The sequence below is a fragment of the Cupressus sempervirens genome, chromosome 11 (assembly GCF_028749045.1).
Source record: "Cupressus sempervirens isolate cs-2001-9-10 chromosome 11, ASM2874904v1, whole genome shotgun sequence".
Taxonomy (NCBI): domain Eukaryota; kingdom Viridiplantae; phylum Streptophyta; class Pinopsida; order Cupressales; family Cupressaceae; genus Cupressus; species Cupressus sempervirens.
Window position 1 is genome coordinate 434,955,431 of NC_143128.1, and position 72,089 is coordinate 435,027,519.

A 72,089-nucleotide genomic window follows, 5' to 3' on the forward strand; every position below is an offset into this window, starting at 1 on the left:
AGACAATATGATTAGAAAGACTGACGAAGCTTCTATTTATAGATACTTGAATCTTTGAAAATGATGGAATTGACTACCTTTTATTTAATGCCCCTAAAGATTTTTGATAAGATACTTTTGTTTCTAATTGTGTTTAATTTTTCTTTCTCATCTAACGTTAACTTTGATCATAGTATACTTAATTTTTGTTGAATCATACATGAGCCTATATAGAACCCATTGTTAACCTCTTCGAAGAAATTGTTAAATGTGGTCTCATTCAAAGTGCTTGTTAACTAGATATTATTGAAGAAGTAAATGCAACTATAGCTCATTTAGGCTAGTAGATAACTAGACAACATAATTTCATTTATTAAATAAAAGAGAAAAGTGTGCTGTGAAATAATTATAAAATTTATTATTAAATCGTGAAAAAAATGACTTAATTGGAAGGCAGAAATGTAGATGTTTAAATGATAAAATATCTGGCTTTCACCAGACGACCCGGGTTCAAATCCCAGCAACGAAAATTGTCTGTTGCCTTGTAGGACGAGTTTTTATTAATGTTTGCTGCTTCTTTCCACACTTTATGTGCGTCTGTTTGACAATTTTATCGCAATGACCTATTCTAAACCTCCCATTTTGGCACAGGCGGACAGTATGTTGGCAAATAAAATTGAACGGGATCGAAATCTGTTTGTTCTATTGACTGCATTATCAGGACGTCCATGGCTTCTCTTTGTTGCATAAAGCAGTGCCTCAGCAGTGAAGTGTTCCATGATAGCTACGATGTATACAATCCAGTTTTGCTTCTTTCTATACCATGGAACAATCGGGAATAATTTTTGAATTCAAAATGGTAACGGCGATGACTTTCTTAACGGAAACAGACATGAAGGAACGTTTTGAGGGAAGAATGGGCCCACAGCCACCTAAGCAGTCACCAACTCGACTACGGTTGTCATTTCAATCTGACTGCATGAATGTAATTGCTGCAGAGTACGGTATGGGCAATGGGGTATCCATGGGTATGGGCATACCCAGGCGTGCCTACCCAGGCAGTCGATCCTCCTGCCTGGGTAGCCGTTGCCGTAGAAAACACATGAGTACGAGGAGAACACTGACAGTTTTACTTACATACCGGCCGGTGCAAATATGTTGCACCGTAGCCGGTGCCGAAAATGAATGCTTGTGAATGTGAGACGTCCGAGGTGCTATATGCATGACATCAGCATGTACACCGTACATTTTGTTTGCATTGGGAATGCTGGATAGCCAGCCGGGCCAGCTGTGTAAATAAATGCTCTATGTCCTCAATTTATTGACAGGTCTGTTCTCGAGTAGTACATAGCAGGAAATTATTAGGATGGCAAATGTTCAGGCTGGCCTTGAGGACATTTTATCTGCCGAACAAAATATCACTCCCAACAATAGGTATTTTTAAAATCGTGCAACTTCAGTTTCTTTGAATTTGAAAAAGATATCCTCCATTATTCAACAGCTAACAACAATAGTCATAACATATAATGATACAACTTTATGGAGGATGCATGCAGGCGAAAAAGGCGCAAGTGAATCCACGTAGGTGTATCATTGAAACAAATGCATCTATTTGAAGTTGTACTGGACAGATTCCACAGTCCAATCTTTAGATTAAATATGGGTTTTGGTTTCTAGTTAGGTAAAAATTTAAAAGTTTAGATACTGTAAAGAAGCTTGAAGATTGACACAAAACAAGCTTCTTAGAGGCAGCATGAGTGAACCTACTTCCTTTAGGTATACGAACTGCTGAGTCAACTTTCGAACTCTAGCTGTGATAATTATATACTAAGCATCTAGTTCTCCTTCGGAGTCCTACAGCATTCCATATCACCCCGAAGGAAGCAAGCAACGAGCAGTGGACTAGAGAAGTTTATAAAGAAAGAATAAAATCTCTATAGAAGTGAACAATGTAATATTTAAAAAGAATACTATGCTTTACAGACAATTATAGAGACAGATGGATCCCACTGACCTTGGCACCTGCATGAATAGTTTCTTTAAGGTACATTAAAGCTTTATCAGAGATGATCTCACCTGGAACAAGAATAGGAATTGATAAGTAGGAGATAATTTCCACCGCAAGTCAAATTGTGATGTGAATATCAGGATTTAACTGTGTGATTTTTGAGTCAAACTCATTGACCCATATTTCATGAGTAGTGATTCAACATGAATCCTTCTCTCATGAGAATAAATGGAACACTCAGCACTCATTGGATCTATGGGTGACCTCCCGGGAAGTCCCGGTGCTTCACCTCTGTGAGCATCACCTAGATCCAATGAGTGCTAAGTGTTCCATTTATTCTCATGAGAGATGGATTCATGTTGAATCACTACTCATGAAATATGGGTCAATGAGTTTGACTCAAAAATCACACAGTTAAATCTTGATATTCACATCACAAGAATAGGAATACCTGGTGGATAAGGACAAATAAGCTCTCCACATGTCTGTCCAAGGGCATAATCAATCTCTACCCTTTCTGTTCTTGCAAAGAATGCCTCCCTTGGGCTTAACTTGGTTTTAATGGTAGCAAATGGCCCATCGTTACGTAATTTAGACAGAAAAGTATGTTCAGATATATTTTTTCTCACACGTATTATAGAAAGAGCTTTCAGAGCACCAACAAGTCTCTGAACATTTTCTGAATCTGTTCCTAGATTGCATGCAAACATCAAAGTGCGCAAAGAGGGTAGTTCTGCTATCACACAATGCTCAATCCTCAAAATGTCATCTGCCTCATAACCTGATAACCCTATGTCCCAGAGACTTACTGTAATCTGCAAGGGATCAAGTACCATCACACCTTGAGGGTTGACTGAGTGTAGCACAGAAAGGCCATGGATCTTCTGAATGGCATGTTGTGCTTCATTTGCCAGGTCGGGCTCTACTAAAATGTGAGTTTGAGCTGGAAGGAAAACTGGTACATTTCCAAATATGAGCTCGTGCAGCATCTAAAGAAGCAAGAAGCAAATAGCTAGGGCTAGAACTTTGGAGGGTTTGGAGGCATCGACATAATCTTTTCCTGTTTACCATTTCTCCCTGAATGTGTATCATTGTTGATTGTGTGAGGGAACAGAGAACTTTGTGTGTAGATTGGACCACTATATCTGCCCCTTGCTCCAGAGCAGTTTTTGGAAAATCAGAATGAAATTTGAAATGGGCTCCATGAGCTTCGTCAACAATAAGAGGCATGCCATAATTATGACAGACATCTGCAATCCCTCTCAAGTCACTGCAAACCCCAACGTACGTTGGTGATGTGATTAAAACTGCTGCTGCTCTCTTACCTTCATCTCTCAATTCATCAAGCACACCCTTAACTTTGAATGCCTGGATACCATATGCGAGATCCCAGACAGGATCATACTCTGGTAGAAGATATTATGGTAAAGCCCCAGACAAAACTATGGCAGAGATTACAGATATGTGACTGTTTCTAGGAAGAATAAGGATCTCCCCTGGGGAGCATGTAGCCATTACAGCTGCCTGAATACCACAGGTGGATCCTCCTACAAGAAACCATGTTGCATCTGCTCCAAATAATTGTGCAACTTTTTCTTGAGCATCTGCAATCACTCCCTCAGGAGCAAATAAGTTATCAAGTTGCGGAAGCTCAGGTAAGTCATGCTTAAAAGGATCCATTCCAATGAGCTCAGCCAATAACTGAGGAGCTGCTCTACCTCTGTTATGACCTGGAAAATGAAATGCGGCAACATTTTGTTCTGCAGAGGCTTTAAGTGCATCAACCAAAGGTGCTTCTACTCTTCTAACAGCCTGTGGTCCATCATTTAACTGAGCTTTGTTCTTGGGCCATAAATCTGACTTGGACAACAGATCAAACTTTTTCTCAGTGGGTTTCCCTGGTTGCATACTTGATTTCAGACGCATATGTTGAGATATGAAAAGTTTTGCTAACTAATGTAAAAGTCTTTCCTTGGTGCTTTTAACATGAATTTGAAGAAAATACAGAAAACTTTCAATGCAGAAAAAAGCTTGTAATGCAACATAACTTCATCTCATGTCTTCCATTGCTAATATAAAGCTATCAGTAAGTATAGTTGAAACTTGATACAAAGTGCATAGAATCAGACCTCTCATAGATGTGGCAGAACTTAATTTGAGAAGGCACTAATATAACCTAGTAAATACAGCAAGTGCATAAAATAGAAATCAGTTCTATAACTTTAACCACATACACTTGAATAGCTATGGATGGCTAATTGTCATGTGCCAGTTTCTAATCAGACTGTCAAGGTTGGTTTACACAATCAAACAATTACATGTTTGGTGGTACCAAATAGAAAGTTCATATATAAAATTAATCCTATACTGCACATGTCATGGAAAACAGTGATCATTTATCTCCAATTTTATATTTGGTGTGTTAAATGCCAGGCAAAACAAATATTAAATATTCTAATTAATGAAATACCAAAAAACCACCTAAGAAAAATATCAATGACCTTCAGGCCGAGATAGATGGAAGTCCCATCATGTCTCCATGCTGAGAGGACTTACTGAAGATTGAAAACACTCAAATAGGCCACAGGGGAATGTCATCCCTCAAGATAACTTTGCAGCTAACGCAGCCTATCTAAATGAATCCATGCAGAAAGCATATTTTCCAAGAAATCAAGAAAGTTTTGCTCAACAATAATGGCTGCATGGGAAGGATGTTATTATTCAATGCAAATTTTGAAATGTCCTTTTTCATTGTGAAGGGACACAAGATGAACAAAGAATATGATTTTCCTTCAAGAAGTTACTTCAATAAGTGAATCCTTTGCAAAGATTTTGTTATAGGCACTGCTTACACAAAGGCTAGGGGTCTCCAATATGCATGTGTGAAGAAGGCTCCTTCAAGCACATTTTCTTACCCGGCGACAGGCTCAGACATATGGCGATTTAGACGACAATATAGGATATTTAGGGAGCAAGTTCCGAACATGTTGCAAACAAGGACTACGCATTGCAGCATTAGGTGAGTTTATGGTTGGTGATCTTTCGAAGAAGTTCACAAACTGGCTTTAAGGCTAAAAGTCATAAATCCACTGAACCTGAGTTGTATGTAATGAGAAATGGCAAGAATATGTCATATTTTAAGTGCCAGAATTTATCGCCACGGTAAGCTCTACAGAAAATTAGAATGAGAATTATAGGCACTCACAGTTTTCCCTCAATCTCTTCTACCAGTTACTACCATCTTGATACTTTCCAATACCATTAATTGGGCACAAATCGGTCTTACCAAGGTAGATAAAGGAACAAAAACTACATTTCCTAGATATTTTCCAGAATCCATATTCCCAGGTTGATATTTGAAGGTTTTCACATGCATGCACATGATCACAGATAGAGTTCCTGGCCATTTCTGTTATTATCGTTGAAAGAGTTTTTTCATGTAAATTGCAATGATATTGGTTTTGTGGGTTTGATTTGATTGCCTTGGTCTCAGCCTTTTGGCTTTTTAGCTGTATAACACATGAAATCTATAGGCATCAGACTATATTTCTCTCAAATTATATTTACAATGATTGTACTCAGATCATTGTCTTCTCTCATCCAGCTTTGAGTGTTCATAATAAAGGACAACATAGGTGACAAAAACAACCTAAGGGATTATTAAGGCATTAGGGCACTAACCCAACAAAGGAAATCTTTTCCTTTCACAGTTTTTTCCATTAGAAGTTTATATCTTTTTCTCAACAGTTTCCTTCTTTCTATAGGGCATTCCATCCTCCAAATAGGGCATTAAAATATCCTTGCAGGTGCAGGCCACTATGGTGATTGAGTGGGATAAGATGCGGAGGTTCCTCCGTGATGAGCATGCTACCTTTTACTACTATGAGCTCAAGCATGGATACCAGTGGCGAAGGATGTTGGATGACTTACGTATCTTTGAGCTTTTGTGTAACCAGCTGAACAAAGAAATCAGAGATAATGGGAATGCCAGAAAAGATGAGCTAGCTATGCTAATGCAGATACAAGAACACAAAAATATTGTTTGGATGGAAGGTCCCTTAGGCTGGATGGCCTGGGTCGACATTCACTATGATGTTATCAGTTAGATAGTTGTTCCTTCCTGCCTTTCTTTTTCTGTACAGCTGATTTGGCTCCTTTGTTGTGAGGCTTTGCCTCTTTGTTTGTTCTCGTGATGCAACTCTGGTGACTTTTGACTCTTTTTTGATTATCTTATATCTAATAGAAAAAAAAAATAAGATGTTCATTCTATAAGAATAATTAGATCATTTTGAAGTTATAAAATTTATATTTATTTCAAATCATACTATAAGTATTTGCCTAAGGGAGTATCATCCATTCACTTGGTGGAAACTGATACCCATAAAGTACAGAATTCTGGTGACTCCCAAAGACAGTTATTGGTTGAACAAATTCGCCATGCATATGAACACGAAGATACAAGTTTGAAGGCTGTCATATAGATCTTATTTTCGTATTTTATCCTCGTTTGTGTAAATATTTAATTATAGTATAATGCGAGCCTAGATCTAGGTGACTAGGTGACAACAAAAGATTAGAAGGCTACATGCAAACCTACAGATCACCAAAATGTAATTATTGATTAAAATCTAGTATTGAGAAAATTGATTGATTGACTATTCAATGATAGGAAAGAATTACGTTATATAGCCAAAAATTAGTTATGAGGCAAACAAGCCAAAAATCAAGTACTTGCTGCAAAACATTTCCAAATTAAAAAAAAATGTCTCATGAAAGAAGGAATTTGCACGTACTCAATTATTAGCCGATAGGCTATTATAGGTGAGCATTTTACCAAAAACTTGTCCGTTCAAACCAGATACCATTGAATGTTTTAGGCTCAGTTGAAAACTGCTCATCGAACAATAAATGAAGATCCCTGTGCAATCTCATATAAAATCTACCACATTAAAGCTAGAAAGATCTCAACGAATCTCTGCATGATCGCTGAAATCCTCTATTGCTGAAATCTTCAGATGGATTGTCTTTAAGGAAGATACTTCTGATTAGCTACAGCATTGAACAGATTTCTAGGCATTTGCACTTGCACTTTCACCGCAGTGATGTTATTTAGCTTCTTTGATTTAGCGCCGTTGAAATTGAATCCCACATGGTTGTTATCTGGATCATGAGAGCGTAAAGAATTTTGAGAATATTAAAGGCATTTAGAACAATGTCTTTTTCTTGGATCATAAAGCTATGGAGTCAGAGACAAGCAAGACCAGCAACAAGGTAAATGTGAAGGAAGCATGGCTGATTGTAGAATTTTGCCATTATCTCCTAGAACAAGGTTATGAAAACAGCGACATAACAATTCTGACCATGTATAAAGGTCAGATGAGCGAGATTCAGAAAAATCCCAAGGACCGTATTCTTAGTCGGACTAAAATAAAGAGGATGGGCCCTGAAACATTGAAGAGTCCACGAGTTTGTTCTGTGGATAACTACGAGGAAGAGGAATGCAAAATTATCATATTATCTCTGGTAAGGAGCAATAAAATGTTTGGGGTGGGAGGGTCCAAGGGAAATATTGGATTTCTGAAAGTATCAACCAGAGTATGTGTGGCACTGTCAAGAGCCAAAATGGGGCTATTTATCTTTGGGAATGCAGAGCTCTTAGCCTCTAAAAGTGATCTATGGGAATCAGTTATTCAGAAGTTGGCGACTGCCAAATCCATTGGACCTGCTCTTTCACTAGCTTGACAAAACCATCCCCAACTAGAAACAAAAGTTTTAAGAGCTGAAGATTTCAGGGTAGTGGAAGATGGAGGTTGTAGCCGGCCTTGTAAATATCAGATGAAGTGTGGGCATGCTTGTACAAGGAGGTGCCACCCCTCAAATCATGATAGGATAATTTGCCCAAAGCCATGTCCAAACAAATTTAAAAACTCATGCGGTCATCAGTGTACGCTGATTTGTCACTTCCCTGAAGATTGCCCTCCATGTAGGGTTCCAGTACCCAAAGTTCTTCCTAAATGTGGTCATCAATTAGTTCTCCATTGCTCTCGTCCTGCGGAGAACGCCCTCTGCATTGAGCCTTGTGATGTTATTTTTGATTGCGGACATCTGTGCCCAACAAAATGTGGACGCCTCTGCTCAGCGTGTATGAATTTAGTTATGAAGGATTTGCCTTGTGGTCATAAGGCAACATTGCCTTGCTACCAAGACCCTGCTAATTTCTCCTCTGAAGAGCCTTGTGGTAAGGTTCTAAGTTCTGGTTGTGAGCATATGTGCAGAGGTACTTGTGGGACATGTAAGAAAGGCACTTCTCACATTCCCTGCAAGGAAAGATGCTCCAGGGACCTGTCTTGTGGTCACCAATGCATGGCTGGTTGTTCAGAAACCTGTCCCCCGTGCATGCATCCTTGTGAGAAATGGTGCTTGCACAGTTGTTGTACTCGTCTATGTGGAACACTATGTATTCCCTGCAAGGAGAAATGAGAATGGAATTGCCAACATTATACTTGTGATTGTCTTTGCCATGAGATCTGCTCAAGAGATCTGTGTGATGAGCCATGCCAGGAAATTCTAAGTTATGGACACCCATGTATAGGCCTTTGCGGGAAAGCCTGTCCCAAGTTTTGCAGGACCTGCAATCCCGAGCATGTTGATGTATAGATTCGTTCAGCTTATAGACTGTGAGCATGTATTTGAAGTAAGCGACCTTGATACATGGATGAATATGGACGGAAGGGTCCTTGAAGCTGAGGCTGGTGCAGTTGCTGTTAAGCTTAAACAATGGTGAGTTAAATTTTTTGTAGTTTACATTTCTGTATTTAAAACTTGTCTTTTGATTCGTTTTGGTTTACACTTCGTGTAAATTCTTGATTAATATTCATATTGTTTGCGATATGGTTTGCACTTTGCAGTCCTGAATGTAGAACACCCATAAGAAAATCATTGCGGTATTAAAACATTGTGAAGGAGATGAAGGAAAAATCTAATGACAAAGCAATTCAACAGTTCAGTAGATTATTCCGGTTCAATCCAGGATCTCTTGAAGCCCATGTGGGACTGGCAAAAGCCCTCAATAGACTAAGGGATTATGAGCGGGCCAGAGAGCATATGTTCATCATATTAGAACGCAGTTCATATAAAGCTTGAATCCAAGAAAAGCTTCCAAATCTATTTTCAAAATTTACTTCCAACAAAAATAATGTGAACTTCGGCAGCAGCAATGATCGAAATATCATAGCTGAAAATGAGTTAGCGATTGAGTCATTGATGTGGTGGGTGTCAGTTTGTTATTCCTGCTTAGACTTTAGAACAGGGTTGATGATTTGCGAAATTATTCTGGAACAAAATCCTGGTGATGCAAAAACTGAAGAAATCAAAAGAAACATGGAGAGTGGGGATGTAGAAGAGGTGGTGAATGTTATGACGAGGGAAGTGGCAGGAAAAGGGCACCGGTATAAATGCCCAAATGGCCATTACTATGTTGTCGAGGAATGCGGCGGTCCAATGCAACAGTCAAAATGTCCAGATTGCAAAGAAGTGGTTGGAGAAGAAGCTGAAGGGAATACTCTTGGTGATATTGATGGCAGTTCTCATCCTGCCTGGAGCGACGCCATCGGTCTTGCTAGTTTGGATCATCTGCTTTAAGTTCTAGTTTGAAGTTAAAGCTCTTAAATTGAGCTATAAGCAGTTTTTAGCCATTTTTGCCATAGGGTTCTTGGTGTGGGTATTTCATTGAGCTTTATTTAATGGGGTCTTTAATGGAAGGAAATAGAATCAATATGTGGAAAAAACGTGGTCATTACTAAACCTTTCGTGTTCGAAATGGAAAATTAAAATTTTTTATGACAATATCTGGATGTCTTTCTTTATATTTAAATTAGATTACTAATGATGCTTAGTAGCTTTCCATAAATAGTATTGAAACAAAGTTCCATCAATTAAAAGATGTCTTTTAGTTCAATATTTTTATTTAATTCTTCTTTTATTAAAGATTCATTAATTAATAATATCGGAGTTAACAATTAACGTTAAAACATGTATTAACAGGAACTTCTTGAAAGTACAATGTAAAGTAAGTTTATTTGTTGAGATTAGGGCTCGTTTGGTTGCAGGCATAGGAATGGAGAATAAAAATGTAATATTGGGAATGGGAATGACTATTCCAATTACAACTATTTTTTGGAATGGGTATAAGCTCATTTTAGAGGCAAAATGGGAATATGTATTCCTATTCCCTATTCCAACGAATGAACCAAACAAAAAATAGAAAACGTATTCCAAATTTTCTATTCCTATTCCAACAACCAAACGGGCCCTTAGACTATCAAAGCAAACGAGATTATAAAATTTTCACATCGTGCAAATACACTATCAAAAGCTCAAACCAGAAAATCCATCAATGTAATCTTACAAGCTACAAAATGTGACCTTTCCAAATAGTTTGATACTTGTGTATATTCTCAACAATGTTATGATGTTTAGACACTTTCTAGGGTTTGATAGGAACCACTAAAAGATTTCATTGTTTTATGATATTTCAAGCAATCAACCTAATACATCCAACGCTTTTTATTAGTGTCTTTACTTGCTCAAAAGCCCTGATTGCATCTTCTGACCTATCTAAACCATAAAGTACTTGGATCAAGTTTGTTAGAAATGAATAAATTGTTTCTATGAGATCAACACTGGTAATATTTAAATTGCTCACACAACTTTTTTGTACTTTAGGACTGATAGTAGATAGGAAATAACAAGCATGAACTATCTAATAGATTTTTATTTTTATTTGGCTTTGACAATGGTTAGACCCTTGCTAATTGATTTGGACTTGATGATTGATAGTAGATACAAAATAGAAAGCATGAACCATCAAATAGAAAATATTTATTTTTCTTTGATAGTGGTTAGACCCTTGCTAATTGCTTCTCATCTAGTTGTGTATAATGTGTTGGGTTTGATATTTTGTCTTTTTCAATACATGAATTGTGAAGGTTTAAATGGATTAAACTTATCCAAGCATGTGAAACTTGAACAACTAATATAATTTCAATTTACTTGAATTACAAGTACGTTTACATAGCTATGAGTAACATACCTTTATATCAATATTGAGATCAAAATATACAATGAGAACCACATTTGTTTTGTATGCATAAATGCACCAAGATGGTGTGCAAAAAGGAGGGTATAAGTGACTATTATTTTCTAATCAAGTAAATATGAATTCCACTTGAAAAAATATTCTTAAATTTTCATCAAAAAACATGACAATTATTTCTTGTGTTTTACAAAAGATATAATTAGACATAGTTCTGTAAAATCCTTTTCATCCATTGGGTATAACATGCATCAAAATAAGTGAAATTGCATCAAGTGTAGAATGGTAATATGTAATTTATTTTGAATTTGGTAAGAAAATGGTATACCTATGTCTTTGAGATTTGTCAAAATACTAGCAAAGAAATTAAAGTTTACTATGTTAATGTTGTCTGGAAATAGACAAAAATGTATAGGCAGAAAGTTGAGAAGACATATGAGATTATGATGGTAATTTTAAAGATACCCACTTTATAATTGGTAAATTTTTAGAGTCAATTTTCAGCCCTCATTCGAACTCATAATGTGTATGGATTCCTATATGTACACTTGCAAGTCTTAGATACAATAGACACATTGAACATTAAACCAATATTTTAAATAATCTTAAATAACTTAAATTGCCATATAACATTTAATAACAATATATACCTTTATAGGGTATATATACCTTTGGGAGAAATTCACAACACTTATCACATAGACAACAATATTTCGCCAACAAGGTGACACTCCAACACAAATCATTGACTTTCGTCGCATGTAGCAAAACATGCACAATGTATAATTGATTGAACAAGATTGGCAATTACAAATGTAGTGTAGAAACAACACATTGTATTTTTTAATAAAGTAAATTTGACCCATCAAAGCACCTTTACTCCATAAACAATCTAGTGGGGCAAATAATGATAATGATGTTGATTTACTTCCAAAAGAACTCTTTCTTTGTAGAGGCCAACAAATAATGTTTACAACAAACCTCTTGATTCAAATAGGTCTTGTAAATGGATCACTTGGGGAGGTGGTAGATATTGTGTACACACCTAGTTTACAACCCCTAGAACTACAGCTATATGTGGTTGTTTGATTTGAGAATTACAACAGCCTACCTTGAAATCAAGATCACTAAAAACATTAAGCTATAACGCATATATCCCTAGGTAATCATAGAAAAATACCACTATCCATGTCATCAATACTCACCATACATAAATTGCAAGGATTGACACTTTAGGAAACAACAATTGATATTAGTTCAAGAGTTAAATCACTAGAAAATGTTCATGTAGGACAACTGATCTCCTTTGATTGATATTTAATAATGAAAAACAATCCATATACAATTGTCAAGGAAAAAGAAGACTCTCATTGTAGTGTAGAAAGGTACAAAATCTTATACTTTTCATTAATATGTGTGTGTGTGTGTGTACTCGTCACTTTTTTATTGGCTACATTTATGCAATTCAATATCCTCTTTCCCTAATGAATAAAGTTGTTGTGCTATAAGTATGGTGAGAAAATGCCCCTTGTGGCTATGCAAATCATGTTTTCATGAGAAGGAGTTGTATTACCAATTGAAATTTCTTCTTAAAATCCATTTGTTCTTGTTCCAAATAAAAATAATCCATTACCTTGTAATGCATACAATATATAAAACATGCAAACAAAAATGTGTTTAAAAGCTTCTACTATTTTTCTTTAAAAATAGTTTACTTTGAGGGAAAAACATGTACCAATTTAAGTATCTTTATTTATTTTTTCCTCTTCTACATTTCTTTTAGTTTTATGTTTCAAATTTACAATGATTATTGTATTTGTTTGAACTTCAAGTTTCCTTTTAGATTAATTAAATGTCTAGGAAAAACAAATATGTATGTAATCATTTTATGGACTTGTACTATTTTTTACTATCAGCGTGTCCCTTGCTCCATCAGGTGCAAGTGCTAGTTCTATCCTACCTGAGTAAATAAATAACTTCCCTAAGTAAACTCAAATAATAAAGTGCAATCAAACAATCCCACTAGCACAAGTAAACATGAAATCGGTCCAGATTGCTAGGCTTAATCAGGAACCCATGGATAATGATGATGCCTCTCAAAAGATGAGAACACTCAATAACTATCCACAAAGTGGCTGAACCAGACTTCCCTTACAAATAGCCATACATGTTAGTAGCCCTCATTATGGAGATTTTGGCCCATAACTCCTGACATGATGAACTCTGATAGACAAACTTAACATTTTTAGGTACCCATTTGGGAGACATTTAACATACATCAAACTTGAGATGTGGTGTTTTGGACCAACTTGATCAAAACTTGCTGATTCCAGTTTCCTAAGGGCCAACTAGGCCTATTTTCCAAAGCATCCCCTCTAAATATTCATACAACTCATCAACAAAGCACCCCAACAGTTGCATCTCATCAAAAAATGAACAAATACATCATTTTTGGCCGCCTGCATCAATTGGTTTTTATCATGCCTGTAAATTCCTCAAACCAGTCTTAGTTTCAAGGTCAAACTCCACGACAGAGTGGAACTGGGCATCAACAAAAGCATGACAAGCTTGATCCCCTACCTCTGTAACATTGGAATCATCAAAAGGAATTTCCCACGGTTCGATTAAAAGATATTCAATTTTTAACACCTGCTGGATACCCTAAATCAGAGTTTCAACTTTCAGCCACCACTCACAAACACAACAATAATTTCCACCATAAAGAATTACATTAGATGAGACTTGAATCGAAATAAACTAGTCTCAGCTCTCTTCATAATCGTCCATATTTTGCACCATAAAACTTTTGTACAGAAAACTAAAGACCTCTGCAATGTGAAAAAGAATGTGATACAAATAATGATCTTATTTATATCCTCATTTGACCTAGACTATTACATGGTACAAAGACTATTGTTCCTATGATACAAATAAGATGCTAAAGCGCTCGCATTCTTCTCTAGCTTGTATGAAGAGAAATTATCATTTAAATGTTTCAAAAAGATAATACAACAACGTCAGATTAAACCATTACATGATGGGAAAACATTAATTCTACTAAAGATATTCAAAGGAATCAAATCATCTGTATGTATTCAAGTTAGACAAGCTAATGTAGTTGAGAAACAAGTCTACTATCAGAATTAAGAAAACACAAGTGTTGATCTTTTAGTGGCCAAGTAACATCGGTTGTGCTTTTAGGTTGAGAAGTGTGAGATAGACTGGATAGAAGCATATTTACATAAAATAAGACCAAATGAAGAAAATATTAACATAAATTACGCTTAACAATTTTAAAAGTAAGAGGAATGTATCATCTTCTATTCTTTCATGTTGATAGGTATAAAACAATTGGAATTACTTTGAAATATTAAATGTTACAAAACATGACTTCTCCAAGCTATGAGAGAATAGGCCTATGGCATTTCACAATAAATGTGCTTAAACCTCTTATGATGATAAAGAAACCAAGAACTAAGTAAAGTACAACCAAGCATTGTTAGACCATTGAAATTGTTTCTCTTATCCAGTTTTCTTAATAAACATCTTAGTAAATTGTGAAGAATATAAATACACTCACCTCCCCTTATACAAAACATTTAACTTTATATAAGGAAGTGAGACATTTCATAGCCAATCCTTCATAGAGCCTCCCCCCTCATTCCAAAGAATTTCTCTGAACACCCCACAATGAGTTTCCACAATAGACCTACAAACATTTCACAATTCTTAGAGCCCTTTAAAAAGTTTTATATGGAACGCATGATTGTGGAACACCATGATGGTATGACAATACCTTCGAAAAAATAGGTATCATCATGGCCATTCCCTCTACAATTGAGGCTGAAAATATCTGTGCCTACAAAATATAGAAAATGTAACTAGGTAGGTTAATAGATTCAACAAGTGAAGCTTGTAGTCGCATGAAGGTACACTACCTAAACCCTTCAATAGATGGTGCTTAAAAATTGAATAATGTTATGTAGAATTAGACCAGAAAAAAAATATAAAAGAAATTCCCATCTTATGGGAAGAATTCTTAGAGCTAAAATGTAAGGACACATTTTTTCTAATATGCTTTCAAAATTACTGTATATTAATTGTTACATTTTAACATGTCACTTCTTAATTATAAAAGCTATTGTTTTATATATATGAAATTGCTTTTCTCAACTCTAGTAATTTTTTTTTAAGACCATAATTTTCCTTATCTTTAATTGAATTCAAAAGCATGGTATTAGAGGGAAGCCCTTCTTGGTATGGGGTTACATGGTAATTTTATTGCTAGTGGTGTTAGGCTGAGGTCGAGAAGAATTTAAAAATTGATTTCCAAATCTAGCAATTTAAGCACCAAGTTATACTTCTACTCAATAAAAGGAAGGTTATAATGGTGAATTGTCTATGATCTTCTTTCCAATAGCCATAATTGTACTAATCTTGTTTTGCGACTTTCAACTATTGTTTTGTATTTATTAGTTGTATATGCATTGCCAGTTGTTGTTTAAATGTATACATATTGTTAGTTGTTATTTTGTATTTATCAGTTGTTGTATACTTATTGTGAACTATTTATGTTAGACTTTAGTCTTCTTTTGTAGTTTTCAGCTGCAACTTATTTATTGTAAGTTTTAGATTACGGTAAAAGCAGGTTTTGAAGGGACCCCGAAACCCTTTTACAAAAAGTAGAAAGATAAAGAAATAAAGTCCAACCAAGTAATAGAAACCTTCAACAAACTGAAGCACAGTATCAAAATCAGGTTTTACAGGGACCTGAAACCACAAGAAAAGTCCAAGAACAAACTAACCAGGTTTTATAGGGACCTGGAACCACAAACAGTCAAAACGAAAGAAACCAAAAACTAGGACCAAAGACCCCAACCAGCAACCAGAACAGACAGAAACTAAACCAGGGAACCCGACCCAGAGCCACTATTGCAGCTCCAAGATCATTTTAGCAGCTTCCTTACCAATTGCAGTAGTCTCTTGAATGGTGTCAGCAGTCGAAGTAGCAACAACTTTTATTGCACTCTTCCTCGAGCTCTGCCTTGTTCTTTTGCTCGGACCCTCAGTCGAAGTGATATCTTCATTAGCCCTTTTTCCTAGGCTTGCAACGGCCACACAAATACTCGAGGTGACCTGTTCCATCTTAGTGCCACTCTCCTTGATTAGCATTCTGAGGTTCTACTCATAGTTTTTAAGTTTATTAGGGATGTCTCCCATATGCCCTTCCAGTTGGCTAAGTTTGACATTGATAGTATCTAGGTTATGTTGAAGACTTTCAACCTTTTTCTTCAAACACATCATTTCATTGTAGATCCAGGAATCTACTGTAGTGCCTACCCCTAAGTCGAATTTCTGTCATCATTGCCAAACTCTTTTAGGCCAATTTATGTTTGATGATTAGTATTATTATTTTAGAGATTATCAGATGTTGTTTTACACTCAATTTATTATATGATGAGATGACTTGGTACTCTATATTTCATGCATGTATGATGATTATTCAATGTTTTCAATTATCAATGATGATTAGTTATATGGTTTATTATCACACGTGCTTTCTTATGGATACTTACACCATACTGCATGTGTATGGTGTGCGTGTTTGTTTTCTTTATGTATGGTGTTTCTGATGTGGTTAAGGAAGGGAGTCGTAGTCACCTGCTAGTCGGGATCTACACGATGCACCACTTCCTGCCATTGTCTGTTTAGCTTAGAATATTGTGTCTGTACATGCATGAATTTTATGCAGGTTGCAGGTACCGGGTATCGACTTCCCTGAATTGCCAGGATGAGCGTACCCTATCGCATTATCTCAATGGTAAGAGAGGGGAGATAAACTCTTAAGTCCAAATCCTAAACCCTTTAGCCAATTGTCCTAATTGATAATTAGGACAAGTATCTGAGTTAAGTACCCTCCGAATGCATCAAATGATGTTATTTCGTGATTATAACCCTTTTTGTTTGATTTAGTAGGTGTTCTTCTATGATGGGTTTTCATATGTAGTATGAGTCCTTGATGTATTTTCTATTAATTAAGTTTAATTAAAAGGATTAATTAATGATTTAATTTAATAGAAAATTATTATGATATTTTAATATTTAATTATATTTAATTAATTGAGAAATTAATTAAATAAAAAGAATTAAATTTGGAAATAAAAGTTTTAAGTATAATTTTAGAATGTGATAATATTTATTTAATTTAATAATAATATATATATTTAGAGTTCATTTTTAAATAAATGCTAAATATTATTATTAATTGAATTAATAAATATTTTATCAATTAAAGTTTCTTAAATAAATTAAAAGTGGAAAAGATATGAAATTATTAAAGGTTTCTAGATCGCATGATCTAGGCATGAGTTTAAATATAAAAGAAATTAATTAAAACGATTAATTAATGATTTAATTTAATAGAAGATTATTATGACATTTTAATGTTTAATTATTATTTTTATTTAAATTGAGAAATTAATTAAATGAAAGGAATTAAATTTGGAGATAAAAGCTTTAAGTCTAAATTTAGAACGTGATAATATTTAATTAATTTAATAATAATATATTTAGAGTTCATTTTTAAATAAATGCTAAATATTATTATTATTTGAGTTAATAAATAATTTTATCAATTTAGTTTCTAAAATAATTTAAAAAGTGAAAATATAATTATTTAATAAAAGATTCTAGTTCGCATGACTTATGCATAAGATTAAATAAAAGAAATTTATTAAAAGATAAAATAAGTGAAAATAATAATGTTACTTTAATTTCATAAAGTGCGCATGAGATTAAAAGTAATAAAGATTAAAAATAGAAGTCAAGTGGAATATTAGATAAAGTTATTTAATAATTCAACTTAATGTGCATGAAAGTTGAATGCAAAAGAATAAGAAAAGATAATAAAGGTTAATTTGGAGTTAACTGAGTTGTGCAAAGAGTCTTCTCGGGTAAATGCACAATTAGTGCCTCGAATTGAGGAGAAATTGTTTATCACAACTTTGGGGGTTCATTTTTGGGATATACGAAGTTGGACGGGAAATTTTGGTGAGACATCTTTTGGAAGCGATTTTCAGAAGGCAAATACCAAAGAAAGATTTTGGGAAGAAGGTTATTGAGAGGAGCGAATTCTCTTGCAGTTCCTGGGGATTTCATAATAGCATCAGGATCAGGTAGGGTCTTGTGTTGTTGATTATCGATTAAATATGCAATTATCCTTTCCTGTCTTCTTCGTGTCTGGGATTTGTAAATCCGAATTCTCTGTGATGAAAGTTTTAAGCTTTCAATATTGTGAATTTATTAATTGTTCGTCAATAATTTCTGTATCCATGGAGACTGGATGAATTATTAGAACCCTTGTTTTCTTGATTTAGAAATTAAGATTTATTTAGGTAAGGATTTTGAATGTAAAACTGAAAGTTCTAAGTTTTTTTTAAAAAAAAAAAAAAATATATATATATATATATATATAGTTTTAATAAAATTAAATAAATCTTATTTAAAATAAAATTAATTATTTAATACTTTTATTAAAATCGAAAATGGAGATTTGTTTTATATTAAAAAAAAAATAAAAATATTACGATTTAATTTTTTATAAATCGTTTAAAAAAAAAAACGTTTTAAATAGAATTACTTTATTTAATATTGTTATTAGATAATTTAAAATTATTAAATTTTAAATTATATTGAAATTTAATTATTATTTATTAATAATTTTATAAATAAATAAATTATTAATAAATATAATATGATTCTTTATGTATCATTAATTAATCTTAGTTATAGTTTGACTTAATTAAGATTAATTAAATCGAATATTTGCGTAAGCAAGTTTAATATTATAACATCGATTTTAATGGAAGCTCAGATTATTATAATCAACAAGGATTATTAATAATTTAATTATTACCTTATATTATTTTAGGACTTTGACTTAAGATCAATTAAGGGTAATTAGGTGTTTCATTTGGAGTTAGGAACGGGTTACTTTGTAAAGGTGAACTATGGGTTTTATCTATTTAAAACATACGTTCAACTGGAAATGGAAACCTCAATAGTATATTATCAATTAAATTGAACTATAAAACTTTTTATTTGAAAATAAACACTGAAAACTGAAACCTTATTGTTTAACTCAACTGTATATTTCAAATCAAAACCAATTGTGAGACTATGATGTTTTCTATATATTGTTTATGTTTGAGTGTTATGGGGTTGGTTTAGCATTGACCAGTTTAGGTTGTCCCCAGAGGCTCGGGGTTGTGAATGTGATGTTATGATGATTTGTTCTCGATCTTTTCAAACCAACCAAGGTAATGTGATAGTATGCTCTATGATGGATGTATTTACTGTTTGTTATTGCTTTCCAATTTCCTTGTGTGAAGCTGAGGTGTATGTATTTGAGATACTTGACTTAACCATTTTCGAGTCTCGATCAGTTATATTTGATAACCATTTTTGAGTCTCGATCAGTTATACTTGGATTGCTTTTCGGTCGCTTGAGAGGACTGAAGTGTTTGTTATGTTCTTGATGATGTCATGTTTTGACTTGACCATTTTGGAGTCTTCGATCAGTATTGTAATTTACTATTGGGATACTTTCTGGTTGCTCATTGGAGAACTATTGGATTTTGTGTTTTATCATTGATGCCTTCAGTTGCTGATAGAGAACTGTCGTGGTCATATGATTATTATTTGGTGCTTATCTATTGCTCATGAAGAACTGACATAGTTTTGTGGCTTATCTTTTATGATGTCTTTTTAGTTGCTCATATAGGACTGAGGTGGTTTTATTATGATTCTTGATTTGTATTTTCATGAGCCTAGGGTAGGTTATCTATGTGTAGAGTCGGGAAGTGGCTTGCAATGGGGATCGGGGCCCTAAGAGGCTGCCTGGAGTAACCCATTGTAAGTTGTTTTAATAAGTGAAAACATTTACACTAAATAAGGGAAAATGAACCTAATAAGATAATTGTATGTTCTCTCCCGTGCCTTGAGTGCTAGTATAGACTAGGATGGGGTAGAGAGAACGCTTGGTTACGACCTTGCACTCCATAGTATGCCTCGTCATTACGAGAGGATACTAGTGGCTGCAGGGATCAGGAGGGACCCGGGATTCCTAAGGGATTGCTCGGGTAACTTCTACGTGACTTTTGCGATGACACTTTCCCGCTTGCATATTAGGTTTCCTACGTGTCTTTGGGGTGCCTCTGGGTCTAGATGTCTATCTATGTTGGAACCCTTGAGTTAGTATACTTTTAGGATTTCCCAGACTTAGAGAGTACTTGTGTTTTGTGTTTTGATACCTTGTTTGGGACTTGAGACTATCTCCTCAGCGCGGTGGGAGTGGACCATTTAGGTTCCACGCGGTCGGGTGGTAGTGCTTTTACTCTTACCATTGAGATCCATTCTGTGGTCACCGTGGCTGGAGATTTCATGATTGGCTTTTACCTTCACTATGTTCTTGGATTATTATGACGGATGGTTAGATTTTATGATAGATGTTTTATCATTATAGATGTATGGATGTATCATGTATGGTGAATAGTTTCATATATTTTTACTGTACCTTGTATCAAGGATTTGAGGATGTTGTATCTTGATCTTTACATATGTATATTCTTTTAAACCTTTCATACCCTGTGACATGTATAGTGGATGATGGAGCATTCCGAATTAATTTGCCAAGGAGCATTCGGAACAAATGTATATTATGGACATTGGAGTTTCTGATTATTCTTTATTATGTATGTATTAGTTGTTAGACTTAGAATTTAATTAAATTTAAACATAACTCAACGTCTTGGGATCTTTAAGAAATGTAACTTGCAATGTATGTTTGTCAATGATTACATGTTATTGCTTCCGCTACTATGTGTTTGATGTGTATGTTATACATTCTTACTTTAAAAAAAAAAAATGTTTAGCAAACTTAGTGAAACTTTAGGTTAATTCTTTTGGATCCCTTGGCGGGCGTTACATCTACTTTGAGCATGGTGTCAGCTTTATCCTTCGCAGAATGCAGGAAGGAGAGCATGGTATCCCTCTGCAATGAGTTTCTATCATCTTCAGCAGTCCCTTGTGGGGGGGGGGAATGGGCATTGTCATTGTTTTCCTCCATTTCCATTTGATCCTCCTTACGAACCCTATCAGAGTCTTCTATGTGAGCAGAGTCCTTTTTTTCTTCCTCTATCCCCTTGACAGGAAAAGCAGTCTTAGCCATATGGTCCTCCTTACTCTTCTCTACAGGGTTCTCAATAGTATTATCTTCCTCTTTATCACCCCCACTAGAAATAGCCTAGTTACCCTCATTAACAGATTTACTCTATTCAGAATTACCATCACTATTGGCTTCCTCTTTCCCTTTTTCATTATTACCTTCAGTCTCCGGGTACCCATCCAGATTAGAGCTTAAATCCTCGGTGTCAGTATCTTCGTCAACCTCAAGGTTAATATTCTCATGGCTTTCCGATTTCTCGGTCTCAGACTCGTCATCCTCATGTTTTTGAGAAGTTGAGGGTTTCAAATTCAGGGCTTTATCTTTACCCTTAACAGAGTCACCCTTCTTACTCTTAATGGAGTCCTTCTTCTTGTCCTTAGAGGGAGTAGAGGCAATGTGTTTATTTTTACAATACCTCTCGATAAGAAGAATCAACCCTTCATGTAAAATGGGTCTGGACTCCTTCTTCTTATGAGCTTCTAAACTATGAAGTAAAGAAAACCTTAGAAAGAAGGGGAAAGATATTCTATCTTTATGTCTGAAATGATTTAAAAAAACAAAGTGGCATTTATGAACTCTTTTACTTCTTCCATCAAGTATGAAATACTCATAGATAAGGCAAAGAACATCCCTCCAAATCTCCTTTATCTGATGCACATCAAAAAAATCACCACTCTTTTCCAATTGCTTCTACTCGTCTTTCGTTTTCAAAAACTTTTTGTAGGCTACATTTGAAATACTGGTTTGCTTGGTGAATTTTATGCCCGCTGTGGAGAGCCCCGTGATCTCTGCTATAAAATCCTCCGTGAGTTTCACAGTAACACCATGGAGAGTAACTTTTTCATTGTACCAGTTCTTAAAGAAAGCCGTAGTGATGTGTGGCTTAAAACCATTGAGTCGCTCCAAATAACAGGTCACATTTCCTTTTTCCAGAATTTTCCATACTTTCTCACGAGCCTTCCAGGCATCATAGTTCTTTGGTTCCTGCTTGCGCAGTTCATCCCCCATCTGCATGAGAATGCACTCACACCAGAGTAACCAAACGTAGAGAGAGAAAGGGTTAAAATGAAAACTATTTTTCGTCCCATCAAAAGAGACTCCCTTTTTCAGAGATACGTGCGAAACCCACATTGCATTCATTTGAGTGTACTTCCTTGGGGAAGAAAATTTGGCAATAATATGCTCACTCCACGAAATCATTAACTTTCTAATCTTCACAAATCTTTCCCACTTGTGCATGGATGGCTTCATAATGAATAATTGGTTTGAGATCAACTTGGTTAGTTAATACATCAGTCCACCTCACCTTTTGCCCCAATAGGATAGCGTAGTTGGCAATCCAATCAACAACACTGTTGGCCTCCCGAAAGGTATGGGATATGAGAACTTTTTCAAATTTTTGAATAAGGTATTTGATCTCCTTGATTGTGGCCTCTATCGACCATGAGATAGCACTTTTATTATTTAGGATATTCACAATATTTAGAGAGTCACCTTCCAACCATAAATTCGGACATCCCAAATCCACGAAAAATTTTCATAGTATAAAGGGCAGTCGCTGCTTCAGTAATGTGACTATTAGTCCTACCTATAGGGATTGCTATAGCATCTTTAACATTTCCCCTATGATCTCTCAACACACCTCCACAATCCGCACTTCTCGGGTTGCCCTTAGCAGCACCATCAAAGTTTCCTTTAATCCAACCATATGGGAGGGAGCTCCAAGTGATGGTCAATCTTGGGTTATCAGTTTGAAGTTTAGGATTTTTGGAATGTATTGGATTATCAATAGGAAAGGTTTTATCAGGGTTCTTTAGAGATCTGAAATTCTCCTTCAAAGCTCTAATAATATTCTGACCAAGCACCCATCCAGGAACCTCTCTATTTCTAAAAATTCTATTATTTCTTTCTTTCCAAATACCCCACCAGAGATGAGGAAGAGTAATTTTCCATAGGAATTGAACATCAGGACTCTTGGAAGGGCATTGCCAACTTTTAAAAGAAGATTCCACATTGTTATGATGAACCTAGGTCAAATTCCAATACATAAGGATCTCAGTCCAGACTTGCTAGGTATAAGAGCAATTCAAAAACAAGTGGTCTCTATCTTCAAATCCATTCTTGCATAAAATACACCTATTCACCAAATTTATACCTCTTTTTTGCAAATTATCAAGGGTCAGAATTTTATTTTGAAGTAGGACCCAAAAGAAGATGTTAATTTTAGGAATGAGACCCTTAGTCCAAGCCTGCACCCAAAAGGGAAGATTTTCCTTCTCCTTAGAAACAAAGAAAGAAGAAACTTTGAATTGCCCAGTAGGATCAGCATACCAAATAATCTCATCCTCAAAAGAAGGATGGAGAGAAATAGCATTGAGAGAAACTTGGATGTGATTGAAGCATTGATTAATGTCCTTCAAGTTCACCCAAGAGTCATTCTGCCAGTAATGACTAACAAAAGTGCCATATCTCTGCTTGCATAAGTCAACATGTGTCATATCTTGAACATCTTCAATTAGGGGGTGATCCTTAAGCTAGACATCTTCCCAAAATCTCACCCTAATCCCATTACCAATTTTCCAAGAGCACTCTTCTCCAAGAATTTTCTTTGTTCCCTACACAGCTCCCCAAATGGAGGAAGGATGAGCAACATTAGAAGAAGAGAAGAAATCAGGAAGAGAAATAGAATTAAGAAGGTACTTGTGTTTCCAAATGGTACTCCACTCTTTGTTTTCATGAAAGACACGCCATCCTTGTTTAGCTAGAAGAGCTTTATTCATGCTTTTGATCTTCCGGATGCCCAATTCACCTTCCCTGACCGGTTTACAAACTTGGTCCCAAGCAATTAAAGGCATTCTCTTTTTTTCCTCTGCACCAGTCCATAAAAAAATTCCTTTGAATTTTGTCAATAGCCTTAGCAAATTTAGTGGGGATTTTAAAAAGACTTAAAGCATAAGTAGGTATACTTTGGAGAGAAGCTTTAAGAAGAGTTAATTTTCCAGCCTGGCTTATATGGTTCCCTTTCCAACCAGCCAACTTCTTGCTAAATTTGTTAATAAGGTCTTCCTAGAAGGAATCTAGAGCCTTCAAGCCTAAAGGAAGACCCAGATAGGAAGAAGGTAAAGACCCTATAGAATAACCAAGGATATGTTGTCTAAGAATAGGGGTATTGAGAAAAAACACAGCACTTTTATTCTAGTTAACCAGTTGGCTTGAGGCAAAAGAATAAAGATTAATTGCTTGCTTTAAATTTCTAGCTTCCCTGACTTCAGATTTCCCCAAAAAGATGGTATCATCAACAAATTGGCCATGAGAACATATAAGAGGATGGGAAGAGGGTTGTAATCCCTTAATAACTCCTTTATGCACCAGATCCCCAATGTACCTCCCCAAACAATCAGCCATAATAACAAAGAGGATGGGGGATAAAGGGTCCCCTTGTCTCAATCCCCAAGAGGGACTAAAAAAATGAGAAGAACTACCCTTAACCAGAATAGCAATAGAAGAAGTAGAGATCAACTGATGAATCAGTCCAACAACCTTGTTATCAAAGCCAAAGGTAAGCAAAATGTTTGAGAGAAAAGACCAATAAACTCTATCATAAGCCTTAGCAACATCCACTTTCATTACAAAACCTTGATTGTTAGAACAAGATAAGGAATGAATATTCTCATGAGTAGAAATCATAGAATTGAGGATTTGTCTACCAGAAGTGAAGCCATTTTGTTGGTCAGCAATGATCAAAGGGGTCACCAAAAGCAATCTAGAAGTAAGCACTTTGGATATAATTTAATAGAAAGAATTACAAAGGCTGATCGGCCTGAACTGATCAGGTGAATCAACTCCAATTTTCTTAGGAATCAGGCAAAAGAAGGTGGAATTGACTTCCTTAAGCATTTGTTTTGCCCCAAAGAATTCCTTTACCGCATCACAAACATCTTTTCCAACGAGTTTCCAAAGTTTCTGAAAGAAAAACATGGGAAAGCCATCATGACCAGGGCCTTTTTCTCCTCCTAGAGAGCTAACAGCTTTGAAAATTTCATCATTCTTAGGAATTGAGCTTAACAATTTGTTCTAATCCTTTGAGACCAGAGTGGGGATCACTCTAAGGAATTCTGCCTAGTGTTCCATATTGATGTTAGGGTCCGCTGTCATAAGACCAGAGAAAAAAGTCACCATCTCATCCATGATGTGTCATCTCATCCATGATGTCCTTATCCTCCTCAATCTTCAAATCTCCCCTAGTAAGATGTGAAATATGAGATTTGGCTCTATGCTTCAGAGTGGATAGATGGAAAAATTTGGTATTTTTATCTCCTTCAGTCAGCCATATCAATCTTGATCTTTGCCTCTAGTAGATCTCTTCTTTAGTAATGATGTCATGGTATTGAGTCAACTTTTCATTTTCTTCTAAAAGAAGGTCTGGGGAATATCCATCCTTCTGAATTATATCCTGGATTTTTTGGATATCCTCTTTCAATATAGATTTATCCTCAAAAATGTTTCTAAAGCATCTTTTGTTCCAAATTTTGACTTTCTTTTTGACATTTTTAAGTTTAGAAGTCACTCTGAAGAGAGCAGTACCATCAATTTTGATGTTCCACCATTCTTCCATTTTTCTTTCAAACTGAGGGTGCTGCATCCACATCTTCTCAAATCTAAAAGAAAAATTCATCTTAGGACTAATCTTATTAGCAGTGAAAATAAGAGGGAAGTGATCAGAACCAATTTTCTAGTGGGCTTCCAACTTGCAGATGAAATATTTTGTCCAATCAGGAGAGATAAGAGCACGATCAAGCCTTGCTTGAATAAAATCATTGCCAACTCTCTTATTACTCCAAGTGAACTGAATGCCTTGAAGATCCATGTCCATTAGGCCCTCTTTGTTTATAAACTCCCTAAGGTCCATTCTTCCTTCGAGCTGGGTTGCATTACCTCCCATTTTTTCATGGTCATAAAGAGGGATATTGAAGTCTCCTATGATAATCCACCTACCAGAGTAATCCATACTTTTAAAATTGGACATAGAGTCCCAAACCTTCTTCCTTTGGCTTTTCGTGTTGGGAACATATATATTCACAATATACCTGTCCTCTTTTTGATCAACACTAGTAATTTTAGCAATCATAAAGTATTTACTAGCCCTCAAAGTAGTCCCAGCAAAGCAATTTTTTTTCCATAGCATCAGGGTTCCTCCTGAAGCACCTTCTAAACTACTAGCATTAATAGAGTAATTTTTAAAAGATTTTATATGCTCTGCTTTCTCTTTGTTCATCTTAGTTTCCTGAAGTAGAAGAAAATCAGGTTTCTATTCTCTAACAAAATTCCCAACAACATCTAGTGTATGGTAACTATTCAGCCCCCTAATATTCCAGGTGATAATTTTCATTTCCATGTTTTACGGGTATAATCCAAAATAGTTGCTTGACAACCATCAACAATATTCTGCAAGCTTTCTAACTCCCTGGTTTTCTTAGAAGATTTCCTTCCACGTCCATCCAGAGACCCAACATTTGGTTTCACCTTGGACTGCTGATCTATTTTTCTCCTAGGTTTTACCGGGGTTGAAGCTTTGGGATTCACTTTAGTATGCAATTCTAATTTACTGTTTTGAGTCTCGACCCCCTTTATGTTATTCTTATTTTCAGCCCTTTTCCTTGAATTTAATTTAAGCTTTGAGATTACTCCATCTTCTTTGACAGCTTCTAGGACAGGAGGGTCCTTAAAAAGGGTATCTTGGGAAAGTAAAGGGGCAAAAACCTCCATCTCCTCGGGCTGAGTTACATCATCCTCTCTATGAGCTCCATATTTAGCCAAGACTTCTCCTTCCTCAAGATCTATCATCTCATCAAGATTACTCCATTTATCCTCCATCTTTTGATAAAGAACAATTTTCTTTGATAAATCTGACAGGTTATCTATACCTCATTTAGGCAAGATGGGATCAAGTTGAGATCCATTCACTTCTTTTTCAGAGTTTACGTTCTCCGTCTCAGGCACGAGCCTAGCCCCATCCTCGAGAAGAAGCTCAGAGACAATATCCACAATAGCTAGTGGAGCTATTGAGTTCTCAGTCTCTTTCTTCTCTTTGAGATGAACGTCTTTAGGTTTCCAAACCTTCTTTTGTTGAACCTTAGTCTTTTTCACTTCCTTCTCACTACTCAAGTGGGTTTTACTCTTGGAGGGGCAGTTTTTAACCAAATGACCCTGTTTCATTTATTGTAAGTTTCATTTATTCAATATTACAAAAAAAAGCATGGTACCATATTGAAGACTACAACTTCCTTATCCTTTATCTTATTTGGAAGTATGACATAATGAACATATAATTGAATAGTTGATGTGGGTGTTGGTTTGTGGGTTAGGGATTTCTTCCCTCTTCTATTATCAAAACCTTTTTTTAGTAGATAATGTTGATGCCTTGTGGACAAGCTTGTAGAGAAAACATGGAATTACAAAATACTATTTGGTTTTATGATAAGGGAAGTGGCATAAAATAACTATTAGACATGTTGATCTAGATCACCTCTACAGAAGGGAGATAGTAGAGCACTTTATCTTTTTTGGGAATTATATGATGTCAAATAGATTCATTATTAGATAATTAAGAGTTCTTACATGGATACAACCTTGCAAACACTTTTAGCAAGCTTTCGGATTAACTTACATCACAAAACCTTAGCCCTTTTATTATGTTATTTTTTTTAAAGAAGTGACGATCAATTAAAGCATGTCTTTTAGTTCATGGCCTTGCATGAGGATGCACACATTGGCATGTGCATTTATTTTTCTTTCTTAATTTCTTCTATCATTACCGCTAGGGAAGTTTCAAACTATCATGTTTCAAAGGCTATGCTTCACATTGATGATCATTAGCATTATCAATGGTTGTAAGCTTAATGATGGCTCAAAATTATGGAGATTTCTAGAAAACAAGATACCCTTTCTAATTGGCTTATCTATTATAGTTCTAATATGGTAGAGACAACTAAGAATGAAGTGGGAATTATGTTTATGGAATGGTGAGTTGTTATCCATGGAGCTTGGTTTGATTTGGAAAACCATTAGGTTGTCAAGGTCATTATTTTGATAGTGGCTTCACATGGGTATTTTTATGGTTATGGAATCTAACTTTTATGTCATTGCATAACCAACTCACAAATTAATGAAATTGCACTTAAATATCTTTTCATTTGACATCATCAAATTATTTTTTGACTTGTATAATAATGGACCTAAAACATCCCTTCCATGTAGTTTCAATTTAACATAACCCTTCTTCAAGGTACCCTACAACATAGTGTGTGAGCTTGGAATTGTGCACCATGTTTACCACTCTTTATCACTTAGACTAGGTTGTTAAATATTGTTGTTTCTTACACCACTATAATATCCTAATCAAAATATTTATGCAAGTATATCCTTATACCATTTGAAAACACTTATTATTTGGATAACAACCATATTATACTATGACATTCAAATCAAATCATAAATTCAAATCAAATTCATTATTTACATATAAGCATTAGCATCACCTTATAGATATTAAATGACATATAAAACCATTGTGACTCCTTTGATGCCCAACCACTTGGTCAATACTATGAGCCCTTCGATACCCGACCACTTGGTCTATATTGCAAGAAGGAATCCCTTTATTAACCAACTACTCAGTTGATACTAGAAAGTCTTCTTTACCTACCTACTCGGTTAATATTGAGATGTAAAAGGTCAATAATAAAAACTCTACATTTCTTAGTAAATACTAACATTTATGTAACATCAATGACAACATACAATTGAAGAATTATTTTAATAGATATGACCCAAAGAACCTTCTAGATCCATCGAAGGGGAAATAAATAACACAAAATAGGTTCACACATTTTCCAATGAAATATCCCTTTATTTAATGATGACCTAAATCACATGTACAATTAGTCTATAAAGAAAAGACCAACACAGATAAACTTAGTGAAAGACTAAATTGAGAAACAAAAACCAGAAACAAAAAATGTTGAGCCAACTCAGTGATAACAACAATTGAGCAACTTGATGACTAAACAATCTATTGAGCATGCCAAATAGCTATCAAGAAAATCCAAATGAAGGGTAACCATGCACACTACCAAGCTACCAAGATACAAGATTGCAAAGAAACCCAAGATGCCCCTACATCACAAATACAAGCTCTAATACATTTTTAGTATTAGCTGTCTTCTCCTTTGAATTTTCCATGGCCTCGGTGAATGCAAAAGCTGATATTATCATAAAATGTTTTGCATTTATATCCTCTTTCATCAAATTTTTATTGTCTCCTCCAATTATAGGATTAGCTAATAATGTTTGCAATGTAGGGTTGGTTTACTAGCAATAGCTTTACCTTTGTCTACTAGTCTAGCAGGTCTCTGCATGAGTGATGTGGTTTGAATATCCTTGTTGGCTTCCTATGATCTTTTTTCCTCCCATGTTCTCTATTTTTTCATGTCCTTGTGCTTTGTCTATGGCCTATGTTCTAATAAGACTTTAATAGAGCTAGATCATGTAGGCGATGAAGATAAATTCTTCATTTTCCATAGTTGGCAAAGATTCCTTTGTGTTTTCCCCATCTTGTTGAATGATTTGATCACACTGATCATCCTTTTCTTGCTCTTTTGTAACCTCTGCATTCATTATACCCTCTATATGATGAAATTTTGCCTATGAATGTTTATATTGATCTTATACACCTATCCTTTGATCTTTTGATTAAATCTTTCATGGTCCATCCTTATCATCTTCATCTCTAATATCATCATCTTGTTCTTCTTGTTGACTAGGATTACTAATGTCATCTCTTATATCTGAACTATCATTTGTATTAATTCTTGCATAATGTTGCCAATTTTATCCAAGTTTCCAACATTAATAGTGGTATGATCTTGGAATGGATCTTCTCCTATTTTATCAATTATTATTATAATTCCACCAATATAAACATCTGGTTGCTCATCTATGTGTTGGTAAAAAGATTGTTCTTTTATTCTACTCTTTGAATGCCCAATATTTGTGAACAATATCTAGTTACAATAGTTGGGAAATCATAGCTAAGTGATTGACTTCTTTCTGAATTCTTAGGTACAGATCCCTCAGATTTGTTCTTTGTAATGAATCTTGTTTATTCCTAAATCTAAATGGGGTTTGTTCTTGACTAGAGAATAGGCCTAAACAGGAACTAACTTAGGTGAAGATTTGGGTCTTAAAACTAACCAAGTCTATGAACTCACACATCTTATGAACTCATAGAAATTGACAAAATGTTAATGGATTCTATCTATGAATCAATTGCTTAATTGAAAGCTTCTAACTCTGATAAGATAGAGACTAACTTGAAGAAAAACACAAAACAAAATCTCTTTAAACTCTCAATAACACTACTATTATCTATAACTTGTTGTATTGAACAGGGGAACAAAACTTTGTTTATTCCTTAACTCAATTCAAATGAAAGAGATATCCCAAGCTATCATGAAAACAATGGAACAATAAATAATCAACACAAAATACATTAAACTTGTCTCTGCAACATGAAGTATTTCATGCCAAAAATTAGTTGACCTTCTATTAATATTTCAATTAGGTACATATAGGATTCTGAGATGATTGTTACAAAATGAGACTCAAATCGGTTCATCTCCTCAAAATTGACAAATGGCAAGGAGCCAATTGTTAATTAAAATTATTACATCAAAATATGAAAGAGTGGGATAAGAATCATTTCACCTTCTTTCCTTTTTCTAACTTTGCCTTATAGGCTTTGGTGGCAAGAATGATTGGTATCAACTCCTCACGTCGATGAACATGAATGTTAGTGTATCTTAAGAGCCACTTGGAATGCTCTCTGGCTAGATCTTTGATAGAATTCAACTAAGCTCCTGCATTTCCTTCATAGCCACATGTACACACTTGCCAAGTTTTTGGAGCTCTGACACTCTGTTTTGATGATCAAAAGATTTCTCTATTAAGCTATCTAGATAATTGGTGAAATTCTTTTGCATGACAACAACTCCAACTATCCCTTTCCCTTGTCCACTAGCTTGGGAATTTGTATGTATACCTCTTATTAATTCATAGTCTCTGTCCTGATCCTTTTTAACTTTAGCCTCCATTTCTTTTAATCCTTCTTCTGCCACTAGGATCATTTTAGATTTGAATTGCATACTTTGTAGCCAATCAAATAAGGGTTCATCTCCCTTAGGAAGAATCTTTGCCTCTACTTCTTCCATAGCCTTCATGTGGATGAATATTTTTTAAATAAGGAAATGCAATCCTCACTCTTGGCTTTCTCTACTGACAGGGTAGCTCAGTTAGCTGAGATATTATCTTCCTTTGTTTTGAGCCTCAGTACTACATTATTGAGTTTCTCTATGATTGCAAGTCCCTCAAACTTGAGTTTTCCACTCCAATCCCTACCAATTTGCCTGAAGTGCTTGTCTTCTTGTAGCTGGGAGATGATGGCTTAAATGTCTGTGGCTATAGGGTCATTGGTAGTTGACACTCTCGAGATGCTTTCTAGTGAGATGACTAGCTGCTTGATGAAGCAATTAAGCTCATGAATCTCCACCTTCATTCTAACTTTAGCTAGTTTGAGACTTTTGAGTTGTCCTTCTTGTTGGAAATATAAGATAGGCCAGGTTATTGAGAGGGTAGGGGTGAATTTGGAACCAATAAAACTTATTCGTATTTCATCAATTAATCCTTCATATGTATTCTAATCTAATTGCATGCATGAGAAACTGAAAGCATTAAAACATTCATAACACTTTGATACACAATATGGTGACCCAAAAACCTTCCAAATGGAATGTAAAACTAGAGTGGGGATGATAGCCACAAGCTTTAGTACTACAATATAAAGTTGGCTAGTTAAGGTTTATAATGATCACTTCTGGTGATCTGCTATAGTAGGAGCAATGAGGATTTCTATCTTGTAAAAGGATTTACAAAACATACAGTGAAGTATGTACTCAGTAAAGAGATTTACAAAAGACTATTAAGGATGAACTAGTGGTTGATCTCTGATCTGCAACTTTGATTTGTTGAATGAGATTTCTTCGTAGTGTAATGATCACCTTGTTATGATAGATAAATCTTTGCTTCTCCTTATACTACTCGTAGCCTTCTTACTTTGCACTTATGTTCTTACACATATCTTTCTATATTCATACCATACTTGTTTGGATGTGATACAATACATTACATATATACCAGGGTGAATGCACAAAGTTGGGTCCCAATCCCACGGAAGTCAAATCCACAAAATGAGACCTCTTAGAAACAGGTACCTGATTTTAAAAAATGGGCACCTGTTTTTGGCTTGGGTGCCCGACCCTAAATTTAAAAAATGGGCACCCGTTATTTTTAAAAATTGTGTACCCATTTTTTATTTTCAAAAAATGGGTACCCGTTTCTCAAAAAATTAAAAATTTAAATTTTTAAGAAACGGTCGCCCATTTTTTAAAAATTGGGCACCCATTTTTTTAAAGTAAAAAACGGGTACCCGTTTCTTAAAAATTCAAATTTTTAAGTTTTCGGCGGATTTTACATGCCGCTTTTAGCTTTTCAAAACGGGTACCCATTTTTTGAAATTCAAATAACGGGTGCTCATTTCTTACAACATGAGGCGGGATTTTTTTTTCTACCTCGGATTTTGGTTTGGGACAGGCTTGGTGAGACCAAGCCTATGCCTTGGCCTCTCAAGATTTGGCTAAGGCATTGAACTGGCAAATTCATGCCTTGCCATAAAATTTAGAGGGTCTTCCCGATCAAATTTTTTTACAAAACAAAAACCTATTAAAGCTCTCACTGTCCTGATTTCAGAAATATAAATTTTATAGAATTATGATTTTATTTACTATTTTTAAATTATTTTTTAATCAAAGATGGTATTTAAATGTAAAATAGCAACGTTCACTAAAACTTTAATAATTTTTTTATTTTATATTTTTTCTTAAATTAATTTATATTTCATCAATCTACATTCAATTCTTTTGAAGTTTAAAAAAAAAAATTGAAAAAAGTGAAATTTTGATCAAATTATGGTGTCCGTACATGAGAGGTTAAAATTTTTTCTTTTATAGCCAATTAAAAATTAATTTAAAAAATATTCATTAAAAAATTCAAGAAAAATATTCTCATCAATCTTTGGTGTGTCAGGTAACTCCATTTAAAAGGATTTGCAAAAATTCATTCATTTGTGTCAAATTATGGTGTCCATACACGAGCATGGTATGGTCCTGAAAAAGGCATTTTGAAAAAGTGGTTTTTAAAGATCCATACCAAAAAAATAATCTATCATATGGGTATAGAAATAATTTACATATTCAAATAGAAGATTCCAGGCACTACATTTTTATTTCTGGAGTTTTTTAATAATTAATCTCTAAATGGATCAAATTTTGGCATCAATTGACAAAATATTTCAAAAACAGGAAAAACACTTCCACTTTTTGGCCAAAAGTGAGACCCAACTTCTTGCACTGACCCACCAATCCAAATCATAAATCATTAAAGTTGGCAACAATAAAATTTTTACCAAAATACACAAAGTCAGCCCAACTATTGGTACTCAGGTTCTGTAGACAAACTTGGTGAGGTTTTGATACTTGGCAACCATTGCCAACACTCAACATCATCGTGCACTCAATAGATGTAGAAGCTTGGTTCATACTAATCACTTCCAAGTAGTTTGAACTCAGTCATCACTGGTGACTCAATGAACACTGCAAAACCCAGCATATAAACTAAATCACTTGGTTGACATTGCATGGCTTGATCAACACTATTATTGCAAGCTTGATATAAATTAAATCACTTGATTGACATTGCATAGCTTGGTCAACACTAGATTCACATCACTGAAGCTGTGAACTCAATAAACACTAGAGAACTCAATTTGCACTGAGAAACTCGGTAAACACTATGAAGCTTAGTTTACACTAATTATCACAACTTGGTAGGTACTGCTTGGTGCAAACTAACTACAATTTATGGAACTCTATAGCAACTATAGAACTCGGTAGAGCCTGAATTACTTGGTTAACATTGTAAACTGCAAGATAAGCTTAGTAGCTCATAACCATTTGATTAAGTGTGTGTGTCACTAATAAAAAAACTTGACTATAATGTCAACAATATCCCCATTTGGAATTAGTGACAAAAACATTTATCAATGAAAAAATGAATACTCAAAATTTTAAGTTCAAAATAATCTTTACTCTCCATCTTGTGTGTTCAACTTGGTAACATACTCTATTTTTGGGATTTTTCAAAATTTATTTTGTAAGAGATGTTTTCTCATCATCTATACATGTATATGTATACTATTATGATACTCCCCCATATATATACACATCACACTTTGCTATATACATATATCTCATGTCTCTTATATTACCTCTTCTCTTCTCATCTTCTCCCTCTTTATTGCATCTTCTCATTTTCTTCCCCTTTTTAACATTAATGCCAAAGGTTAATGCTACATGGTAATACCAAAATGTGACAAGAAGTTAGAATGTACTTTTAAAATCAGTGACATTTTCTTGTCTCAATTTTCGTGTAACACCTTGCTTTTATGAAATGCAATATGCACTTCTATTGATAGCTCCATCGTGTGATCAACTATGGAGAAGTTATTATCATTAATGAGAGTTTTGGCATGTGTAATATGTTTCTACAATGCATCCATATTCAAAATAATCATGCCTTGAATGTCTACAAGTGTGGCCTTGATCCTAGCTTCTTCCCTTAGTAATTCTACCTGCATATTAGTCAGAAATCTGATCTTTAAATAATGAGTAGAACTGTAGCTCGGGTCAACTGACAACTGGTGTGAACTTGCCTTTAAATCTTCATCTATCATGGAGATTCTATCTTAGATATCCTAAGTAAAGATAGATGTATCACATAACATACTAAATAATGAAGTAACATTATTTTTAGAGGTTTCCAATGAGTTGAGGATAGTAAACAAGTCTACTTCATATATTGCAATTTTCTGTGCAACTAGCTCTAGTAATTTATTTTTAAATTTCTTCTCTACTCTTTGCAACAACTTTTTTTGCCCATTCAAATCTTCATTAAATTTGTAAAAAACTTCTGCTAACTAAATGGAAATAGGTTGAGTAGTATCAACCTCAGTACTGAGTACATCTACAAGTATGTCCTCTGCATCTTCCAACACTTGGTTTTATCTATTTTTCTCCTCTCTAAGCCTCTATTGCTTATCTTTCTTTTGTAATAGCTCACCTAATGTGTGCATTTGATTAGGATTTAGAGTAGATATATCCCAATTTGGGATGACTATATCCTCATCAAGATCAATGTCTTCTTCTTTACATTTTCCTTTACTTGAAACTTTAGTACTTGGTTGAGGCTTGTTCTCAACTATCTTTGTACTAACTATTTGTACACTGTGAATTGTAACAATAGTGGAAATAGAAGGAATAGCAAAAAAAGTAGATATTGTACTAATAGTAGATATACCTAGTTGCTATGTAGCCAAATTTGATGAAGGAGGAAGCACTGACTACTCAGTAGATGAAGTGTTGATTACTTTAGTCAATGTAGTACTTAGCTGAACAAGTGCAAAGATTGGTTGGGTGCTTGGAATTACAGTGGTTTCCACAACCAACTCAATAGAAGCTTTCTCTAAGCTTGATGGCTTTAAATTTTTGTTTGAAGAATGAGGAAATGAGGCCATAACCACTGTTGCAATCTTTTCAGGGTCAATTTCCTCAATACTCTAAATCTCAAGGAGATTCTCCTTGGTAGCTTCATGTTCTTGCTCCCCATCATCTAGATTGACATCATCTATTTCTTCTTCATTGTCCCTTTCTTCCTTGTCATCGTCACCATCATCTTTATCACTAACATGAAAAACAAAATCACTCTTCTAATGAAGACTATAGATATTCTTCCATGTAGTAGTGACATTCTTCACCATGTGTTCTATGTCATTAACTAGTATCAAGCAAGTGTTGAATTTAAGAGTAATTTTTTCTTCATTCCTCTTGATGGATTCTTTCACTTCTTTATCATTAAGACTCGACATGAGTTGCCTCAAAGTCTATTCAAATATATCCTTGCAATCTTCTTAGCATGTTCCCATCTTGGTTTGATTCTTTCCATCAGTTCATTGGGAATTTGTTGCACAAGCTAATCAAGTGAATATTTCCATTTACCTAGCTTGGAAATAATCATGTCTTCAACTTGCTTCTTCTCTTTTGAATTTTTGGTTTCATATCTCAGTGATTTAAAGTTTTCCATGCCAGCTCCTACATCAATCTCTTTTAGTTTCTCTTGAAATGTAGGTGGAGGCCATTTGAAAATAACATCATCTTCTTCTTCTTCACCTAATTTCAACTTCTTTCTTGATCTGGATGCTCTTCTAGTAAATACTATAGTAGATGACTTGGTAGGTCTAGTTATGATAACCTTACCTTTATTCTTGATTGGATCTTCTTCTTCTGATTTAGTTTCTTCTGCATCATCTTCTTCCACATCATCTCCTTTACCTTCTATTAGTAGGAGAGTAGAACTTGTTTGCCTTAGTTTTGCTATCCTCATCTTTACTTTGCTAACTGCTTGAGGAATCTTTATTTCAAGTTCTATTATGGCTTTGGCTTCATCATAAGTATTGAAATATCCATCCTTGGGATCCACAAGTTCATTCAACAATGCTTCAATAATGTCTTTGGTGTCATCAATGTTAACCTCATAGCTTAGAGGCTAAACCCACACCACTCTAGGTTTGACTGCTTGAGCATATACCTTGTCATAGTCTACCATAAAACAAACATCATCCTTGTTATCTTCTACAAGTTTCTTAGGAATTCTAAATATGTTATTCATCTTTTCCTTGAATGAATCAAAATAATTATCCATGATATTGACATAGTTTTCACCCATTTTTGCTATATACTCATTGATCTAGTATAGTATTGGTACATCTTTTCTCCATATGACTGAACCTTTTGAGGTGAAAAAATTTTGCACAAAGAAGAATAAATAGGTTAAGAGTAAACCAAAATTACATAGGTTATTCTTCAAAGTTTTGATGCTCTCCATGTTTTTGTTGAATTAAATTAACATCAACTCGACAAGGTTGAAGGACATGTTTTTCTTCACCAGCTTGAGAGCTAGATTGACTGCCTCACATGATACACGTTGAGACAATTGGAGTTGTAGATTTTATGTGCTATCACATGGATTCCAAATTTAAGCTTCATGTTAGTTACATAGCTAATCTTCATACCTCTTCCATCCCATTTGGCAAGAGTTTTTCTTTCTAGTTCTACCTGACTTAGTGTTTTGGTAGTCTTTTCCTTGTTCAACATTGGGAGCCTTATGATTTGATGAATCATTTTCTTCATTATTTGAGAAGGCTACTCCAACCATAGCTGCCCATTATGTATATAGCTAAGGATGAGCATTACCCATTTCATCTAGAAATCTTGGGGCATATATGGAATGTGGGTTAAACACTTGGTCTCCAATTGTTGATGCTCGAGTTTCAATGCACCATTCACACATAACTTTTCTAGAGCCTCATCCATCTCTAGGGTTCTAATGTCTTCAATTGAGCAATAAAAATGTAAGTGAATATCATTAACTAGTAGTACCTTTGGTGGAATATGTGACTAAGCTCCGGTTGGATCAAGCATTTCCACAATTGTTAGACTTAACTTGAAGTTTGGTGCCTTCCAATCGACTCCTTGAACCAAAATCTTGGATCCTTTCTTGTTCTTGCTACTAGAGGATGCCATGCTCGGTAGGGTTTTTAAAAACACAGAAAACTTCAATAACAAATTGCACAGATTGCTTGGAAGCATAGAAATTGTTGTTCACAAATGGCTCATTGAAAATTCATGGTGACAAATGAATTCAATTTCTTCCTTTTTAACAAATTTCACTTTCCAATCTTCATAAATGATTGGTATGATTGCTTGCTTAGTGATAGACTATCTTCCACTTGGTTCAGTCTTAGTGCTCGGCAGAGTCAACCATAACTCGGTATCCACACAATGTTTGAGTTACTCTTGACCTTGCTTGATAGGGTCTTGCAACCCGACCTAGCTCAGTAAGGTCTTGATTTTTCTTTAGACACTCAGTGATCCCTTTGCATCTTGAGTGTTGATATGGATCTTTCTTTCTAGCTAACTGAAACTGATGTAAGATATTTTCTTTAGAGTCTTAGTTCCAGTTATCTCTATGAGAGATCAAGTAGAAATGCTTGAGTCACCAAATTCTTGAGTGACATGTGCTTCATGGCTCAGACTTGTATTTTCAAAAGATTTTGGAATCCATTGTTGTCTCATCTACTTTCTAATATTCTCAGCCTTGGCTTTCTTTTCATCGTCTATCCTTCCAGTGTTCATATAGTTCTTGGAAAGGTGTCCAAGTTCTATACAAATAAAACATCTTCTAGTGGTGTCTCTTGTCCTCATGTGATGTTTTACACAGTTTGCTCCAATGTGTCCAAATTCTCCACAATAGTGACATCTACACCATGTGTTGTAGTCCCAACCAAATATAGCTTTCACAATCTGTTCTGCTAGGTTGAATATCTTGGTTTTGCATTTAGAATATTTGTGCCCATGCTTCTTGCATTTGTGACATTCGCCTTCAAATTTAGGTTTCTCTTTGCATTCATTGGCTCTATGACCATGCTTATTGCAATTGTAACATTTTCTATTAAATTTAGCTTTACCATTACTCCAACATTTGTTTGATGTATGACCTAACTGACCACAATGATTGCATGTAGGCCTTTTATTCTTTTGAGCTCCTTTCTTGGATGATTCACCTTCTTCTATATATCCAATTCCTAATTTGCCTTTCTATCTATATTGATTTTTCTCATTCAACTGATTCATTTCTGCTTGATATTTCATCATCCTCTCATTGGTTTTCTTTTCATTGTTTAGATTATTTTTTAATATTTCATTCTTTGATCTTAGATTCATGATTTCTTCATTTACATTAGTAACCTGATTAATGAAGTCTTCCTGTTGAAGGGATATATGTTGAATTTCTTTGTTCTTTCCTTCTATCTCTTCTTTTGCCTTGTCTTTTTCTTCCATGACTTCACACAATCTTACTGACTAAATTTCTTGTTCTCTTTTCAGATTTCTAACTTCTTCTTGAAGGTTACCATTCTTTTCTAACAGTTCTCTGATTTCCTTATTATCTTCATCTAAATTACTTTCTAAATGGATATCTTCAATTCTTTCTTCAGTGTAGAGTTTGTCATTCATTTGTACTGCAAGATCTTTTCTTCTTTTCAAGAATTGAGAAAGTTGCTCCTTTGCTTTCTTAAGTTTCCCAATAGCCAATTTCAAATCCAACTTTTTGTTGTCAATAACCTTATCAAGGCTGAATACCTCCATTGCCTCTAATCTTTTCTCAAGCTCTTAAACTTCTTCTTTGAGAACCACAGAGCTCTGATACCAATTGTTAGAAATATAAGATAGGCTAGGTTACTGAGAGTGGAGGGGTAAATCAAGAACCAATAAAACTTATTCTTATTTCATCAATTAATCCTTCATATGTATTTTTATCTAATTGCATGCATGAGAAACTAAGAGCATTAAAACATTCATAACACTTTGACACACAATATGGTGACCTAGAAGCCTTCCAAATGGAAAGTAAAACTAGGGTGGGAATGATACCCACAAGCTTTAGTACTATGGTATAAAGTTTCTCGATTAAGGCTTATAATTATCACTTCTGATGATCTACCCTATTAGGAGCAATAAGGACTGCTAGGTCCACCTTGTAAAAGGATTTACAAAACATACAGTGAAGTATGCACTCAATAAAGAGATTTACAAAAGACTATTAAGTCTACCTTGTGGAAGGATTTAACTACTCCATCTATTAGGATGAACCAATGGATGATCTCTGATCTACAACTTTGATTTGTTGAATGAGATTCTTTTGTAGTGTAATGATCACTTTTCTATGATAGATAAATATTTGCTACTCCTTATACTACTTGTAGCTTTCTTACTTCACACTTCTATTCTTACACATATCTTTCTATATTCATACCATACTTCTTTGGATGTGATACAATACATTACATATATACCAATCCAAATCATATATCATCAAAGTCAGCTACAATACAAGTTTTACCAAAATACACAAAGTTAGCCCAACTGCTGGTAATTGGGTTTTGAAGACAAACTCAATGAGGTTTTGATACTTGAAAATGATTGCCAAGACTCGGCATCATCATGCACTTGGTAGATGTAGAAGCTCAATTCATACTAATCACTTCTAAGTAGTCTGAACTTGGTTAACACTAGTGACTTGGTGAATACCATAAAAATTGGTATATAAACTAAATCAATTGATTGACACTGCATGGCTTGGTCAACATTATTATTGTGAGCTTAGTATAAACTAAATATCTTGGTTGATACTGCATAGCTCACTCAACACTAGATTCACATCACTAAAGTTGCAAACTTGGTGAACACTAGAGAACTCAGTTTGCATTGAGAAAATTAGTAAACACTATGAAGCTCAGTTTACACTGATAATCACTAACTTTTTAGATACTGCTCAGTGCAAACTAAATATTATTTTTGGAACTCAGTAGCAATTATAGAACTCAATAGAGCCTGAATCACTTGGCTAACACTGTAAACTATAAGATAATCTTAGTAGCTACTAACCATTTGATTAAGTGTGTGTCACTAATAAAAAACTTGACTATAAGTCAACACTTCTATCACATCATTTATTGATTTCCACAGGCCCACTTTGGTGTCATGTCTAACTTCTTTGAGGTCTACAAATTGCAATTTGAAGTCTTCTATATTCAAATCTTCAAGTCGTCCTTCCTTGGTGGGCTTAGTAATCGCCATAGTTAAGTGTCCTATATTAGAGTCCTAGCCAAGAATTGATGAGGTCTTCTATTTCTTAACTTTACTCAATGTCGATCTAGAACTTATAGCTAGAGATAAAGTTTCTTTTTTGGGGACTCCCTCTTCTTTCCTCTTCCTCTTTTTGCCCAAGGTGTCTTCTAGCCATGATTTTGTGTCAATCACCTTAGATGCAATCTCAAGCATGTCTATGCTAAACATTTTCCTCTTGACTAGATTTAATGTCTTTGTGGCTAAAGACATAAGTGTCTTTGTGGTTCTTTCGAACCTGGAGGTAATGTCTTTGTGGGTAAAGACATAAGTGTCTTTGTGGTTCTGTGTCGATCACCTTAGATGCAATCTCAAGCGTGTCTTTGTGGTTCTTTCGAACTTGGGAAATAAGTTTTGAAGTTTTAGGACCCTTCTCTATTTCTATGGTCTTCTTTGTAGCTTCATCAAATTTAGTAGATTCACTCTCACTACTTCCACCGGCTCCAAGGTCAACCACTTGTATTTGGAGAATACTTGGTAGGAGTAATGTAGCATTTACAGATGGGATCAAACTACTGTGGGGTGAGAGAGCCACCGTAATTGCATCGTCCTTCAATTCTTCTGCATTTTTCTTCTCAACCTCCATTTCAATTTCAATCACCGATATTGAACCATCTTGACAAGTTTTATCAAGGGGGATATTCTTTTTAGGAGGTTGGTCACCTCCATTAGATGATTGAGTAGGCCCTTGAGTGATGGGCAAGATTGTGCCTAAGGTACCACTTTGAGAAGATGAGTTTGCCACTACATTTAAATATGCTTGGGTGGTCATGCCTTTGCTCTTACTTTTCCATGTCATGGTCCACTCAACCCATTTTCTTGTTGTCTTGTAGATTTTGGCCATCATCATATCTAGGTCTTCCACAACATCTTCATAAGGTTCTGAACTTATTGGAGTACTCCTTAGCTTGGTTAAGCAAGTATTGCTATACATGTTTTGACCGTCGTCTTCAACTCCTACATCAATGTAATCTTATAAATCTTCACTTGGTTGACTATCACTCTAGCAAAGAATCAATCACAACTCTTGAACTCATCTTTGCAATTGGTCCAATAGTCCTCAATGGTAGTGATGTGCTTTATCACACTCCCTATCTATAAGACAACTCTGGCATACCCATTCAAGTCAAACATGGGCCTCAGGACTTCATACATGTCCAAATTATATTTCTTCTCAAATTCCTAATCATTTTTTTGGATTCAGACCGGGCGTCGTGGCTAAAGGCTCAAACTCTCATGGGGAATTCATATCCTTTTTGCTTTAGGCTCTCACTTAGTATATTCACTTGTAGGGCTTGACATATGATTTTGATCAACACGATCATGTCACTTGGATACCTTGGTAGCTTTAAGGGAAATCTGTCAAACACTACAAGACACAAATAAGAAAATGATGGGAATTGAATGAAGTGATATCCAAATTGACTAATGGAATCCATGGCTTCTAGGCTAAATATCCTTTTCGAGCATCCTTTTAGCTCCTTGCAAATCCTCATGGTAAATGCATCATTCATCTTAACATAATCTGCATAACTATTCTATAATTATAGACATGGATAAAACTCATTAGATTTAACATCATCAGGGAAATTCTCTAATCTTGAGAGGCCTAACCATAATTGCATCGAGGCCAAAATGTAAATCAAGAAGGAAGACATGTAGAATGCATTATAGAACTTGGATGCTCAAAGAGCGTTGGACATAATTTCACTTACCTTTTGAGCCCAGTCAATGTATTGGGTATCTGAGAAAATTACTTGAACTAAAATGAAATAGTGCTCGATGAAATTCAAAGCTTCTACCTCACCTTTCAACCTATGTAGGAGGACCAAAATATCTATGAGATATCTGTGATTTCTAGCTTAAGGTTGGTCCAAAAAAAGGTTTTGGGAACTTTACTCTTATCACTCCATGGTTTATGGAACCATGTCCTGATAATTTCTTTCCTATAGATCATCTTTTTAGCAAAGAATTCTGAGATGACTCCACCAAAGTCTAAGTTGAAGAACTCCTCTCACTCTGGCACATGAAGGCAGTTCACCACTATTTTCCTATCAATTAAGATTAGCACTGTATTAGTAGGTAGCACAATTTTTCTTGTTTCTAGGTTGTAGTGATGAATACATTCATAAATCAACTCAGGGGCTTGGATTGCAACTAGGAAACTAGGGGCCTTGACTGAACTGCATTCTGGGAGCTTCTCAGTAATGGGATGAATTTTTTTAGATCTCAACCTTTTTTGGAAGTTTTCCATGTCAAAGAAGGAAAGAGAAGTATCCATGAAGTTCTGCAATTCAGACTTGATACCAGTTAACCCATCAAAACTCATGAACTTGGTTGTCATGAGTTCATGAGCAAGATTTTGAATCAAAAAAGTGAATGAGATAATGAATGCAATAGTCACATGTTTTTCAAAAGCTATGTGTATTTACAAAATGAAAAATCAAAGGAAAAAGTGGTAATTTATTCAACTACTTGTGCATCTTTATATGAGAGCTTCAATTCATCCATTGATCTTCAAAATTTGCACCACATAGATGAATTTAAGGAAATACATGTTGGATAGTAAATGTAAGAGTTCAACAGACATCTAGGGGTCTTTTCAATATTCTGTTGAACTCAATGGTAACTTTCTAGTTTTCCACTACTTAGTTTTCCATTTTCCTATAAGATTCATAAAGTTACCATTAGGGCACCCCGTTGAGGAAAATCTACTAAATGAGATTCTTGCTATATTTCTTCTTCCTTAATGATTATTCAATCCATTCCAATATCATTTTGACATAATTTTAATCTAGTATGGGGGTCAAACTTAACCGTTAACTTGATTTTCTTGAAAATTTAGAAAACTATCTTCATGGGTTGGAAACTCACCGAGGAGAAGACATTTTTCGTTTCTCACAACTGCTTCCTTCCAGATCAAATCTTTGACACAAAATTTCTAGAAGCTGGGAATGCTTGGTTAAGGTGTGAGGACCTATTTGAGAGTCGTTAAACATCTTTTTTTCACCTCATACAATTTTGTGGAAAACTGTCTTCATGGGTTGAAAACTCATCGAGGAGAAGACAACGTCATGTTTTTTGCTAGGGCTTGAATATTTGAGTAACATCAAATATGAATAATTCTTGGAGATATTAACTTAGATTCAAACATTAATTTATCATAGGACCCTTCACTTTTTTCATGTTTTTAATCCATATGCATCTTCAAGTGGTTATTACGAGAAATCACCTTCATGGGTCCAAAACCCACCGAGGAGAAGATGATTTTCAAGTTTCCAGCAATGCCTGTCTACTAATGAGTAGTGCCATGAGTGAACATGGAACATGATTGATCATAAAATGAGAAAATTAGATCTCTATTAGACTAGGTACTAACTTACTCGACCAATCACAAGGTAAAATAAACACCCACCTGACAAGAGGGAAAGAGAAGGTGAAATGGGAAATCCGATAGAGATCACCTAACCTTAGGGACTTATACCTAGACTCAAACAAAATTGAGGACTTGACTTATTTCTACTACTACAAAAAAATCACTTTTGTCAATTGGTTAGAAAATAAAAAGTGGGGCAATAGCTAGCTTTTTCTAGGGACTTGGGAAATTCATGTCCAAGCAAGGAATCCAAGATCTCTGGTTTCAAAAAAATGAAAAGGTGGCTACACGACAAATCTAAAGCAGGAAAAAGAGAGGGAAACTAAACTAGGAAAAACAAAAATGGGAACTAAATGTATGTATGATACAATATAGGGGTTACCTATTTTCAATTCAGAACTTGATAGAGCTTCAAGTCCTTACCATTGTAAGTTAGGGGAAGTACTTCACCATCTGTATATGCCAATTTAAATGAGTTGTTTTTGAAAGCCTGATAAATGGTGAATGGTCCTTTCCATAGAGTATTGAACTTTCCATGCATTCCCTTTGGTACCCTTTGTTTATCCCATAGGAGTACAATATCTCCTATCATAAAATTTTGCGGTCTGGTCTTCTTATTGAATATGTTTTTCACACTCATCTGATGTTGTGTAATGTGATCCACAATTTTCTTCTCTTTCTTCTTCAAGCTTGTTTAGATATAGGACCCTCTTCTCTAATCCATCTTTATAGATGTCATCTTCAATAACTATCCTTAATCTACTTGTAGTCAATTCCAAAGGCAAGGGAAGAGTAGCTTCCACTCTATAGACTAATTCAAAAGGAAATATTTTGATCACCCTCTTTGGGGTCACTCTATCTGCCCAAAATGCCTTGTGAATCTTCTTGTGCTAGGACTTTTGATTATCTGATACCAGCATTTTTGCAATATTCACCAAGTTCTTATTGTTGGAATTAGCTTGACCATTCCCTCACAGAAAATAGTTAGATGAGTGACTAACTGTTATGCCATATTCAAAACAAAACTTAGTGATTTCAGCTGAAGAGAAATATGTTGCATTATCCATTACCAATTTAATGAGTACACCAAACCTAACTAGTATATTCTCTTTTATGGATTCACAAACTACTTTGGAAGTGGTCCTCTTTGTTGCCTTCACTTCCACCCATTTTGTGAAGTAGTCGGTCATAGTGATGATGTAGGTGTGGCTGGTGCTAGATGTTGGATTAATGGGGCCAATGAGATCAAGACCCCATTGTTGGAAAGGACCTTCAATTACCACAACTTTGATTGGAAGTGCAGCCAGTTGGGGCCTACCCATGAACATTTTACATTTTTTTTATTTGATTGTCCTATAGATTGATTCATCTATAATTTGATAGCCATAATAGGAATCATCTTTGTTATCAGATCAAGCCTTATTGTTAATTTCTAATCATTATATCAGTCTAGGGTAAATCCTTTGGATTAAGGTTGACCTAATAGTCATTTGTAAATATTTTAACTGGGTGACATTCTAATGGGATGGTTTAAAGTCCTCTAACAAGGCTCACTCTTAACAAGGTGATTGAAATCCTTTAACCGGGTCACATTTAATAGTGTATATTATAACCTTTAATAGGGTTAGCCTTTCATAGGGCATCACTTCAAAAGAGTGATAATTAGTAGCATGTTACTGGTGGTTTTCCCAAAATTGGGTTTCCACATAAATCCTTGTGTCAAATGTGTTATTGAATCTATTATGTTTCATGTTTACATTTTTGCAAAGTTGTTTTGACCTAGGATTGTAACCTATAAGATTTAAGTATTGTATGATCCAATGGATGCATGCATAATAAGTTTTATGGATATGGGTCTGCTAAGCATTAAAAAGTGTTGACATGACTTCAGAGGCTAGAGATGCTAGTTTTGTAAGGTTTGATAGATATTTTGCAAGGAATCTTAGATCACTTTTAAGAGGAGACAACCCTAGGATTCCACAATCACTGTTAGAATTGTTCAGACCTAAGGACCATGAAAAATGTCTAATAGTTAGTCATAATTGGGGGGATATAATCCCCTATAATGTTTTGACAGTAATAAGAGTATATGGCTTCTTGGGAAAGCCTCTTGTTCTACCATTCCATGTGCCTATGAAAATAGGGATAGTAGAATTTTTATGGTAGATAGGCACTATTGATGAAAGAGATCTGCCAAAGAAGGGTACTTTCTTTCCAGTTGTTACTATAGTGCATGATTTTATTTTTGTGAGGAAAGGATGGAAACACTTCAATTTGTTCTTGGATAGATATAACATGGTAGAATCCCATGCCAATTTTATTGACCCTGAAGGATTCTATGATCTCTTAAGAGAGAGGACAAAAGCTGCCCGTGTGGTGCAATAGGTATATTTCCTTGAGGATGCTATCAAAAAAGTTTTTTCTTTACAAGAGCGGGAATTGAGAAAAGAAAAATGGATAGTATTTAGTAAGACTCTAGAATTCATCAATGCTTTTGACTCCAATTATGGTCCACTAAAAGATAAAAAATATTGGGGAGCCAAGATGCAAGCATTGATAAATAATTTTGTTGTGATAATACAAACCATGAAGAGAAGAAGGTTGCATATGTTAAGACCTACCTAGATAGGGCTACAGAGATATAGAGGAGGATTAACAGTAGAAATATAGTAGCTCCTAGTTAGTATACTTTGAAGGTGAAGATTGTAGTTACTAGGTTGAAGGTACATGCCTTACTATGGTGGGAGAATTTTCAAATTGATAGACAAATGAGAGGAAAGGAAAAGATCAAAACTTAGCAAAAGATAGTGAAAAACACAATGAACAATTTGCTTCCTACTAATTACCAAGTTAGCTTATTGAGAAAGGTGCAAAATTTAAGACAAAAAGACATGACTATGAAGGATTATATTGAGGAATTATAGATTGGACATTAAAATTGGACATTTTGATAATGATGTTGAGAAAATTGCAAGGTACATAAATGGATTGAGATCTAGAATTCAAGATGAGATAAGTTTTGTGAAATTGGAAAGTGTGGAAGAAGAATATCAATATGCCTTGAAAGCTGAGGAGATCTTGGCAAAGAAGCATGAACACAAACAAAGAGGTAGAGTTAGTAGATTCTAGAGAGGAAGAGGTAGATCTTATGGAGAAGGTGGCAGATTTGATAGTTCTACACAAGACAAGAGAAAATATGAATAGAAGAATGATGATAAAGGCAAGACTAAGTGGAAAGGTGGTGATTCTTACCAAGGAGGTACTGGCTCTTACTGAGGTAGAGGTAATTCTTATTCTAGAAGTGGTTTATGTGGTAATTGTTTTAGTTGTGATAAAGAAGGGCATAGATTTTTTAAAATGTAGATCTACTAAAAATGGGAAAGGAAATAGAAATTTTATGGTTCAAGGAGACACCAAGGGTTCACCAGGTGGACCTAAGGTTGGGGAAAATATGATGGTGAGGAGAACCTTATGTAATAAGGGAAGTGATGAGGAACCTATCCTAAGAAGAAGTCTTTTCGAGACCAAATGTAAGATTGCAAGGAAATATTGCAAGATGATCATTGATAGTGGAATTTCTACAATTTTGGCATCAAAAGAATTGGTTACAAAGTTGCAATTGTAGAGGTTGGAGCATCCTAAACCTTATCATGTTTCATGGATCAAAGATGAGCATAAGATATCAGTAAGTGAATAATGCATTGAGAAATTCAAGATTGGACATTATTTTGATGACGTTATGTGTGATATTATGCCTATGGATTGTTGTCATATCTTTTTGGGTAGACCTTAGCAATATGATAGATATGTTATACATGATGGAAAATTGAATCAATATACTCTTTGGGTGAATGGAAAAAAGAAAATATTGTGGCCTTTGATTGAAATTCCAAATGAGGTTAAATGTACTACTATGAAAATTTACATTGTTAACAAAAAGAAAATTGAAAAGGAAATGAAGAAGAATCAAATCTATTTTCTATAGTCCCTAGGAGATCGAGTTGTGCTAGTAGCAACCAAGTATCAGAAAATAATGTTAACTGAGTGCCAGTTAATAGTAATCAAGTGATAGTAGAAACTAGTAGTATTGACTAAGTGTCAGTGAAAATTACTAAATTGTTGAATGAGTATAAAGATATTGTTGTAGAGGATATACTTGATGGTTTGCCTCCAATGAGAAGTATAAGTCAGTGCATGGATCTAATTCTTTGAGCTAGGTTTTTAAATAAAGTACCATATAGATTGACACATACTGAGAATAAAGAACTTAATAGACAAGTGTATGAGTTACTAGAGAAAGGTTTGATTAGAAAAAGTTTGACTCCATGTGTTGAACCTATTGTATTAGCACCTAGAAAGAATGGAGAATGGAGAATGTGTATTACATCCATAGTTATCAACAAGATCATAGTGAAATATAAGTTTTGTATGCCGATGATGGATGACATTATGGATTATTTGAGTGGAGAAATGTATTTTACCAAGATTGATTTGAAGAGTGATTATCATTAGATCAGAATCAAGGAAGATGATGAATGGAAAACTATATTCAAGATAAAATATGGTTGTATGAATGGTTGGTATAATAAGACACTAGAATCAAGCAATTATGGCACTAGTTAGTTTTAAGACCCAAATCTTCACCTAAGTTAGTTCTTATTTAGGCCTAACTTGGTTTAACTCTCCCATTCTCTGGTCAAGAACAAATTCTAGTGACGAAATTGACTAGAGAATTTGAGCTTTGAGGTCATCGGACCTGTTTAAAGATGCTTACTATTAGGACAATTATGGCCACCCCTGGGCTACAACAATTGATTCACTAGTACTTACGACATATCACCCACTCCCATCTAGTTCAAGAAAGAAATTTCCCAAATTCTTAGGTGATGGAAGAATCACTATTGATGAACATATCAAAGCCTTTTTCACAGCAACTCATATTCCAAGAGTGGCACACGAAGACATATCCATAAGACTATTTGTAGAGACTCTGATAGAGAATGTAGTAGATTGGTTTTATCATCTAGCTAATGCCTCAATCATAAACTATGATACGATGAGGATGATATTTGAAACAAGATTCAAAATTTTAGAAGATGATCACATCCTTCTAACACAATTGATGTCTATAAAGAAGCAACCTGATGTAAGTATGAGGGATTTTGTTGTTAATTTTGATAAGATAATAGTAGAATCCCTAATGTAGGTAATTTGAAAACATTCTTCATAAGCTCAATGCCACCAGATATCAATTATGACCTAACAGTATCCCATCCCATGAACTTGGTGGATGCCCAAAAGAAGTTAGTTGAACTAGAGGATGACTTGATCTCCATGGAAAAATGGAAACAAGAGCTCCAAACCAAAGGGATTTCTAGTAATACTACTTCATCAGATGAGATGTTGCAAAAATTGTTAAACGAGCTAGTTGCTATGAAAAGGTAACTTCCTAGATTCAATAATTCTTATCAACAAAATTACCAAAATTAGCCAGGAAGGAACATCAATAGAAATTTTCCATAGCTTACTGGTCTTGTAGAGGTTAGCTATAGAAGCTACACCTAAGAAAGGAAACATGTGTGTTTTCCCCTTAACAACATATCAGGATAATGAAAGTTGTCCCAAAATAGCCCATATTATGCAATTATTATTTACTAATGAGTATAATGTCATGACCTCTAGTTTTGAGTTAGATTTGTACTCAAATGCTGACTCTAGAAATTTATTTTTAGAGTATGAGTCAGAATCAGATCGACAAGGTGAATGTTATACGATAGTTGATGGAACCTCATACACAATACTGACCAAGAGCTAAAAGCACAAAAATCAGTCTTCCAGTCATAGCCTGGGAAGTGACGATGCCTCTCCTTCAGGTACCAATCATATTGACCAAGGAGCCATAATCTCTCAATCAGGTAAGGACAAAAGTCCTTTTGATTTCATCCAATTTTGTAAAGACTCTAGGATTCGAATTTCTCCAATAGACTATTTGAAATCTCATTCTTTTGAGTTAAAAAGATTGGTAGATCATTGCAAAGAAGATAGTTTGACCTTGAATCACAATGTTACCACTAAAAAGGAAGATGAGCCATTAACTTCTAACCTTTTTCATCAAGAAGAGTCCATAGTCTTAGTGACTTTCCCTAGATAGAAACCCAATCCATTCTACATATCATTATATATTAATGGATGCAAGTTGAGCAATTGTATAATCGATTCGGGTGCCTCAAACAATGTGATGCTTTATCCTCTAGCTAAATCTCTAGGCCTCACTCTTACTAAGGTTCATGGCAGATGTTATTCTATGGAGTCCCCCTACTTGGGAAAATCAAGGATGCTCAAGTAGCATTGGCCTCCCACCCAAAAAAGAAATTGTTGCTAACTATTCTAGTCATAGATATTCCAGCTAGGTACATATTACTTCTAAGCAAAAGTTTCTATAGAGACCTAGGAGGAGAAATAAAATTGGATTGGTCTAAGCATTCATACCCATAGGAAGCAAGAAAGTAAAATTAGAACCTAAGGAGAAAGTATGGCAGAAAATTGATAACTAGAGAAGCAACTACTCCATGTACAGCTAATACCTAGCAAGTGGTGTGTGACAAATTATGATTTTTTTAAGGTGAAGGTGGCCTACTCCTACTCATCTTATAACCCTTTCATCAAGGTACTTCTAGGATGGGGAAAACAAGTTCTATAAGCTTTTCAAAATTAGGGTCTTGCCCACCTTGATCTTTGGTGCTTTTGAGAAATCTTGCTTGTTCTAGGGTGTTGAGTTAATTTTGCCTCCGAGCTTCATGATCTACTTGTCTTTCTGATCTTCAAAATTCTCTCCTTTGAACAATTCTTTCCAGTGCTTCAACTCTAGCTTCTTCTTCTTCTAATACTTGGTTAGCATTTCAATAGTTCTATGTATTCGTCCTATTACTCCAAATGAATGTATTTAGGGATGAGATTATATCTTCCTTATCATCTTGGAATCCAAGATTAGGTTGAAGTATTGGGACTATGTTCTTATGAGGTAACACCACACTCCTTCATGTTACAGGTCTATTGGTCTAGGGACTATTTGTCTCCCTAGAAAAGTCACCAAAAATCTACTGGTAAATAGATTGTTATTTTATTCTACTCTTTGAATGTCCATTATTCTTGAACAATATTTGGTTACAACATTTGGGAAATCATAGCTAAGTGATTGACTTCCCTCTGAATTCTTAGGTACAACTCCCTTAGATTTGTGATTTGTAATGAATCTTGTTAATTCCTAAATCTAAATGTGGTTTGTTCTTGACCAGAGAATAGGAGAGGTAAACCAAGTTAGGCCTAAATAAGAACTAACTTAGGCGAAGATTTGGGTCTTAAAACTAACCAAGTCTATGAACTCACACATCTTATGAGCTCACAAAAATTGACGAAATGTTAATGGATTCTATCTATGAATCAACTAATTAACTAAAAGTTTCTAACTCTAATAAGAAAGAGACTAACTTGAATAAAAAAACAAAACAAAATCTCTTTAAACTTTCAATAACAATATTATTATCTACAACTTGTATTGAATAGGGAAACAAAACTGTATTTATTCCTTAACTCAATTCAACTATAAGAGATATCCTAAGCTATCAAAAAAATGATGGAAGAGTAAACAATCAACATAAAATATATCCAACTTGTCTCTACAACATGAAGTATTTCACACCAAAAATTAGCCAACCTTCTATTAATCTTTCAATTAGGTACATATAGGTGTAGGACTAGAAAATGGGCTAAACATTTAACATACTGTGAGAAAATCACAAATGTAGTAAACATACGTTAATACCCTCTAGTCTACCATGAAAGCCAAAAAAAAAGAAAAGAAACATCAAGTAAAAATATAATCTTTCATTTGTAGCCCCCATGTTCTTCTTTCTTCTCCATATGATGTAGCTCCAATTTCCTTTAATACACACAATTGAAAAGAAAAAGCCTATGATGTGATAATTCTATGAGAGTACTAGAATAGTGATTTTAAGCTTGAGAGACCAAAGAACAAGGGACTAAGAATCAAGAAACTTGAAGGACTAAGAATCAAGGGACTTCAAGGATGATTCTTCTTCTTCAATAAGAAGAATTGCCATTCTTGGTAGATGGTCCTATCAAATAATTGTCCTATAATTATAGATGGCTATCTATAATTATAGACTAATGAATCAAGGGACTTGAAGGATGATTCTTCTTCTTCAATAATAGCCATTCTATCTAACGAGTTAGAGCTCATGTCATAATTGTCCTAATAGTGGCTCATTTTATAGCCATCACGCAAGAGGAGATCATTGAAATTGTCACCTTGGATGTACAACTTGACAAGAGATTCATTTAGGAAATCCATGACACATATGATTCAAGATGCCAAATGTAAGATTATATGATGCATAGAAGTCAATATGGCTAAAAATGGTGGAGGATCTATGGCATACCATGTGACACCTCAGAGCCACTTAAAACCAAGAATCTATGACAATGGAAGCCAAATATAGATACGCATAAGGAATAAGAATATATGGATTATGACATATCTTAGCCAAGTGTAAGGATAAAATCCATGATGTAAGATGCCCATGTGTCACAATGATGTCAAGATTATGTGGAATATTTGAATTAAAAAACCATATATCCATACAAATAGAAATTTGGAATTTGGAAAGTAGAGGTGGAAAATGTGACTTAGGAAATTGTGAATTTCTATGGTTTGCGAATGATGAATCAATTAATTAATTGATGATGTTAATTAAGAAGAATATTTAGTAATGTGAGACAAAAATTATTGGGATGACATAGGATTAAATTATGGGTTATTTAATCCTATAGAGAAAATTAGTAGATGATTGGTCAATTGGATTAGATAAGTGCGACAATATCCTTTGATGAAAATGTGGATTGACTCAGATGATGATGGGTAGACCAAAGCCATGGTAAAATTGATTGATTGATTAAAACTAATAACATGCCAAGGATACATGACATGTATTAAGGACACGTAACATTTAACTGATATTGTAAATGCTATAGGATTGAGATTGATTGATAGGGTTGATCATAATAATATCAATGAGCACTATCAATGTTATTAAATTGATATGATAATTCCATGATCTAACACTGAGAGACTTGACAATGTCGAAGATTAGATGATGCAAATGATAGTTTTGACCTAGCACTGAGAGCCATGACAATACTAAGGTTCAATTAATAGATTTGCTAGATTGATAGATTTCCAAGGCACTAAGAGATGCGACAATACCGAGGACTAGATAGATGATGGTAGATTTGGAATGTTTGACACATTTTGGGTTGATTAGGATTGATTTTGAGTGATTCTTGGTAGATTTGAGGTGATTCTAAGTTGATTTGATATGTTTATGAGTTTATTTGATATGATGTGAAAAAGGATACATCGATGAAGAATATTGTTGAGATACAATCAAATGCTGATCAAGTTGGCCAAAAGATCATAATTAGTGAAATTATAAAATGGGATGATTTAGTATGAAGAAGTTATGAAACCATAGATGCAAACCATTTTTGAGCAACTACATTTTCCCCCTCTTTGATACAATGCGATTTAGAGCATTGTGTCAATTAACATTGATGAGAAAGCCATAACAACATGCCCTAGTAGGAATGATATATATGGGTGCCCCCTCAAGAAATTTATTGAGATATGCATATGATAGGTCAATTTTTGATAATGAGATGATAAAGCCATAGAAACTAACAGATCACAAATTAGAGTTCAAATGTGAAAGTTATGGGGTCCAAAGTGCAAAGTGTGGTCAATCGGGGGCTTGAGAGTAGCTTCATGGGTTACCAATAAATAAAGTGAAAAAATGATGAAAATTATAGGTCAATCTATTCAAAAAAAGATACGAATCCAATGCAACTGAAAAATTGCAAAATGGAGTTGAAACACAAAAGTTATGGGCTCTAGAGTGCAAAATAGGGGTTCTAGGAGCAGTTCTGGGCATCTAACTGCCCCAAGTGCACCCAAAATACTCCAAAGTGTGGCTAGGGAACACTTGGTGATACCAAGTGCACTATGATAGTACCAAGTGTGCCCTAAGCACACTTGGCAAGCCCAATTGTGCTTTGTAAGTGCAGACTGTGCTCCAGAATGCTTCGGGGGCCAAAATTAGATTGACTGGACTCAAAATCACCTAAAACTTTGCGTACATGACCAAAATGATAGAAAAAGGTAATAACATTGGTGAAATAAGTCAAAAATGGTCAATTATGGTCAAACTTGGTTAAACAAAGGTCAGACTAAGGCCAGACTTGGTAGAAAGCCATAGAAGGTTGATAGATAGTGTATGATGATGTAGGAATGTAAGATGAAGATGATTTTTGTGTACCAGACCATGGTGGCATATGGAGAGGACATCAAAAGGTAGAGGAGATGATATGAAAAATAGTTAGTATGAGGTGAGGACTTTTTTTTTCATAAAGTGCACTATATGTTATATATTGAAGCTTTATTTTGATATGGAAGACATAATGCAACACATCATGGCATAAAGGGCCAGAGTACAAATGCAAACCTTTTGCATAAACAAGAACAATAGAGATTTTTAAAAAAAAATTTGACCATTAACCATCCTGACCACTCTCATAGATCAGTCATATCATTGAGTGCATAGGAACATGATTGAATAAAAATAAAGCAAAAATAAATCACTCACTAAACAACATGAGACAACAACTATTCTTGTCCATTATTACTTGCTTTCTAGTGTTTTAGGTTTGCAAATAGTGTTTGACAGGTTGATCATGTGATAGGTCTATTTGTTGATTTAGTTGATAGTGACAAGTTGGATTGATTGTTGGTTCACATTACTCAGATAGTGTGATTTTCATTGAAGTGCAATGCTTTGAGTTTTAGTTTGTGAAAATGCAAGTGCTTAAGCAAAAGAGGTGATTATCCATAGTGAGTATTTACAAGGTTTATTACAAATTTTTGGTGGGTGTTGTGATTTTTAGGGTTTTTTGAGGATATTTGATATTTTCCTGTAACTTATTTGTTCGGGACATTTTATAATTTTGAGTATTTATTTCAGGACGTTATATGATTTTGAGTGTTTATTTCAAGACATTATATGATTTGTAGTGTTTTTTTTTCAGGACATTTTATGATTTGTAGTGGTTTTTTTAGGACATTTTATGATTTTTAGCGATTATTTAGAACATTTTATGATTTTTATGATTTTTCTCAAGACATTTTATGATTTTAAGGATTTTTTTAGGATCATAAAGGATTGAAAAGTGTTAGTTCCAATTTGATATGCGATAAGTTCAATGGATAAAAGTGCTTAGGAATATGCCCCTAGTTCAAGTTCAAACTCATGCACTATGTAGGTAATATGCCCCTAGACAAGATGCCAACTATGTATAAAGGCCAAAGATAGAGTATGTATAGACTAGTGATGCATGGGTAAGATAACAATAGACATTAACTAGTACATGGGCCATGATCAAGGACTAGAGATGTCTTGCAATATGAAGGATATGATTAGGGAATAAAAAAATGGTAAAAACCAGATGAAATCTTGATAGATGGAGGAGCAACAACTAATTACACATGGTGCCTGTTTGCTAGGTTTTCACTATGGTACTTGCCCAAAGCGCATGTTTGCTAGGTTTTCACTTTTGGATGAAAATTTTCTTTTGACTCAAATTTTTGTGTCAAGATGCCTATTTTCCTATTTTTCATGAAGGCATCCATTTTTTCATGACTTTTTTCACTTTTTTTTCTTTTTTCATAACTTTTTGCCAGTTTTTGATTATTTTTTAGGACTTTTAGATGGAATCACGAATGTTGCTGATGAATGTTGAGAAGAAATTTGTTGTTGGTGCTACTAGCTGATAATCTCTAGATCCATGATTGACCATAACTACACAAGATTCATTTTGAGTATGTAGATAAAATCAAACCATTGGAAAGGCCTTGAGATATACCATCGTGTACCATATGTAAGATAGTGTTTGCCTCTCATGATTCAAGGCATTTGAGGATAATTAGGTCAAAGGATTATTTGTATGGTATGTCACTAATGATGACGTGCTCAGAGGCTTGATGGATAGAGATTTGATTTTTGGTTTTCGAACAAATTAGGTAGTAGGACTTGGGTATAAGTAGTTGGATATAAGGAAGAGCTAGGAGGATTGAGACCAATGGCTTCTTGCATGAAGGTTGATTGAAAGAGCTCCAAAAGACTTCGTGACATGTTGAGCATTGGAACACTAAAATTCATGGCATGATCTTTTTCATTTTGTATCGTTGGGAGATGCTCAACTTTTTCATTTTCATGGTCTAATGACACTTTTCAATTTTCACCAAGAGACCTATGCTTGTTATTTTTTTCTTTGCTTTCATTTTTGTAACTAGAAGATGGATTTGACTCCCCAAGATATGCCAATGTGTTTGCTTCAAGAGAGATTAGTTGTTTATGATTTTCAATCAAATGCCTTCATAGATTTCAAAGTCTATTACAAGAGTGTCATCATTGTTGAATTGATAAAAAATTAGTGGTCCATGTTAGTCCCAATCCAATAGTTTAGGATAAATTGAGGGGATGTCATCATCAGTGTTGAATTAAGGTAGATATATGGGTATCTAATTTAGTGGAATTATTGGGTTCAACAAAGATATGGTCAAGTGCATAAGGATTATTGATTTTAGGTTAGGTGTCCTCAGATGCCTTTTCATCATTCAAAATATTCACAGTCTCACACGTGGGTACCTTAGTGCTAGGAGGACCCATTCACAATGGTTTGAATCCAAGCCCCAAACTAGGAGGTCATCCTTTTGTAGTGATAGGTTCAATTATTCCTTATTTCTAAGATCCAATACCACTACATCTATCATAGCCTTGTTTCTAGATGATAATAAATCTAGGTCCATACTTGCTAGGAGATATCAAAGTGAGTTCTTGTTCTTCTTTTTCTTTCTTAATACAAATAGATGTATTCTCATAGACATGTTCTTTATGTAGGCCACTAAAACTATTGAAATTTATGGAAGTAGAAGTTTGTGTATTGATCTCAGAATGTTGTGCTTGGAATAGTTGTGACTTACCATAAGATTATAGAGAAATTGGTGACTCCCTAATGAGGGATACTTGAGGCACAAAGTATTATCCACACCCATTGCCTTCAATATTCATCTTTTCCTTGGCCTTACTAAGGAGTATATTAGTGTGCAGATATTTAGAGGAATTTGTGGATTGTGCTTCATTATTTGTTGGGACTTGGTATGCAATAACATCTCTCATATTAGCACAAAATTGGAAAGGATTTGGATCACTAGGGATGGTAACCTCCACATTTTTGTAGGTGAACTTTAGGCACTGATGATATGTAGATGGCACTTATTTCATAGCATGAATCTAAGGATGCTCTAGTATCATATTGTAGTTCATTTTGATATCTAGGACCTAGAATAATGTATCTTAGTAGCTGGACCAACTTTGATAGGTAAGAGAAAAGGTGAAGCAAAGCTACAACCCTTCAAGAACTTTAGGAGGTGTGAAGAAAATGAAAAGAGGAGAGACTTAAAGCAAGAGAAGAATGATGTAGAAAATTAGAGCTGGCAACTTCTCTAGAAGAAGTTGATAGATTGACAAGGACATTCAAACTAGAAGATGACCAAAACAAGGAGGAAAGAAGGTAAGAATCAAAGAAAATATGATGACACTCTTGGATAAGCATTCACCATCATCATAGGCCTTTATTGTAATTCTTCAAGAGGGTTTTCCATCTTCTTAAAAGTAACCCAGACCCTTGACAACTTTAAGGCTACAAATGTTCAGTCCTGCTCCATCTATCAAGACATCTAACCTTGATGTTATGGTTAAAGAATTCGAGATGATGGGGTTCATTGTGGTCAGGTCTATCCTTAGGAATATCTCAAGGGGAAAAGGTGATATTCTATGATGTGGATAGGTTTCCAACCATGGTCTAGAACAAGGAAACATTAATGTTATTAGGGATTACTGACTCTTTAAGGGCTTGATTCGAGATCTTCTAATGTTGGGGGGACATAAGTAGTAGGTCCAAGATGGATATTTATGCAAGGGTCTTGTTGAGCTATTCAACATGGCTATAATCAAAGTAAGTAGGAGCATTAGGTTTACTAGGGGTGTAAGTCTAGCAGAGGCAGTGGGTCTAGAAGGAGCTCTAGGTAGGGTGATCTTGGTATGACACACAATGATAGCACAACAAGGGTCTTTAGCCTTTAAGGTGAACATGGATATGCAGGAGTTAGACTCATTGAAGCAATTTATGGTGTAGTCATATCTAGTTCATGTGTAATTTATATTGGCTTGTGAGTTTGAGTTTGAACTGGAGGCCTTTTCTTTGTCATGATTACCCAAAGGATCATTAAAGATGGTATGATCAACATTGGATGCTAGTAAGGAAGGATCAACAGTAATTATACCATCATCAATAAGGTCTTATATTTCATGTTTTAGCTACAAGAATGATGAGGTCTTGTCACCTTTGGTGCGATGGTAATCATAGAATTTTTTGTTGTCCCACCAAGAAGCTTTAGTTAATGGTTCGTCTTTGATCGAGGGTAATTGCAGGAAGTTATTACTGAGTAATTATTGAAGTGCAATCTCAAGAGGTATCCCCAAGGGTGTGAATTTTCCATCTTTGGTTCTAGGATTTCTTCAAGGTCTATCCTACATGGAAGTATCAATTTTTTGTTTTTGGGGTGGTGTTTGATTGGGAGTTATTGAAATTGTAGGGTTTGCACCTTTTAGAGTCATTTGAGGTTGTGTTGTGCTAATTGTTCATGCATCTACAATGCCATCATTGGTTACATTCTTGTTTTTGGAGAAAAATTTCACCTTGTCATTAGACAAGTTGGTGTTTGTCTTTTCCTTATTTGTCTTAAGGATTCCCTTACGGATGAGGGTGTCTTTAATACTAGCCCCCTTTTTCATCAACTTGGAAATGTTGCTTGGAATTTTGATCTTGAGTTTGTACATTAAGTTGGGGACTAGTATTTCCATGCACAAGTTAACTTGTTATTCTTCAGGAATATTTAGTGACCATTGATTGACTAAGTTTCTCCAGTGTAATAAGAATGTGATAAATGGTTCTCCTGTCTTTTATTTAGTTGAGCACAAATAAAAAAGTATCACCTCATTTGTAATGTTGAAGGAAAATTGGGAGATGAATTTTTCTTCTAGTTTTGACCAAGATTTTATGGTACTGGAAAGTTTGGAGTACCATTCAAGTGTGGGCCCACCTAGAGAATGAGGGAATAGTCTCATTAGATAGGTGGGCTCATCACTAAGTTTGGTAAAAGAGGCACAAAATTCCCTGATGTGATTAATGGGGTTTCCTCTTCCTCAGTATTGTTTAACTCTTGGAGCCTCAAAGTGTTTTAGGAATGGAGCCATATACATACTTTTATCAAATAGATTAGGATGTAAGTCCCTTTCTATATATAGAGCCTATTTCTTCTAGACTCCCAATGCCTCAACTTGTTTGGAAATTTTTTTGAATTGTTGTAGCAACTCTTCATTAGGGTTTTTACATGTTAGTATTCTCTTCAAGTCTTTTATGTCTATGATTAGATCATTTGCTATGGTGAGAACTATGTCTACTTAGTTCTGACATTTCTCTGTTTGAAGAGTCGAGGGATGTATTGCTAGGTGGTGGAGGTATGTTAGTACCTCAAGATAAAAGGTTCCTTATTGTGGTACATGTTGTGTTACCTATTGTGGTATTTGTTATGGTACATATTGTACCATGTTTTGTTTTTGCATCCATTTTTGTGGTTGCATGAGAGACCATGTGTGTGATTATTGTTGTAGAGGTATTTGTTGAGGTTGTCGCGGTGTAGTTTTTTGTAACAAATATTGTTGATAGGAAATTTTTTTCTCAAGGTGTCTTTTGTATACCAACTATTATTTTAGTTTCTCTTGTTGTTTAGCAAACATGGCTTGTTTTTGTTGGAATTGTTGTTGATACATTGCATGAAAGTCAAGTGGGTTTAGATTGGATTGCATGTTAGGGACATTGGATCCTTGCACCACTTGAGGTTGTTGTTGTAGCTGATGTTGCTATTGATATGTTGAATGTGTGTTGTAGATTTTGACTTGGTTGTGTATTAGAAATGTTTAGTCTTTGTACCATTGTAGGTTTTTGTTGTCTTGGAAGTTGGTTATTCCCTTAAGAATTTAACACCATGTTTGGGTTGTTGTTCTGATACTGTGTGTTAGATGTTTCTCCTTGGGACATCATATTGATTTGGCAATGAGACACGTTCCTTTTCGAAATGGGTGATGCGTCAATAAGGCTCTTCCTTTGTATGTTAATAAGGGTTGTTACAATTGATGTTTCAAATGGTATACTCATGGGAGGCTCCATAATATTTGATGTCATAACATTTGGTATAGTTAGGAGCCAGGGTGCGCTTGGTTGATTTTCCTCCAAAGGAGGTATATTTGGCATTCCTAGAGTACAAGTCCCTTTAGGAACATCCTATTGTTACATTATGTGATTGAGATCAATCTTAACATCCTTTTGGGATATTTAGGAAGAGTCTTGTTGCCATTTATTGATGGAGGTTCATCAAACAAGGGATTGATGTTGATGTGTTCAAACATACTTTGGAGGATTTCAATGGTTGATTCTAGATGGGATTTTATAGGTGTAATAATTATATTTGAAAACTCTATATGTTTTTTTCCCTTTTCCAAGTCCAAATTAATCATGGGTTGTATGTTTTCAAGTGTTGGGTTGTTTTGATGTTTGGACTTAGGTCCCTCCAAGTGTGGATTAAATTTGATAATTTCTTGGGCTACCAAAATTTTGAAGTGTTTGTTGAAAGTATTATCATGGAAAGCCCTAGCCATAATCTCTATTAGAATCATTTCTTAGTGTAAAGTACCTTGTATGTTAAGAGGATTAAAGATACTTGTGTTAGGTTTATTAAATTTGAATAGGTGAGTTTCTTCATCCTTAGGAGTTGTAGGTACACTTCCACATCCGAGTGGTATAGATATGAATATGGGTTCAAAATTAGGACTCCATTGAACCATTCCATGTGTAGGGGAAGTGGTTGAAGGGAATCTCATAGTAGGTGTGTTGTTTAGGGTTGGTTGTGTCATTCCTTGATGGTTGTGATCTTGTGAATACATGCTTAAAGGGTCCGCAAGTAAGTGTTGTGATGCTTCAATCTAGTCTTTGTCAAATGTTTGCTGGGTTTCTTGCTCTTATTTTTTCCTTGGACAAGTTTTTTGTTGCACTTTGGGTTTTTTTTGTACCTTAGAAAATAAGGATTGATAAAGTGCTTCAGGTCTCTGAGTTGATTGTGTCCTTGTAAGCACTAGTAGGATACCTAAGCATTCAAATGCAATGGAGGAAAACCTAAATGGACTCTACCTCCCAAGTGCACACCTAAGCTACCAACTATGCTCCAACAATACCAAGTGAATCCTTAGTACACTTGGGGAGCTGAAGGTAAGCATTTGGTAAGAAAAAGGTATGCAATTGGTAAAAAGGGGTGTTAGGGTGACCAATATGCAAAATGTGAATGATTTGAGTGTCTTTGGGTGTTTTCTAGGGTTTAGGGATGCAATGAAAGCTATGAAAGTATAGGTTAGGGTTCTAATATCTAGAATGACATCCCTAATTACCAAGTGTACTCTAAAACTACCAACTATGCACTGAAACTACCCACCGTGCACCTGAAGTGTGCAGTTGATAAAACAAGAGTGCAGTTGGTAAAATAGGGAAAAACTTGAAAATATGGAAGTAGGTATGCAAGATATGAGTATTTTTTGGAGTTTTAAATGTTTAGGGATGTTATGCAACCTAAGGAAGTGCCAAATGAACTAGGGTTTTAATATGCAAAGTGTAAATGTCCCAGGGAAACTATGCAAATGTAAATTTAAACTGACATTTTTAATTTTGATTAAAGGGTATGAAAATGATTTTATGGTATGGAAAATGAAGGTTAGGGTTAGATTTTGGACTTGATAATGATTTTATAATTTAATGTATGCAAGTTGGATCATGGAAAGGATGGTATGTTAAGGTTGATAATGATGTTCAGGACATGTAACATAAGGATATGAGATCAAGGAGACAAGTTTAATGATAGGTAAGTTGATAGGATATGATATTGGAAATGATGCTAGGGTTTTGAACAATGCAATATGAAGGGGGCATAAAACTAAGGTAAGTCAAAATGACATTTATGGAGTCTAGGAACATGATAATTCTATGACAAGGGTGTATGCAAGGTTTTGAACTTAGGATCAAATCTTTGGAAAGTATTTTGTATAAGAGTTTAACCTTGTGAAGATGGACTTTGGATCTTGACCAAAAAGAGATAAAAGACAAAAATATCAAGTTGATAAAGATGAAAAGATCAAATCCATAAAGATAGAGATAGAGTTTAACCAAATAAATATGATAAAAATGACAAAAGGATGTCAAGATCCATCATCCATCAACACTAGGAGATACTCTAGGACTCATACTTTGTTTGGATTTTTGACTAAGTTCAAAGGTTTTTGGTTCAAAATGATGTTTAGAGTGATCAAAATGATGGTTATGCTGATAGGATATGCAATATGCAAATTTCCTAGGATAAAAAATGAAGTTTTGGGTGCAAGATAATGTTTTGGGTCATGTGCAGGATGAGGACATATAGAGACTTCTAGATGCAGTTTTATGGTTCACCAATTGTAGGACCAAAAAATGGGTTAAACATCTAACATACTATGAGAAAATAAAAAACTCAATAGTCATACATTAATACCCTCTAGTAGACCAAGAAAGCCAAATAAAAAAATAAAATAACATAAAGTAAAAACCCCCTCTTTTATTTGTAGCCCACATGTCCTTCTTTCTTCTCCATATGATGTAGCTCCAATTGCCTATAATGCACACAATTGAAAAGAAAAAGCCTATCATGTGATAATGCTATGAGAGTAATATAATGTTAATTTGAATCTTGAGATACCAAAGACCAAAGGACTAAGAATCAAGTGACTTGAAGGACCAAAAATGAGAGCAAAGTGGCTCATTTTATAGCCATCATGCAAGACAAGAGCATTGAGCTTGTCACCTTGTATATGTAACTTGGCAAGAGATTCCTTAAGGAAATCCATGACAAATATGATGCAAGATTCCAAATGTAAGATTTTATGATGATTAGAAGTCAACATGGCTAAAAATGGTGGAGGATCTATGACACGTCATGTGACATGTCAAAGCCACTTAAAGCCAAGAATCTATGACAATGGAGGCCAAATATAGTTATGCATAAGGAATAAGAATATATGGATTATGAAATATCTTAGCCAAGTGTAAGGATAAAATCCATGATGTAAGATGCCCATGTATCATGATGATGTCAAGATAATGTGGAATATTTGAATTAAAAATCCTTATATCCACACAAATGGAAATTAGGAATTTGGAAATTAGAGGTGGAAAATGCGACTTAGGAAATTGTGAATTTCCATGGTTTGTGAATGATGAATCAATTAATTAATAAAATTACTTAGTTGAGGATGTTAATTAAGAAGAATATTTAGTAATGTGAGATGAAAAATGATTGGGATGACATAGGATTAAATTATGGGTTATTTAATCCTATAGAGAAAATAAGTAGATGATTGGCTAGTTGGATTAGATAAGTGTGACAATATCCTTTGATGAAAATGTGGATCGACTTAGATGATGATGGGTAGACCAAAGCTATGGTCAAATTGACTAATTGATTAAAATTGATAACATTCCAAGGACACATGACATTGATTAAGGATACATAACATTAAATTGATATTGTAAATGCTACAAGATCGAGATTGATTGATAGGGTTGATCATAATAACATCAACGAACACTATCAATATTATTAAATTGATATGATAATGCCATGATATAACATTGAGAGACTTGAAAATGTTGAAGATTAGATGATGTGAATGATAGTTTGACCTAGCACTAACAACCATGAGAGTACTAAGGTTGGATTAATAGATTTGATATATTGATAGATTTCCAAGGCATTGAGAGACATGAAAATGCCTATGACTAGACAAATGATGGTAGATTTGGCATGTTTGACATATTTTAGGTTGATTACAACTGATTCTAGGTAGATTTGGGGTGATTCTGAGTTGATTTAATATCATGTGAAAGAGGATATGAATAATGAAGAATATTGTTTAAATATTATCATATGATGATCAAGTTGGCCAAAAGATTAGAATTAGTGAAATTAGATATGGGATGAGTTAGTATGAAGAAGTGATGAAATTATAGACGTGAACCATTTTTGAGTGTCTACAATAGGATTCCAAGATGATCGTTACAAAATGAGACTCAAATCAGTTCATCTATTTAAAATTGACAAATGGCAAGGAGCCAATTATCAGTTACAATCATTACATCAAAATTTGAAAGGGAAGAATAAGAAACACTTCACCTTCTTTCCTTTTTCTAGCTTTTCCTTATAGCCTTTGGTGGCAACAATGATTGGGATCAACTCCTTATGTCTATGAACATGAACGTTAGTGTATCTTAAGAGCCACTTGGAATGCTCTTTGGCTAGATCTTTGATGGCATTCAACCACTCTTGCATTTCCTCCATAGCCACATGTATATTCCCACCAAGCTTTTGGAGCTTTGACACTCTGTTCTGATGATCATAAGATTTCTCTATTAATTTATCTCGATAATTAGAGAAATTCTTTTGCATGACAAAAATTCCAACTCTCCCTTTCCCTTGTCCACTAGCTTGGGAATTCTTATGTATACCTCTTAGTAATTCATAATTTCTATCCTAATCCTTTTTAACTTTAGCCTCCATTTCCTTTAATCCTTCTTCTACCACTAGGATCATTTTAGATTTGAATTGCATACTCTGTAGGCAGTCAAATAAGGTCTCATCTCCCTTAGGTAGAATCTTTTCCTCTACTGCTTCTTTAGCCTTCATGTGGATGATAATTTTTAATAAGGAAATGTATTCCTCACTCTTGGCTTTCTCTGCTAACAAGGTAGCTCAGTGAGTTGAGATATTATCTTTCTCTATTTCAAGCCTTAGTACTATATTACTGAGTTTCTCTATGATTGCAAGTCTATCAGACTTGAGTTTTATGCTCCAATCCCTACCAATTTTCCTAAAGTGTTTGTCTTCTTGTAGTTGGGAGTGATAGCTTGAATGTCTATGGCTCTAGGGTCATTGGAGGTTGACACTTCCGAGATGCTTGCCAGTGGGGTGACTATCTACCTAATGAAGCAATTAAGCTCACGAATCTCAACCTTCATTTTGACTTTAGATAGTTTGAGACTTTTGAGTTGTCCTTCTATCACATTATTTGTTGCTTTCCATAGGCTCACTTTGGTGTCATGTCTAACTTCTCCAAGGTCTACAAATTGCAATGCAAAGTCTTCTATATTTAGGTCTTCAAGTCTTCCTTCCTTGGTGGGATTAGTAATCTTCATAGTTAAGTGTCCTATATCAGGGTCCTAACCAAGAATTGATAGGATCTTCTATAACTTTCACTATGGTCTCAAGATTTCATTCAATTTTTTTTATATGCTTCAATGTGTAAGGGTGTTTCTGGGCACAAGAAGAAACCCTCTATGAATCTAGCCTTGCATGAGGGGTTATTACTTCTAATTTATGAGCATTTTGAAGGCTCAAACCATAAGAAAACCCCTTGTAGGGTTTGGATGCATCTGTGGATACGAGAAGTTCTATCTTCTCATCTGATTTAGAGGATGTCCAAAGTATTAGTTTAGAGGGTGAAGAAAACATTTCACATGGAAAGAAGTGTTAGATTGTGGTGACTGATCAGGAAAGTACTGTACATACTTGATAATTAGTAGATTCACCACTAAAGTTATGGCTAATTTATGGCCGACATGTTATAACCCTAAAGTGGTTTAATACTTGTATAAAAGGGTTTAGGGTTGGGTACTTTCATTATGTTGTGATGCAAAATTACTTCTTGCAGCGGTATTGAGTTGTAAGGGATTACAGATTGTAATCAGGTTGTAATCACTGGATTGTAATAATATTGGACTTGTTGTTTAGTGGACATAGCCTAGGGATTGGGTGTACCACATTAAATCTTGGTGCCTTGTGTTTATTTCTGTGTGATCTATTATTTTCTGTTATTGGTTATATTTGCATGTAGTTTTTATTTTTGTCCATGGTTTATCCTAACAAGTGGTATCAGAGCGAGGTTGTCTTTCAATTATCCTCTGTAAGAAAGTCTCACAGTTAAGTGGGAGTCTCACGGTTGAGTGGGAGAAATGGTAGATGAGGGTAAGCTGAGGCTTGATGGGTTTAATGGGCAAAACCTCCAGTTATGGAAGATGCAAATGGAAGACTATCTATATCAGAAGGATTTATGGAAGCCGTTGGAAGGAAAATCCAAGAACCAGGGAACTATGTCAGAGGCTGAATGAGATCTTTTGGATAGAAAGGCACTCGAAAGCATTCAGTTATGCTTGGCACCATCGGTGACATTTAATATTACAAAAGAAAAGACAACAAAAGATTTAATGAAAACCCTAGTGACACTGTATGAAAAGCCCTCCGCTTCAAACAAGGTATTTCTCATGAAGCATTTATTTAATATGAAAATGGCAGAAGGTGGATCTATTGCAGATCATTTAAATGAGTTTAATACTATTACTAGTCAGTTATCTTCTATGGGTATCAATTTTGATGAAGAAATTAGGGCTCTCTTGATTTTGTGTTCTTTGCCTGAAAGCTAGAATGGATTGGTAATGGCAGTGAGTAATTCTGTTCCTTGATCTAGTACCCTAAAATATGATGATGTGATCAATGTTGTTTTGAGTGAGGAAACTCGTAGAAAATCCTCAGGTGGATCTACATCACGAAGTGCTTTGAATGCACAAAGCAAGGGCAAAATGACTGAGAGAGGAAGTAACTCTGGAAATCGTGGGAAATCAAGAGGAAATTCAAAGAGGAGGAGGTCTCAATTGAGAGGACCAAATGATTGCTAGTACTGTGGGAAACCAAGGCACAAAAAGAAAGATTGCTAGAATCGAAAGAAAAATGAAGGAGATAAATCAAATGGAGACAAGGAGGCAAATGTGGTAAGTAACAAATCCGAAGAGGATGCTTTGCTTCTATCTTTAGAAAGTGTAGATGATTCATGGATTTTAGATTCTTGTGCTTCATTTCATGCTACACCTCATAGAGGTTATTTCATTGATTATGTCCAAGGGGATTTTGGGCTTGTTTATTTGGGGGATAATGAACCCTGTCAAATTGTTGGAAAGGGAAAAATTAAGATTAAGTTACAGAATGGGAATCATTGTCTATTACATGAGGTAAGACATGTTCTAAGGCTGAGTAGGAATTTAATTTCAGTGGGGTAACTTGGTGATGAGGGTTGTGTAGTTACTTTTAATGATAAAAATTGGAAGGTTACAAAAGGTTCCCTTATAGTAGCAAAAGGTGTGAAAGTAGGCACCTTATATCTTTGTATAGGTCATATTGTTCCTTCTACTTTGATTGTTTCAGAGAAAAATGAATGTTCAGGAATAATTGCTGCAGTTGAGCAGGGAGAACAAATAGCTGCTATAGATTCTGATATAGCACTATGGCACAAAAGGCTTGGGCACATGAGTGAGAAAAGTATGAAAGTAATTCTTTCAAAGAAAGTTTTACCAGGTCTGAAATGTGTTAATATGGATTTCTGTGAAATTTGTGTATGGAAAACAAAAGAGAGTGAGTTTCGTAAAGATTGGGAAGGAAAATAAAAAGGAGAAATTAGAGCTTGTGCATACAGATGTACGGGGACTAGCTCAGGTATCTTCCCTTGGTGGCTCTCATTATTATGTTACATTTATTGATGACACAACTAGAAAAGTATGGGTTTATTTCCTTAGACAAAAATCTGATGTATTTCACACTTTTAAGAAATGGAAATGCTTGGTTGAAAATGAGACTGGTAAGAAATTAAAATGTGTCAGATCTGATAATGGTGGTGAGTATTGTAGTCATGAATTTGAAGATTATTTCTCCATTAATGGTATTTGTAGACATAAAACTATTCCAAGGACTCCATAGGAAAATGGAGTGGCTGAACGCATGAATAGGACTATAATGGAGTGCGCAAGGAGCATGAGGTTGCATGTTGGGTTGCCCTTACACATGTGGGTAGAGGCTATTAATACTGCAGTATATTTGATTAATAGAGGTCCCTCCACTCCTGTGGGTTGTGGTATTCCTGAGGAAGCATGGACTGGTAAGAAGGTGAGTTATTCTTTTCTCAAGACCTTCAGTTGTGAAGCTTTTTCTCATATAGACTCTGAAAATAGAACCAAGCTAGAAGCTAAATCAAATAAATGTGTCTTTGTTGGATATGGCATTAATGAATTTTGTTATAGGCTTTGGGATTTTGAAAATCATAAAATTGTTAGAAGTCGAGATGTCATATTCAATGACAAAGTGTTGTATAAAGATCTGTTGCAACAACATGAGAAGAAAGAAGATGATTATGTAGTGCTGGATGATACTCCAAAAGCTGATGTTCCAGCCATTCCTCATGATGTGCAACAACTGCAACAACAAATACCACACACACCAGTGAATGTTAGATGGTCAACAAGGCAAATTAGACCTCCACAAAGATTTTCTCCCTCTTTGTATTCTATTTTACTTATTGATGCTGGTGAACCTGAAAATTATGATGAAGCTCTGCAAGTGGATACTAAGATTCAGCGGGAGTCTGCAATGAAAGATGAAATGGACTCTGCTGAAGAATAAGACATGGGATCTATGCAAGTTGCCTACAGGTAAAAATGCTTTACAGAATAAGTGGGTTTATAGGTTGAAAGAAGAGGAAGGAGGTAAGAAAAGATTTAAGGCCAAGTTAGTTGTAAAAGGATTTGCATAGAAAAGAGAATTGATTTTGATGAGATATTTTCTCCTATTGTTAAAATGACTTCTATCCATACTATTTTAAGTCTTGTGGCTACTAAAGATTTGCATTTAGAGTAGTTGGATGTTAAAACAACTTTTCTTCATGGTGATTTGGATGAAGAAATATATATGGCTCAGCCACGAGGATTTGAGGTCAAAGGTAAGGAGAACTTAGTGTGCAAATTGAAGAAAAGTTTATATGGCTTGAAGCAAGCACCTCGGTAATGGTATCTAAAATTTGATAGGTTTATGCATGAGCATGGCTATAATAGGTGTCATTCAAATTATTGTGTTTATTTTAAGAGGTTGGATGATGATAGCTACATTATTTTATGTTTATATGTTGATGATATGCTTTTAGCTGGGTCTAACATGGATCATATTAAGGGGTTGAAAAGCCAATTAGCACATGCATTTGATATGAAGGATTTGGGGACAGCAAAAAAAATCCTTCGTATGAATATTTGCAGAGATAGGAAGAACTAAACATTGATGCTATCTCAGGCTAATTATGTTGAGAAGGTGTTGCAATGTTTCTCTATGGAGAATGCTAAAGCTGTTAGCACACCTTTACCTGGTCATTTGAAATTGACTAAGGAGATGTGTCCTAAGACACAAGAAGAGGAGGATAAGATGTCCAAGGTACCCTATCCTTCAGCTATAGGAAGCTTGATGTATGCTATGGTATGCACTAGGCCAAATATTGCCAATGCAGTGGGAGTCATTAGCAGGTATATGAGTCATCCAGGATTTGAGCATTGGAATGCTATCAAGTGGGTTCTCAGATATTTGAGAGGAATATCCAATAAGTGTTTACACTTTTGGGGCTCTACTACTAATTTACAAGGCTATGTTGATTCATATTTGGTAGGGGATATTGATACTAGGCAGAGTACTATAGATTATGTCTTTACTGTTGGTGGGGCAGCCGTGAGTTGGGTTTCTACATTACAGAAGATTAATGCTCTATCCACTACAGAGGCAGAGTATGTTGCTACTATAGAGGTAGCCAAGGAGATGATATGGCTTCAATTATTCTTGGAAGAATTAGGACATCCTCAGAAGGATAATTATTTGTTCACATATAGTTAGATTGCCATTCATCTTGCAAAGAATTCAGCTCTGCATTCTAAGACCAAACACATATAGTTGTGGTACCATTTCATTCGGTTAGTTTTGGAGGATGGATAGTTAAAGCTAGAGAAGATACATACCAATGAAAATCTAGAAGATATGTTGACAAAGGTTGTAACAAGGGAGAAGTTGAACTCCTCTTCAGCTTTGGTTGGTTTTTTAGACTAAACATGAATAAAAGAACAAAAGAGTCCAAGTTGGTTTGATCTAGTGGGAGCCCCATGTGGTAGTAGTATTGCTATAGGATTAGTCTCCAAGTGGGAGATTGTTGTTTAGTGTGGAGCTTGATTAGTCCCCAAGTGAGAGATTGTTAGATTGTGGTGACTGATCAGGAAAGTACTATACATATTTCATAATTAGTGGGGTTCGGGGCATCGTCCCAATTTTTTTTTGGTACTATTCGCCATTCATAGATTCACCACTAAAGTTATGGCTAATTTATGGCTGACATTTTATAACCCTAAAGTGGTTTAATACTTTTATAAAAGGGTTTAGGGTTGGGTATTTTCATTATGTTGTAATGCAAAATTTCTTATTGTGGCAATATTGAGCTATAAAGGATTACGGATTGTAATCAGGTTGTAATTACTAGATTGCAATAATATTGGACTTGTTGTTTGGTGGACGTAGCCCAGGGATTGGGTGAACCAAATTAAATCTTGGTGCCTTGTGTTTATTTCTATGTGATCTATTATTTTTTGTTATTGGTTATATTTGCATGTAGTTTTTATTTCTGTCTGTGGTTTATCCTAACAAGAAGGCCAAGGATTTAGAGAAGAAATTGCCCTCATCAATTAAAACCCTAAGTAGGAAGAGCCCAAAAGGATACAAGTCTAAATCTTTAGGCCAAGGAGATGAAGAGTACAACAAGAAAGGGGATGATTTGAAAAATAATGAAGAGAATGATGAGGAGGTGGAAACTATGAAAGAGGAGTCGGTGGCTAAAAAATAGAGTAGGTCTAACAAGAAAGATGCAGAGGGGATTTTGGATTCTGGGCTAGAGCTCTTTTCGATTCCTCTTTCCCCTATTCATCCTCAGGAACAGGACAAGGAGAAGAAAAGTGGTGAGGGAGGAGAGGTGGTAATTAAGGATAGGTGCATAGCCTAGAGAAATTTTAATGTAAGAACTTCCAAAATGGGTATTGTAAGAGAGGCTATGAACCCCCAAATTTTAGAAGAAAAATAGGGCCAGCTCTAGTTGGAGGATCTCATTGATCCAACAATGGTGGTTATTATAGATAATGCAAGGGAAACTAGAATGAATTTTCTTAATAATGCTAGAAATAGTATGATTGACAATTTCAGGTCAATCAAATGGATTTAT

At 34.9% G+C, this 72,089-nt stretch overlaps 1 pseudogene; it reads left to right on the forward strand.

The window, feature by feature from the left end:
* Positions 1 to 5,805: 5,805 nt before the first annotated feature.
* On the forward strand, positions 5,806 to 9,628 carry LOC149530287 (uncharacterized; annotated as a pseudogene).
* The last annotated feature ends 62,461 nt before the right edge of the window (positions 9,629 to 72,089 follow it).